Genomic DNA, 60,948 nt, shown 5'->3' on the forward strand with positions numbered 1-60,948 from the left:
TAGCAGCTGTTGCAAAAGAGACGAAGGATGCTTCCTTTTGTTGGAAGGTATATACGAGAAAATATTATGATTTGCTAGTGTTATGCTTGTTGAAATATGTCAGAAAAGATTAGTTGTGTCAATTACAAAGATTCCATTCTGCTTAGTTGGCAAAGTCTCATAGTTTCATGTCAGGGACCTATGATTGATTAGGGATAAGACATTTAATGGGTGGGAAAAAAAGACATGCCATAAGTTATTAGATAAATGCAAATATGAAATATCTGAAAGATACTACAACTACTGTAAAGGACATATTTTGTACTCTTTAATAGTGTTGGCTGGGGTGCACTCTTGAACCATGGTTTAATTAGTGCATCATAACATCTGCAGGACATAGAATGGTTAAGTACAATTACAAACATGCCAATCCTTATCAAGGGACTACTTACTCGTGAAGATGGTAAGATAGCTCTACTTGTGACGGTCACGTCTCTTCACTTCATCTCCCCCACACTACTTCCCTTTAATCACAAAAAAGGAAGACCCTTCTCTGCCTTTGAGTGAAACTTTCAGTTCTTATTTATTATACCAATTGAAAGTCTTAACTTCTCCATTCTAAGATTCTATTTCTTTTTATTTAATGATTATACTTATATAGGAAACTCTTTAAAATCATTTTTTTTTTCTTTGGAAATTCAAGTATAGGAGCACCGAGCACTGCTAATCATACTAACCAAGTAGTCTTTATTTTCTTATTATCCTCAACCCTCTCTTTATTTTTTTATAAATCCTTTAAATACTCAGATCCCTGAAAGTCATAACATTGTTTTCATTTCAGATTCCAGTTCATTATTCAAACATCCTTAACATTTGATGCATTACTATTGGCAGCAATAAAGGCTGTAAAAGTAGGTGTTGCTGGGATTGTTGTCTCCAACCATGGTGGTCGCCAGCTTGATTATGCTCCTGCTACTATTACTGTTCTGGAAGAGGTGGGGCTCTATCTCTACTGTTTAGCAAAAGAAAGACTGTCTCTCCTCTCTACTCAATTAGTTTGTTGGTGTTTAAGACACGGATATTGGGTTTTAGTTGCAGACACACTGCATCTTTCTGCTTTTATATATATATAGGGAAAGCTTGCAGGTGGTTATTTCATAGCAAGACATCCTCAACATAACAATTTGTAGGAATTATTAGCATTTCAATACAGAAAATGTAAATGCTCATGCATTCCTGCACAGGACTTGTTTTTTTTGGATTCATGTTTTGTTACTAGTATACAGAACATAATGCTCATTGGGAAGGAAAGTTTAATCAGCAAGGTTAGTCACATGTCTGATGATATTGTTGTACCTTTTGATTCCAGGTGGTTCAAGCTGTTGGAGGGAGAATTCCTGTTTTCTTTGATGGAGGAGTGCGGCGAGGAACAGATGTCTTCAAGGCATTAGCCCTTGGTGCACAAGCCGTCCTTGTAAGCTCTCCAACACAAACTATTTAATTCTGCAAACATCTTATTTATTTCATATGCAATGTTGGCAATGTCACAGGGGCGTAGCCAGGAATTCGTACTTGGGGGGCCAAATTGCAATATTGATAGAAAAATCATAATTCATAAATTTATAAATAAAAAATGATCAACTTTGATATATTGTCATATTCTTAAATATTAATGGAAGTACAAAAGGTAGTCTATTTTACCATACACATATACAAAAATTGGCATACTTTTATTTTAAGCACCATCAACCCATCATTATCCATAACACTGAAAATTTTCTTATTTTTTAATGAATTATTCAGCTCCTAATTTCAAATTTAAAAAAAAAAAATGATGATATGGAGAGAGATATAATATATTATCGTATAGCAATACAACAAATTGAACAACTTAATAAACAATGCATATTCATAAAACTAAATGACCATTATCATATATATAAAAAGCATAAATCTAAATGCCTATATGATGTTGAAGAAAGAAACAAACCTGAAATACTGAGACACAAGAAGAAGCTGGAACTGAAAGCAAATAGATATAATTTTTTTAGATGAAAGGAGTTTATTTGATTTCTACCCTTATTGAGAAGAGAGTTAATGTGTTTAGAGCAATCAACAATGAGAGTAAAGAAACATGAGGCAGTGTAGGCTTGTATCAGGAGGAGAAAAAGTAGTAGTGATTACTTCTATTTTCTTTGAGAATCTCGTAGGTGGCTTCTTGAGATTGAGAATGATGAAAAAAAAAAAAAATAGAGTAAATTTTTGTTTGAAAATAAGTGGTAAAAGATGATATTTTGAGGGTGTGGATTATTGTCTATTAGATATTTGGATTGACAGCAAATCATTTGGACAATTGGGAGAGCTAACTAGTATTTTATTTGAGGACTTTGGGTTATCTATTGGACTAAGTAGAGATCCTAGAAAGAATTGGGGAGGCCGGTCATTATTTTCTAGGGGCCATAGCCTTTTTTTTTTTTTTTGGCTATCAGACTCATAGCCAAACAGTAGAAGAAATCAAAATTTTGACAACATAGCTCCGCCCGCCGCAATGTAATTGCTTAACTATTTTGCTGTCATGCACTCGTTTTACTGCCATTGTGTGAGTTTCAAAGTGTCAATAGATGTCTCTACATCCAACTGATGGTTTTTAGAGATGCAGCTCTATCATACTGAGCTAATGGAATTGCCAGTCATCTTTTTCAACTTACTGCTTGAGTGGCCCCTAAACCAATAAATCTGTCTAACGTGCTTTTTTTTTCTTTTGGGGGGTGGAGGGATAGTGAGGGAGGGAAAGGTTGAACCACGTTAATTTCATGTGTTCTTTATCTTTATCTCTTTGTTTTCTTTACACAAAACAAAATAAACTTGTTGTCAAGGGTGGAGTTAGATGCCAATCGAATATTTGATTTCCTGGTCATCTCAGCCTCCTTCTCATGCTCTCACAAACCGATTTGACTGTTCATCGACATTGTCATTGAGCACATCGAATTCTGTAAGAAGCTCTTTGGTCTTTCTTCAAGAACTCGTTGCAACGTTGATTGCCAAAAACTTTTTTTTTTTCACAAAGCTTAACCCGAAAACTTAAACTAATAGGTTTAACTATGTATACCAACTGTTCCATCCTTTTATGTTTAATTATGTATATCAACTGTTCCATCCATTTATGTTTCTTTGATGATGAATTCAATACTTACACATACACTCATAAGTCATAACAAACATGTCACATATGAAGAATTAGAAGTGTAACTATGGTTAATCATTGCTCTCTTAAGTTTATTGTAATCTACATATGTAATCGCAGATTGGAAGGCCTATTATCTATGGACTAGCGGCTAAGGGAGAATATGGGGTGAGGCAAGTTATCCAAATGCTGAAGGATGAACTTGAGCTCACCATGGCTTTATCTGGCTGTCCTAGTGTGAAGGATATCACTAGAAGGCATGTGAGGACAGAGCGTGAAAGACTCCATTCAATGCTCTAATAAAATGTTAAAGCGTTTACAATATTTTTGAGAAAAATTATTTAGATCATCATGGTTGCGTTTGGAAACTTGGACTTGAATTTGAATATGGGTTTTAAATTAATAGATTTGAAATGCTTTGATTTCAAATACATTGATTTTAGGTGTTATTTCAAATTCAATGGTTTTAAACTTATAAAATGGTGGATTTATCAAATTCAAATCCTTAACCTTTTGTAAACTGTCCAAACAAAATATTTGTATTTTAATTACCCAAATCCAAATTCAAATGTCCACATCATGCCATCCAAATATACCACAATATTCCTAAATAAAATTATGTTATGGAACCGCTATGCACCTTTGGTGCGGTGGTCACTCCACAAATATAAGTGCTTGTGGGATGTGGAGGGTAAGGTCCGAGGTTCAAGTCTCTAGAAGGAAATTTCACACACATATACACTTAGATTAAGTTAGAATAAAATTTCTATCATATATAAAAAAAAAAAAATTATATTATGGATTTCCTAAGTACTAGAAAGTAACCATGAGTAGCCTTGCTTACTTAGGTCAGGAATAGTATTCCTTCAATGATTAAACTAATTATAATTCAACTTTCTTTGATAAAGCAACCCAACACCCAAAAAGAATCTTAATCAAATTATATTAGATCTTCCCTAAACAAGTTCTAATTAAATTATTTATTTATTTTATATAAATTATCTAATTTGACTTTTATTTTTTAATATTTATTAACCAAATGTGTATTATATATGAATTTTTTTTTGTCAAACTTTTTCATACATATATTACACAGGTAAAGAAATACTCTATATATATGAGAAATGATATGTCTACAACATTTTTACAACAAATCTTAAGTGGCAGGTTGTTACTGGTTGTTATTGTTAGGGCAAAAAAGTAATCTTAGTATTAGTTTCAAATTTGAACCAATAACAACTAATCATCTGTGATTTGTTATAAAAATGTTGTAGATGTAACATCTCTATATATAATATAATATAAAATCTTTTTGATTTCTTGTTAACTTCTTGAAGTGTTGCCACAGCTTGAAAAAAGCCCACATTTTTTTTATATTATTTGTTAAAGAAAATGAAAAAACTTAAAAAAAAAAAAAAAAAAAAAAAAAAAAAAAAAAAAAAGAAAGTAATATGACAATGAATGCTATTGGAGAACATAAAAAACATTAATATTAAATTTCTTATTACTTTTTTGTTAGCCATTCAAAAGTAGACTCATAAGTTGGAAAAGCCTATGATGTAAAATATCTAACTCAATTTTTTAATTGAGTTTAAATTCTATAAGTATTTTAAAAATATATATGTAAGAATTTCGTATAAAACATCATATATTTATACGTGATCTATTAGAATCTTGTCATCTAAAATTCTTTAAATGATATAATAGATAATTCCAGGTATAAACAAAATCATATTAAATGCCGATTAATAATCAATGATTAAACTAATTAGAATTCAACTTTCTCTGATCAAAAAACTTTCTTTGATAAAGCAACCTAACACCAAGAAAATCTTAATTAAATTATATTATATATATCTTCCCTAAACAAGTTCTAATTAAATTATTTATTTATTTTATATAAATTATCTAATTTGACTTTTATTTTTTAATATTTATTAACTAAATGTGTATTATATATGAAATTTTTTTTTTTTTTTTGGGGTTAAACTTTTCCATACATATATTACACGGGTAAAAAAATACTCCATATATATCTATATTATAATATAAAATAAAATCTTTTTGATTTCTTGTTAACTTCTTGAAATGTTGCCACAGCTTGAAAGCCCACATCTTTTCATATTATCTGTTAAAGAAAATTTAAAAGCTAAAAAATTTATTACAAAAAAATAAAAAAATAAATAAATAAATAAAAAAGCACAAACTCATGTGACAATGAATGCTGCACATCAAAAACATAATAATTAAATTTATTATTACTTTTTTGTTAACCATTTAAAAGAAGACTCGTAAGTTGGAAATGCCTATGAAGTAAAATATCTAACTCAATTTTTTTAATTGAGTTTAAATTCTATAAGTATTTAAATATATATATATATATATATATGTGGGGCCCAATAGTTTACGGGCCAAGCCCGTTTACTCGTAGGGAGTCCAAAAGCCCAAGCCGAAGAGAGCAATGGCCCAAGCCCAATAATGTAAAGCCTAGGATAGCCTTAAGATACCGCCGAGGACCGCTCAGTCCTCGGCAAACCCAAAGTCCCACTGAAGAGAGGGGCAAAAACGGTATAGGATCAAGTTTGAAAGAAAATCTAAAATATCCGGGGAAAGCTGCCCTTACTGCCATTCAATGCTCTGCACCTGACAGAGCCACATTCTTTGGCTTTTACAACCACCCCCAACGACTTTGGGTATGGGCTGATGGGACAAGTATCAGTCTTGGAAAGTTTGACCATACACGTGGACGAAGGACAGCGAACACAGGCCAGTATAAAAGGGAAAATAAGTGACCTAGGGAAGGGGCTGGGAAAAATGGCCAAAAACCAGAGCCTCCCAGCCCACCTCCAGGAGAAAGATTCCAGGGGTGAAGAAAACTTAACCACGCATGAACACCACGAAAAACCCACCACCTGGTGACTAAGGCCTAGCCTTTCAAACCCACGCTCTACAAATGATATTGTTTGGGCCTTTCTACGTGCGAACCCAACACTGCTACGGTTCGTTACGAATCGTGTCCTTACAATTGGCGCCGTCTGTGGGGAAGGCTTGTGTGTTGGCATAGGTGGTGGGTCGAGAGAGTTCCTTTGTCATTGCTAACTGTTGGTTAGAGAGTTCTAGTATAAGGTTCCGCTAGGGGCTATGCTTCTTGACTAGGGGTTACGCTTGGTGGCGTTAATCGCTCGGATAATTATAGGGGCTTGGCCGAGGAGCTAACTCCCCTAAAGCCAAGGTCCAGCGCCAAAAGAGGAAAACTAGGTTTTGGACAGAACCAAGGCATTGCATGGTCCTCGGACTCAAGCCTATGGGGAAACCAACTACTTGGATGAGAAAACTAAGTTTTGGACAGAACCAAGGCATGCATAGTCCTCGGACTCAGCCTGTGGGGAAACCAACTACTTGGATGAGGAAAACTAGGTTTTGGACAGAACCAAGGCATTGCAGGTCCTCGGACTCAAGCCTATGGGGAAACCAACTACTTGGATGAGAAAACTAAGTTTGGACAGAACCAAGCATGCATGTCCTCGACTCAAGCCTATGGGGAAACCAACACTTGGATGAGAAAACTAAGCTTGGACAGAACCAAGGCATTGCATGTCCTCGGACTCAAGCCTATGGGGAAACCAACTACTTGGATTAAGGAAAAACTAAGTTTTGGACAGAACCAAGGCATTGCATAGTCCTCGGACTCAAGCCATGGGGAAAAACCAACTACTTGGATGAGGAAAACTAGGTTTTGGACAGAACCAAGGCATTGCATGGTCTCGGACTCAGGGGAAACCAACTACTCTAGGTTTTGGATAGAACCAAGGCATTGCATAGTCCTCGGACTCAAGCCTATGGGGAAACCAACTACTTGGATGAGGAAAACTAGGTTTGGGACAGAACCAGGGCATTGCATAGTCCTCGGACTCAAGCCTATGGGGAAACCAACTACTTGGATGAGGAAAACTAGGTTTTGGACAGAACCAGGGCATTGGAGGTCCTCGGACTCAAGCCTATGGGGAAACCAACTACTTGGATGAGGAAAACTAGGTTTTGGACAGAACCAGGGCATTGCATGGTCCTCGGACTCAAGCCTATGGGGAAACCAACTACTTGGATGAGGAAAACTAGGTTTGGACAGAACCAAGGCATTGCATGGTCCACGGACTCAAGCCTATGGGGAAACCAAACTACTTGGATGAGAAAACTAGGTTTTTGGACAGAACTAAGGCATTGCATGGTCCTTCGGACTCAAGCCTATGGGAACCAACTACTGGAAGAAAACTAGGTTTTGGACAGAACCAAGGCATTGCATGGTCCTCGGACTCAAGCCTATGGGGAAACCAACTACTTGGATGAGGAAACTGGGTTTTGGATAGAACCAAGGCATTGCATGGTCCTCGGACTCAAGCCTATGGGGAAACCAACTACTTGGATGAGGAAAACTAGGTTTTGGACAGATGCAAGGCATTGCATGGTCCTCAGACTCAAGCCTATGGAGAAACCAACTACTTGGATGAAAAAACTAGGTTTTGGACAGAACCAAGGCATTGTATAGTCCTCGGACTCAAGCCTATGGGGAAACCAACTACTTGGATGAGGAAAACTAGGTTTTGGACAGAACCAAGGCATTGCATAGTCCTCGGACTCAAGCCTATGGGGAAACCAACTACTTCGATGAGGAAAACTAGGTTTTGGACAAAACCAAGGCGTTGCATGGTCCTCGGACTCAAGCCTATGGAGAAAACAAGGCATTGCATAGTCCTCGGACTCAAGCCTGTGGGGAAACCAACTACTTGGATGAGAAAAAGATTGATTTTCATAAGATACTGCAAAAGGTTAAGGCCAGTAGGAGTTAAGAAGATGGTGAAACGCCCCACCCTTCAGTAGCCTAAGAGGACTGTTCATTTTATGGGTGATATTTCCTCAGATGATTACTTCCTATACCGCATTTAGCAATCAGTTATCATCTCGGCTAGTTTTGGGGTAAGTGTCCTTTTTCTCAGATCGGCATTGTTGTGCCAAACAATCCTATTAAAGTTGTGGTGATATCTTTTTCTTAGCAAGTATTTTGGCCCTATGTGTCATGGATTTAAATGCTATATTATTGCACCGAACAGCACTTGTAAATTCATAATAACGCCCTTTTCTTTGATAAAAGATTAGGGCCCCAAGTATTGTATTCTAAGGTCGACGGTATTGTGCCGGGCCGACTCAGTAAGCTCATCATAATGTCCTTTCCTTTCCTGCCTAATGGGAGTTTCAACCCTAAGTATCATTCGTTCGATTCAGTATTATTAAACCGGACTGTTTTTATAAACACAGAGCAAGACCTTTTTATTTAACTAGGACATTGGTCCTAGACGTCGGTCATGGTTTAAAAATAAAAAGAATTCACAAGGGTGTATGTCTTTGCATTGCGTTATTATTTCGAAAATATAGAGATAGAACATGTAAAGTAAAATGATAACAATTTTTATTAATATAAAGATGTATTACAACGTACAGAGAGGGGCTTAAACAAGCCTATAAAAAATATAGATTACCAAAATCATAAAAAAAAAGCAATACATTGGGTAAACAGTCAGATCTCTTTTTAAACTCGTCTCCGAAGTCTTTCCTAACTCTGCCTCAGTAGCGCCCATATCGAGAGAAGGGCCTTCCTCAGAAGAAGATGGAGGAGATGAATGAAGAAGGTGGAGGAGATGAATGAAAAGAAGGAGGAGAAGAAGAGGGAAGAGATGAAAAGAAAGAAAAATGAGCAAAAGAGGGAGAAGGAAAAGCACCAGAATGGATCTGGTGCTGGGAAGAAGAAGAAAGAGAGGCAAAAGGAGGCACCAGTGAACGAAGAGAGGAAGAAGTAGGGGCACTTAGTCCCTGTCTCAGTCCTGACTCCTAACACACCGGCGCCATGTTAGGTATGCTCATAAGAGAGCGGTTGGTACTGATCATGGGTGTTCTTGACTCAGTCATGCCGAAAGTTTGACGTGACGAGTTCCTACTTCGGATTTTGGCAGAAAGAAAGGTGAGACCAATCTTGAGCCTCCACCATCCTTGCCCTGACCAAGCCATTTTGAGTTTTATTAGAACATGGTGCTTTTGGGAGGGGTATGGCTCTTTCATTGCTTATTACAATGGTAAACGTATCGCAATTTAAGGTATAACCAGAGGGTAAAAGTAAACTATGCGAGAAGTCTAAGGGTTTCAGATTTTGGGGGGATTAAAGGGGTTTATGTATGGGAGAAATCACCCTCGCCTTTTCTTTTTATATGAGGGGTGAAGCAGGAGGAATTTAATGTGTTCAGATCTCCAAGGAAATCGGCAAACAAAAATATGCCTGTTCCGCTTCCCCACCTCATCAGTAACCGTTAGATCTGAAAGGTCTCGTAAAAGGACGTTATTAAAGACACGCTTTGGACAGCCAAACGGCAGGAGCATGTCGTGAGTAAATTAAGGGGAACACCTTGTAAACCGATATATTTTCTGGGCAGGTGGAGAACCGCCAGCATCAATGAAGGGCTAAATTAAATGAGCCATAATAACGGCTCGGTATTACCAAAACCCACCTTTCCAACTCAAAGGTCGGACAGCAGGGTTTTGAGGGGCTATTGTGGGGCCCAATAGTTTACGGGCCAGGCCCGTTTACTCGTAGGGAGTCCAAAGGCCCAAGCCGAAGAGAGCAATGGCCCAAGCCCAATAATGTAAAGCCTAGGATAGCCTTAAGATACTGCCGAGGACCGCTCAGTCCTCGGCAAACCCAAAATCCCACTGAAGAGAGGGGCAAAAACGGTATAGGATCAAGTTTGAAAGAAAATCTAAAATATCCGGGGAAAGCTGCCCTTACTGCCATTCAATGCTCTGCACCTAACAGAGCCGCATTCTTTGGCTTTTACAACCACCCCCAACGACTTTGGATATGGGCTGATGGGACAAGTATCAGTCTTGAAAAGTTTGACCCTACACGTGGACGAAGGACAGCAAACACAAGCCAGTATAAAAGGGAAAATAAGTGACCTAGGGAAGGGGCTGGGAAAAATGGCCAAAAACCAGAGCCTCCCAGCCCACCTCTAGGAGAAAGATTCCAGGGGTGAAGAAAACTTAACCACGCATGAACACCACGAAAAACCCACCACCTGGTGACTAAGGCCTAGCCTTTCAAACCCACGTTCTACAAATGATATTGTTTGGGCCTTTCTACGTGCGAACCCAACACTGCTACGGTTCGTTACGAATCGTGTCCTTACAATATATATATATATATATATGTGTGTGTAAGAATTTCGAATAAAACCTCATATATTTACACGTTCTATTAGAATCTTGTCATATAAAATTCTTTAAATGATATAATAGATAATTCCAAGTACAAGCAAAATCATAATAAATGCCAATTAATAATCAATTATTAAACTAATTAGAATTCAACTTTCTTTGATAAAGCAACCGAACACCAAAACAATCTTAATTAAATTATATTAGATCTTCCCTGAACAAGTTCTAATTAAATTATTTATTTTATATAAATTATCTAATTTGACTTTTATTTTTTAATATTTATTAACTAAATGCGTGTTATATGTGAATTTTTTTGTTAAACTTTTCCGTACATATATTACACGGAAAATGATTAGGTACTCCCTGACCATAAATGCGTAGTCCCTCCTCTCACATGCATGATAAATCTCACAATGAATTTAATTAGTGGGACCCATCATTCATGTGAGAGGAAAGAGTATGAATTTATGGTACTACGGGAGTATACAATAATTTCCTATATTACACGGGTAAGTAAAGAAATTCTCCATATATATCTATATATAATATAAAATAAAATCTTTTTGATTTCTTGTTAACTTCTTGAAATGTTGCCACAGCTTGAAAGCCCACTTTTTTTCATATTATTTGTTTAAAAAAATGCAAAAGCTAAATAATAATAATAATAAAAAATAAAAAAGTAGAAACTCATGTGACAATGAATGCTATCGGAGCACATCAAAAGCATGACAATTAAATTTCTTATTACTTTTTTGTTAACCATTCAAAAGTAGACTCGAAAGTTGGAAAAGCCTATGAAGTAAAATATCTAACTCAATTTTTTTAATTGAGTTTAAATTCTATAAGTATTTTAAAAATATATGAAATTAAATTCTGTAAAGATGTCTTTCTCCAAAAAAAAAAAATATATATATATATATATGTAAGGATGTGGAATAAAACTCATATTTTACCTCTCAAATCCCAACATATCATATCATCTTATCACATATTTAAGAAGAGAATAAATTCAATAAGGATGGGTGTAAACCCTTTAGCTTACACCAGCCAGGACATGCCACATCAGTTTTTTACTTAAAACTCATTGTAAAATCTATACATTCTTTTTTTTTTTTTTTGAGAAAGAGGTAAGTGAATTTTATTGATGATCAAAATCAAATTGGAAGACATCTTCCAAATCACTAGGTAGTTCTTCTACCCATACATCAGTGTCAGCAGAAGAAACTGCTCTACGGGCAAGAGAATGAGCAAGCTTGTTGCCATCCCTCTTTACATGCTGAAAACAAGAAAAACTAAGGCCTCTCCGTAAGTTCTTAATCTCTCCCACTACATGACCAAATAAAGTTAAACATGCCTCCTGACTGTTGACTGCCTGAACAATACGGAGACTATCACCTTCAAACACCACTTGTGAAAGACATAACTCCTGAGCAAAGACTAGAGCCCGATTGCCAGCCAAAGCTTCCACCATTTCCACAGAATGATGGCAGCGGACCTTCTGACTGAGTGCAGCAATGATATTCCCTGTTGAATCCCTCACCACAACACCCAGACCAGCCATCCCAAGATCATCAAAGAGGGCAGCATCAAAATTAACTTTGTACGTACCTTCTTGTGGGGGATGCCAATAGGTAGGAACAGATCGTCACACTGGCTGTATAGGCTTTCGATTGATCTCGAAGAACTCTAGGACCATCTCTTTTGCCCGCCTACTCACCTCATGGAGAGGCCATGTCTGCTGCCTCTCTCTAATCCTGTTTCGTCTCTGCCACAAACTCCATGCAATTGTGGAGAACCAAGCCACCTTAAACACCGAACCCCTATCCAGCACAGCCTCAAACAAATCCATAAAGGTCCTGAACTTCCTTTGATACAAGTAGACAAAGCTAGCTTCAGACTTCCACACCGATTGAGCCTAATCACACAGCCACAGTGCGTGCATCGTGTCTTCCTTGGATTCATCACAGAGAGAGCAAGTGACATCCAGCTGAATCTGCCTTTTCTTCAAATTTTCCTTAGTGGGTAAAGAATCCTTTACTGCCCTCCATATGAAATGTCTAACTCTATTCGAAGTTTGAATCTTCCACACACCCTTCCAGACTTGATTCGTGACTGTCGGACATGAGGAGGCTGGTTCACCGCTGGATTTTGCCATTGCCAGCATTCGATACGCACTACAAACAGAATAATTCCCATCCGGAGTGAGAGGCCAGATATAAGCATCATTCTGTCCAAGAGCACAAACATGTATTCTTTTAATTTCTTCAGCTTCCCATGGCATAAAATTCCTATCCAGCAAATCTGAATTCCAAAGTCCAGAGTTAGGTACCAGAAGCTTTTTTACCCAGACTGCATCAGAACCTGCTTTCGGTGATAAGACAAATCCGCTAGGAGTTGATGGCAACCACCTATGCTCCCAAATCTTAATCGAGGCACCATCACCTACCCTCCAGATAGCCCCTTTTAGAATGACCTCCCTAGCTTGAAGGATACTTCTCCACGCGTAAGAGCAATTGATCGGTACCCCAGCATCAAATATGGTTCCACCAGGGAAAAATTTGGCCTTAAAGACCTTGAAGAGTAAAGAATCTTTTTGATGTGCTAACCTCCAGACCTGCTTCGCCAGTAAGGCTTGGTTAAACTGCTGTAAATCCCGGAAGCCCATACCACCAACCGACTTTGAAGTACATAGATTACTCTATTTCACCCAATGTATTTTCTTCTTATCCCCCTGCCCCCACCAAAATCTTCTTATCATTGCTTCAATATCTTTGCAAAGCCCAATGGGGAGTTTGAACACACCCATAGAGTATGCCGGAATAGACTGGATGACAGCTTTTATCATGACTTCCTTCCCGGCTTGAGAGAGGAGTTTCTCCTTCCAGCCTTGCATACGAGACCAAATCCGCTCCTTTATCTGAGTGAAACACGCCTTTTTATTTCTACCCACAAAGGAAGGTAACCCTAGATACTTCTCATAGTGTTGGATGGCCGGCACCCCCAAGGAGAGTTTTATCGTCTCCTTAATCTCTTCATCAGTATTTCTACTGAAGAACAAGGTAGTCTTATCCTCGTTTACCATCTGCCCTGATGCCTTCTCATATAAAGCTAATAATTCCTGAATTATTTCACATTCCTCAAGTGTCGACCTGCAGAAGAGCAAGCAGTCGTCTGCAAAAAAGAGATGGGTTAACTTGGGTCCTCTTCTACAAATAGAAAACCCCTGAATGTCTCCAGCTTCAACAGCCTTTCTTAAAATGGCATTAAGCCCCTCCGCACAGAATAGAAATAGATAGGGAGAGAGGGGATCACCTTGCCGGAGACCCCTCGATGGCTTGATCATACCCTTCGGCTCACCATTTACTAAAATAGAATACGAAACCGTTGTAATACATTCCATAATAAGAGAAACCCAAGAAGCCTAAAAACCCATCTTTAAAAGAATCTTCTCCAAAAACAACCACTCTACCCTATCATACGCTTTGCTCATATCCAGTTTAAGAGCCATGAAACTCTTCTTACCAAAACAGCTCGTCTTCATGTGATGTAAAGACTCAAAGGCGATTAATATGTTGTCGGTAATTAACCGACCAGCTGTAAAGGCACTCTGCGTCTCCGAAATAAGGGAATTAAGCCAAGGCTTAAGCCTATTTGCTATCACTTTACTAACAATCTTATAAGACTTATCGGTCTGAACTCAGTTACTCTTTCAGGGTTTTTAACTTTCGGAATCAAATAAATGAATGTATGGTTAATTGATCTTAAAATAGAACCAGAATTTAAACAGGACAAAACAGCTTGAGTTACCTCTGTACCAACATCAGACCAGTATGATTGATAAAACAGTGGTGGCATGCCGTCTGGACCCGGCGCCTTTAAGGGAGCCATCTCCTTAATGGCAGCAACCACTTCCTCTGGTTTGTACTCCATTGCAAGACTAACATTAATTTCCTCTGTTACCACTTCCTGAACACCCTCCAGCACTTGGTCCAGCTCCTGTGACCCCGATGAAGAAAACAAACTAGTATAATAATCAATAAACAGATTCGAAAATACCCCCTCATCACTCTGCCAAACCCCTCCTTCATCTCGAACACCCCTTATAAAATTTCTTCTTTTCCTCTGTGTGGCTGTACCGTGAAAGAATTTCGTATTCTGATCCCCACTTTGAATCCATTTCACATGAGACCGTTGATGCCACATTTGTTCCTCCCTATCAATCAACAAATTTAATTCAGACTTCAATCTCACTACCTCTTGGATATCCCCTGTTCTAACTGATTCCTCCTCTGCCTTCCACAAAAGCTCCTTAACCTTCTTAATCTACCTTGTGACATTTCCAAAGTGGGCTGTGCTCCATTTCTTAAGCATCTTCTTACACTTTTTCAGCTTTTTTGTTGTTCTGTACATTGGTAAGCCATCTGGATTGGATTCCCACGCACGAACCACCGTATTATGACAACCCGGATCAGTCAACCACATCGCTTCAAATCTAAAAGGTTTACGTCTCCACCTCTGCTTTTCCCCTTCTGCATCCAAAGTCAAGAGAATCAGTTTGTGGTCCGAAGTAAAACAGGACAAAACCTGCACCCTCCCTGTCGGAAACCGTGAAAGCCACTCATAATTGGCAACCCCACGATCCAGTCTTTCCCAAATCAGCTCTCCCCTCCGTCTGCCATGCCAAGTGAACGCCGGACCAGAGAAACCCAAATCCACAAAATCACATTGGTCCAATGCCTCCCGAAACATTTGCATCAAATGATGAGACCGTGGCACACCTCCCTTCTTCTCTTCAACCATTAGAAGCTCGTTAAAATCTCCAAAGCAACACCACGGCAACTTCAGCTTCGAGCTTAGCATCCGTAACATATTCCATCCCTCACTCCTTCTGCTAGTATCAGGCTCCCCATAAAACCCTATTAGTCGCCAAGCATCTTCTCTACCACCATTCACAATCGCATCAATATGATAGTTGGAGAAACTATCCACCCACAGAACTACCTCAGATTTCCACATCATAGCCAAACCTCCACCTCTCCCATTATTAGGAACAGTAAATAAACCATCAAATTCCAAATAATAACATACCTTTTTCATATACTCCTTGTTAGACCACGTTTCTAAGAGAAACATGATCTTGGGACCCTGCGCTTGGACCATCTCGGCAAGCTCTCGGACTGCACCGCGGGTCCCTAAACCCCTGCAGTTCCACGCCAAAGCAATCATTGATATCGGCGGGGCTGGTGGCTAGCCTCCGTCGTTGATTTCGGTAAGTCCATGGCTTCCTTCTTTTGTCGCCTCCCATCCTCTGATTCTTCAAGCAAACTCTCTGAGTGTTTTCTATTCCTTGCCGTGTATACCCTTTGACAAATAGCAGGTTTATCACTAGAACTACCCTGCTGGAGTCGGTCAAAAAAAACGATCTTATTCCCAACCTTCACTTGTTGCTGAATTGGAGATTTTGTGAGCCCATAAGTAAGGGCTGGGCCGTTAGCCAATGAAGGACCATCACTTACTTTAGCACTCGGCCCATTAGTAACCAAGGTACTCGGGCCCATTTCCACTTCAAATTTTGCCAACTCAGAATCAATATCCGCCAACTGTTTTTGGAAAGTAACGTCACTCTGCCCCTTTTCTAAATTTGAATCACCACGTAAGGAAAACTCATTACTCGGAATTGATTGAGTGTCATCTGTTACCCCCTGAACACCCGCCCTTTCCAAACTAGGAATTTCAGAGTCAACTCCAACGTTGTGCTCCACCTCAGCCCTATGAAGAGCCCCGGTCGTGGCCATCGCCGGAGCAGATGGTGCCGGAACGTTTCCCCAACTCCTACCAGTCAACTCTGCACTGTCGGAAGCATCATCCGTACCGATATTATGGTCGGTGCGAAGAAACTCCTCCTCGAAACCCGCCACTCGTATCACCTTACTGCGTGATGGATTTGGAGTCGTCGCACGTAACCATGCACCAAATTGCCTATCATCTTCCTTAAGTGTCCCATTGCTGCGTATCCATAAAGAGCATTCTCTATCACTGTGAGTGAGCCTTCCGCACCAATAGCAGATGTTTGGGAGTCGTTCGTACATGAAACGAACCCAGCTTTCTTTCCCATTTGCCAAAGATAACCGTCGTCCTCGACACAGGGGTTGTGAGTTATTGACAATCATCCGCACTCGAAGGAAGTTGAACTCCCTTCTATCCCCGTTACCGCTCGCACTATCATCCACCTCTCCCACTACCGAACATATCTCCATTGCTGTCTTATGAGACATACTTCCAATAGAAGGCCCATGAAATTGAACCCAGAAGCAGGTTCTGCTAAAATCCAGGGAAGTAATATCCTCGTGCCTTTCCATTGGTCTGATGGCCACCAAATGCTTGTCAAAAGACCAAGGTTCTCCCTGCATAACTCTCGCCACATCTGAGGAATCGAAAAAGGAGAAGATCACTAGGTGATTACCCATGTCTCTCACCTCAAAACCTTTTTTAGTCCTCCAGACCACTTTAAAAGTTTTTGCAATCGCCGCCGGACTAAGAATTCGCCTGGTAAAGAACTTTGCGGCCAGAAGGTATTCACCCAAAATGGGTTCATCCTTCACGGCATACTTACTCCCTTCTGATTCCGTGAGCGATAGCTTCTCCCACAAAGCCGACATGGCCTCCATTGCTATCTCTCATAATAGGAGCCCGAAAAAAGGAACTACACTTACTCAGACTGATCCCAATACTAGCATCCATACAACGAAAGGCGGCACTCTATTCTACTGACTACTAGGGAAAGGAGAGCATTTCCTAGGTCAGAGATACTTTTTAAATCTATACATTCTAATACACCTAATAACATCTTTAAAAAAAATAATAAAAAATAAAAATAAAAATAAAAATTTCATTTTATCATACTAGATGTGAAAAAGAGTCCCTAAAATCTCATCTACCTCCTCAGCTCCTCTATCTCCTGTCACAAACCTCATTGGACCTCCGTTCTTTGCCACATCAATTCGCCAGAGTCACTATTCAAACCTTGATAGTGGAATACAGCACTTGAAGGTCTGTTTTGCTATATTTGCTATATTTGAAGGTCTATCTTAACGGTATTCAAATCTTGACAGTGGGTTTGCACACAATTTTGTTTGTTGTTCCATAGTTAACATAGAATCCTGTCTTTTATTGAAGGGGTTTAATGTGTCTATTGATATAGATATGTACATTGAAGTCATGTATTCCATTGTCAAGGTTGAGTTGCTATTGAAACATTTACATTGAAGTCTCAATGAATATAAGTGCCTCCTATATGGTTTATTGTGTTTTCCATTTGTGTTTCTTGTGTTATTGAGTTTTATCCATAAATTGTTAGAGCAAGTGAATTACTTTTCTTCTCTTTTCATATCCATTAAGTGTCTCCTATATCAGGGTAATTTACTTTTCTTTTTTCTTTGATAATAATTTTATTATGAGCCTAAAAGTTTCCAATGAACGATGGGAACAATTGAGAACGATTTCGGGAAAAAGAAAAAATCAAGAAAAATTAAAACTTGAGTAAACCTGCAAACGATGAGATTTTAGATTTGAAAAATTAAAACTTGAGCAACGATGTTGGAAATGATGAGATTTTTTTTTTTTTTTTTTTTTTGATAGGAAAGGATGATATTTGGGTTTAAGTTTGTTCTGAAATCAAAGACGTTGATTAAGGTGGGAGTTAATTGAGATGTTATTAGGTGTGGTAGGGTGTATTTCTCATTAAGTAAAAGGCTGATATGGAAATTTATTATTGGATGTTTAAAAAATGAGTTTTACACCACATCCTTACCAAATTCGGACTCATTTAAGAATAAACAAAATCACACCTAATTATCAATTCTAATACCCATATATAAATCCAACCAAATTGGGAGTTTATTAAGATGTTATTAGGTGTGGCAAGATGTATTGAATTTTAAGTAAAATGTTGATGTGGCAATCACTTATTGGATGGTATAAAACATAGGTCTTACACCTTATCCTTACCAAATTTGGACTCAAAAAAAAAATTATATATATATATATATATATGTAATTATTTCGTATAAAACATCATATATTTAGTTATTTACATGTTCTATTAGAATATTGTCATCTAAAATTCTTTAAATGATATAATAGATAATTCCAAGTACAAACAAAATCATAATATATACCGATTAAAAACTACTATAATGATCAAATTTCATATAAATAAATAAATAAATATATATATATATATAGGCCAAAATGTGCATTTGCCCCTTTCGCCCAAAAGATGTAAAATGCTCATATTCTGAAATTATCTAGCAAAATGCCCCAGTTTTGAAACTCGATTCTTAGAAAATCGAGTTTCAATGAAAAACTCGATTTGATGAAAATAGAGTAATGTGAGAAATTTTACATGGAACTTGAGTTCCATGAACTCGAGTTCCATGAATTTTTTTTTTTTTTTTTTAAAGTTTGATTTCACATAACTTGATTTTCTAAAAATCGAGTTTTTTCATTGAAACTCAACTTTTAAAAAATCGAGTTTAAAACAGGGGCATTTTGCTAAATAGTTTCAGAACATGAGCAAATGCCCATTTTGGCCATACATATATATAGGTAAAACTTAGAGAAATTCAATTAGATTCTACAATTAAAGTCTAATTTTGCACCATGTGTCCTAAATTATTTATTTTTAAAGAGAGTTTTATTTCTTAATTTTGGAGTCAAATGTGGGACCACATCATAAATATCCATCCAAGTAAGTTATTGTGTATAAAAATCAAAGAGTTTAGAATTAATGAACACAAAAAATTTAAAAATAAATAGACAATTTACATTTTCTACCTAATAATATTCTTACAAGACTTTTAAAGAGTTAAAAAAAATAAGAATGACTATCAATAATATTTATGATGGTGTTACAAAAAAACACCAACTCCTAAACTCGTCCATATGGCTCGTCCATTGAAAGACCAATTAGGACAAACCAAGCACATGAGATGATCATCCCAAGCGTCCTTAATGACCTCGTTCGTCTTTGGACAGACGAGGTCCCATGAGAAGCTTGTCCATCCTCATAATCGTTTGGACAGACGAGCTCTACACGAAATTTAGAAAATGTAAATACACAAGGGAAAGTCATCCCTAATAGCCTCGTCCGTCCTTAATAAAGGATGGAGGAGTTCATTGGGTTGGACTACTATGTGCCAAGTTCTCCATTAACTACTATGGAACACCAGTCCAACTGAGGTAACTTCCATGGCAGTTATGGAAGTTACCTCCAAATCCTCCGGACTCCTCGACAATAGAAACGGTTATTAAACAGATAACCGTTTCACACATGCTATGTAAGTACTCTTCAATGAGAAGGTAAGGATTTCATCCAGACATTTATTTCAGAAATCATTTCTTTCTTACTGGGAATTACAAATTCACTGACTTCATCATCGGAGGACTTTTGGCCGATCCCCTCCGACTTAGTATTTATTTTCAGGATCAAGCCCTAAGATCATCAGCGCCCGAGACTTATCAACCTACTGATTTCCAAACTGATAGTTCCTTGGAAATCAATAGGTTGATAAGTCTCGAGCGCTGATGATCTTACGGCTTGATCCTGAAAACAAATACTAAGTCAGAGGGGACCGGTGGGGACTGGCCAAAAGTCCTCCAATGATGAAGTCAATGAATTTGTAATTCCCAGTAAGAAAGAAATGATTTCTGAAATAAATGTCTGGATGAAATCCTTACCTTCTCATCGAAGAGTACTTATATAACATGTGTGAAACGGTTATCTGTTTGATAACTGTTCCTATTGTCAAGGAGTCCGGAGGATTTGGAGGTAACTTCCATAACCGCCATGGAAGTTACCTCAGTTGGACTTGTCTTCCATAGTAGTTAATGGAGAACTTGGGACATAGTAGTCCAACCCAATGAACTCGTCCGTCCTTTAATCCTTATTCTTAAAAAATAGGGTTAAAATTGTAATTTAACAAAAAAAAAAAAACCTAAGAAACTTTTTTCCTAAAAACTAGCATAGTCTCTATTTAAATATATCTCACGCACGTTTGATAATTTTTTTTCCTGAAAACTAGAACACATTAAACCCAACAATTTACTCTATTTCAAATTCTAAATTTTAGTTTCTTAAAAATCTCTTCCTATGTAACCTTGCTAACAATAAATAAATTCAAATGGAAAAATTACATTAAATTCAAAATAAATAAATAAAAGTCTCATCTCACGTGCAAAGCACGTATGATGAAGTTAGTATATTTTAAGTATATCCATGTATATGCATGAGATTACAAGTAAATAAAATAGGAAGAGAATATTAAATTTTGTTGAACTTTTTTTCCCCCGATAGGTAGATACTACTAGATAGCATGAGGGAGGGGGAAGTGGGGTTCAGTCTCAAATTACATATATGAGACACCAAAAAAGAATGTCATTTATTAGGTTATCACTTGAATCTCATATATATATATTTTGTTGAACTTTTTTGTGCATTGTACTAACTTGATGATCCCATATTTTCCCACATCATCACTATATACATTATATATACATATATATATTTATATATATATATATATATACACATATACATATATATATATATATGAGTTGGGTTCAAGTTACACCTGGTGTAACTTTAAACGATATTACAACACTTAATAACTTATTATTATATGCGAATTTTGATAAATCTACCGTTGGATTATATTATATTCATATACTCTCCATACTTGTAAAATTTCACGGTGATCAAAGATTAATAGCCATATTACCAATAAATTGTTTAAATTCAAGTTTTTGTAATTTAAAATAATTCATAAAAGATGAGTTTATGAATCATATGGTAAATAATATCCGATTAGCATGAAAATTGGCATGCATGTTAAGCACATATAGAACATGTAATTCAATAGTAGGACTCTTAAAATATGAATTTAATAACAAATTATTAGGTGATGTAACATTACTTAAAATTACATCAGGTGTAACTTGAACCTTACTATATATATATATATATATATATATATATATATAAATGACATGATAAAGTAGGATACAATGAATAATTATGTTTAGTTATTTTGTATTAAAGATACATAAATATATATATAATAAAATAAATTTTTTTTCTCAAAAATAAATGGATACCAAAATATATCATTTTAATTTTTAACAGAAGATATTCCAAAATTAATATATATATATATATATATATATCAATGGACAAATCAAGACAACGACAAAAAAAAAAAGAAATTGACAACAATGACAAAAAAAAGAAATTGACAACTTGATTCTAACATATATATATATATATATATTTATATATATATATATATATTTATATATATATTTATATCAATGGACAAATCAAGACATTGACAAAAAAAGAAATTGATAACTTGATTCTATCATCCAAATCCTCCCAACTTTCGATATTTTTGGATTTGAGTCCTTTTCATTTCAAAGTGAAATGGACAATTAACGAATAAATATGAAGTTTAAATTTTACCATAACATATAATATTTATTTAACTGTAATAAAAATTTGACTATGATTAAACTAAACTACAGCTGAGACAAAATCTTCTTTCTTTTTTTAAAGAAAAAAAGAGATCGGCAAAATCTAAATCTTAAATTTATTTAATTTTAAATAGACATTTCTTCATTTCCAAAGGAAAAAAAAATAAAAAAAATAAAAAGACAAAAATGGTGCCAAAACATCATAGGATGGATGGGAATAAGATATGGTGATGGACTGATGTGGCTGGTACCGAGAATGATGACGACGACTTGTACCTTCCTTTCATGACATTACTTCTTCTTTTTTTAATCACATTCCCCTTTCTCTACTCTCTCTCTCTCTCTCGACTCTCGCGTGCAAATTTTCCAACTTAAGAAAATGAAAAATAAGTAAATTACTGATCAAACCAACCCCTCTCTCTCTCTCTCTCTCTCTCTTCTCGCTGTGACTGTGCGACGAAAATGGCATCAGCAGCAGGGTCTCCACCGTCGCCGCCACTCCAAGACAACGTCGACGCCGAGCGCCGCCTACGGGAAGCCGAGGACCGTCTCCGCGAAGCCATAGAGGAGCTCCAGCGCCGCCAGCGCAAGGCCGGAGCTGCCGCCCGCTCCTCTCCCCACCACAACCAGCCACAGCATTGCCCGCCCTGCTGTGACCATGCGGCCTACGAACCGTCGTGCGTTGCCAACGCCATCGGCAACCTCTGCCAAACCTTCCTCCTCTCCTACGGCGTCCGCGTCGGCATCGGCATCCTCCTCCGCGCTTTCAAGCTCGCTCGCCGCCAGTCCTACTCTTCCCTCATCGATCTCAAGGTCACTTTCGTAAATTACTCGCTTTTCCATGTACTTTTTTAGTTGTGAATTGAATTGGATTGGATTGGATTGCTTTCTGTGTGATCATGCATGAATTTCGTTGGAATTAGGGTTTTTCATTTCAAAAATTGAAGCTGCAACGATTTTGAATTATTTGAAAAACTATAATCCATCGATCGCTGTGTATTTGTGGACAATGTGTGAGCTTGCGATTGTGTTTTGATTGCAGCAACTTGTGTCAGAGAAAGATCTGATAGTAAGAGAGGAAGCATGTCGAATCGGATTGTTTTTCGGTGGCTTTACAGGATCTTATCAAGCTCTTAGATGTTTGTTGAGAAAATTGAGAAAGAAAGAGACGCCATTCAATGCGTAAGTTTGCAGTGCGTAGAGTATGAATTTTGTTTTTGTTCAATTTGCAATGATAATGCATGTTCCTTATTTATGACATTGTTTGAGGGATGATGGAGCAGCATTTTAGCAGGTTCAATTGCTGGTTTGTCAATTTTAGCCCTAGATGATTCTAATCGGAGGCGCACACTTGCTTTATATCTTTTGGCTAGGCTAGCCCAGGTCTGTGAACAAATGGTGTATAACCTAATTAAATTTTTACCAGCTACACTAAGTAATAGGAATCAGGAATCGTTTGTTTTTATTTTGCTTGTGATTATGATTTTTCACGCCAGCCTAATGGTTTTTGTATCTTATTCTATTAGTGTGCTTATAATTCTGCAAAGTCGAAGAACAAGTTTCACTTTTGGGGAAGCCATTGGAGGCATGGAGATTCTTTACTCTTTGCTTTTGCATGTGCACAGGTAACATTAAGTTCATTTTTACGTGTAAAGCTGTAGATAACTTGAGTAAAAAAAAATATTCGTACCTGAATTCACTATATAATTGCTAGTGGAATGGCTTTTAACTAGAAAGTATGGAAGTATTTTTGATTGATGGAAACGTCATGGTGATAGTGACTGTTATTATTGTTACTTTGACTGTATTATAGCTAAGACAAGCAGGAGAGGATAGATGGTGCCCTTGGGATTAGTTTTGGAAGAATGAAGTCAATGAGTGCAGTGTGACCAGCGTACATCATATTGGAGGGTAAATTTAATTGGCTGGTATATGACCAGCCATGCTGTCATGGAATTGAGTGTTGGGCAGTTTTGTAAAATCTTGTCAATGAATTCAGCCTAAGCTGAATGCAAATGTAGAGATAAACGAAGCTGATCAAGGGCAGAGTGATTTCATAATGGCATGGTTGGGAGCTTCAAATAATTGGTTAGGAATATCTGTATGCATGGATTTATTTTTCTATGTGCGTAAAAGTCTGGTAGCTGTTTTAGCAAGAAGAAACCTACACAGATCAGTAGAGAGCCAAAGATAATGTTAGGATTAGAAAGGATGTCAATTGAGTTAGTGAGCAAGTTTATATTAGCTTATGCTTTATGAAAAAGTGAGGAACCCAAACATTTGTGAGTTGGGAGGATAGATTTGCCTTTTTAGAAACCTTTCCACTATTGCTTTTTTGGTGTTGGGGCTTCGGAACTTGGATTTCAGTTTTTGGAAATATATAACAAATGGTTTAGAACATTGATTTTGAATGTATTTGGATTTTTCATTTTTGTGGATTTCACATGCAAGAAGTCAAAAGAATTGTAAAGAAGCAGGGTACAGGATGCTGGGAAACAATTTAAGGTGGTGTTGTTGAATTAGGAAAAATTTTTCATAATCAAACAAGCAAATACCATGATTTGCAGCCATGAACAATACCACAAATGTTATTCTGAAATGGTAGGATACTAGGATGTCATAGAATAAGACTCATATTGATCAAAGTCTAATCTCTAAGAAAACAAATCTAGGAATTTTAGAAATTATTCGAATATCATAGACTAATAACAATCAATATAATACCCATAATAGGTTGGAAGAAAAAATCTTAGGAGGATTTATAGAAAACTACTATTAGTCACTGCACATAACAAAGTCCTATAGCTCTAAAACCCAAAACTTGACTCTATAAATGTTAACCCTATATTCTACTGGCATAATTCTATGTTCCACTTGTTTAATTATTTACTTGTAATTTTTGAGTGGATTAGAATGCATCTCAGATGTTTTATGTGGGTCCCATAAGTGTGCGCATGTTCGTTAAACAATACTAAGGCCTGTGATTCATTAACTGATGTCTTGCTGGCTATAGAATATATGAGGTCTGTGGTGATTAGGTTTTTGTAACCCTGTAACGATATAAAGTAAGTACTTTCTTCATGCTTTGAAATTCTGGTTCTTGCACTGAGCTTGTAATGGTATCATGGGCTCATTTGTTTGTGTAAAGATGTTAAAATTCTGGTCTTACTATATCTAAGCTATTGATTGGAATTTGATTCGAATTTCTCAAATCCTCTTCACTTACTAGGGCTTTTTCCAAAATGTCTTTTAATAAGTTACTTTTGTATCTTCCATAATCATTTTATTGATTGATAAACTCATTTCAGGTTATGTATTCATTTGTAATGCGTCCTGAGAGCTTGCCAAAATCATATCAAGACTTCATTCAGAAGACTGGGCCAGTAGCACGGCCTGTATACAAGGCTGTAAGAGACAGCTGTAGAGGTTTCCCAGTCGATGTGGGCTCACTCTCTGCTTACTTATCCGGCAGAAGGAATCCCAACTATGTAAAGTTGGAAGAATTTCCCGCCATTATTCCTTGTTCTGTTATTCATCCAGACACAAATTCATGTTTGACTCACAATGCAAATGCAGCATCAGCTACATTCAGGAAAACATTTCCACTTTACTTCTCTTTGACCTTTGTACCATTTGTTGTTCTGCACCTGCAAAAGGTACATTATTTATCCAAGTTGTTTCTTTTGCTTTTAAACTTCAGTTTTCTATGCTTCTGCTGAAAGAAGAAAAATGATGAGTAGACAATCTTATATATAATGTAAATTCACATGGTTGGAAATAGTTGTGGAGATGGCCTCATATATCTATTGTGCTGAAGCAGAACCATAACTCTCAAACAGTTGTAAGAGGTGTACTGTTTATTAGTTGATATCTATTTTGATCTGTTAGTGGGTTGACTAATTAACATGCCAGGCAAGTGCCACTCACTTTAATGGTAGATCACCATGTCACATTTGTCTTCCAAAATGCATATGAACATTAAGCTTGCCATGATGTGATTAAATGCATATCTGATGTGCTGATGTGGGAGAGATATGTAAACAGAATTATAATGGAGAGAATTAAATTGTTATTGGTTTTACTAGAGATGTCTTCTGGTAGGATGGGATGGTAGATTGGTATTTAAGATTTTAGAGAAAGGCACTTATACTTTCTCTTGCATTCTTTGTGTTGGTGCATGGCCTTGCTCTTTTCCTTAACATGTGTCACATTTGATAGTTGTTGCATCATCAACACCTCACCAGTCCTACGTAAATTACTGCTAACTTTTATCTAATTGTACCATGACCTCACAACAGTGTTGTTGTCATCTCCAGCTATATGGATTTTACCATATTTCTATAATATTTCAATTTACAACATCACTGTCTTCTCCAGCTTCATCAACACTACCATCACATCTTTTGGCATGCAACTGTCTTCATGGACATTATTTGTCAGAAAAGAACATCACCACCACAATCATCTCTGTTCTTTAAGTCTATATTACTGCTAGGGGCAAAGATGGGGAAAGATAGTGTTACCTACATGGATAAAGATTGCTTCTATATTTATGATTTGTTCTTTCTGAACCTCCATGTATTTAAATTTTGAATTGGGGTTTATCCTGAATTTTAGAATCTTTCTTTGTGTGTTGTGGCCGCATAAAGAACATTGCAATCAGTGATATTATTGGAAATATAATTGTAAAAAATGTCTACTTGAATCAAATATCTCAAATTTTGCATTAGTTGAACTCTAGTAGTATGATAAAACTGTAGGATGATTATTGCATAGTGGTTGGGGTTTTGGTCAAAATGGTGGAATCCTGTATTCTGATTCTCAATTTCAGTTGGCTTATTTCTAAGACCTTAAAACTTCCCTATTCCTGCATTTTGATAATATGTGGTTTATTTATGTGACATTTGGTATCTAGGTGTGATTTCAGTGCTTATTTTACATATGTACTGAATGTACTATAAACCCATGATACTGTCATTCCTTATGCCTTTTGTGTGTGACATTGTATTTTTTTCCATGGGATGCATACATTGACACCAAAATCACGTGCAAAGAACCAACCAGACTGGCCTATACTCTTGGGGATATCATCTCTATAAGTAGAAGAGGATAATAATTGTGATATTCCTGCTAATATAAAGTTCCATGCTTCTTATGTCGAATTCATTTTGTAAATATATTACATGGTATGTTTATGTGGTAGTTGACTTAGATATGCTCTATTTTGATGATTAGAAACCTGGAAAAAATAAACTTCATTTTGAAGCAATGGATAGCAATTTCTGCCTTATGTTTAAATTGGGAGGATTTTACTTCATTTAGACTAGCCCTTGTTGACTTTTTTCATCTCTGAAATTAATGTTATTAATGTTGTTATTAATTTTAGTTACATAATGCCATTTTAGTTCATGGATGCCCCTGCTCGTACCTGCTGGCTTGCTCTTAAGGGGGCTGTTCGCTCCACAACATTTCTGTCAGCTTTTGTTGGAATTTTTCAGGTAGCTGTCTTAATCCTTATCTGCATCTTTGGTTAAATTTTCATGACCATGTTCTTAGTCCTTTTGTGATGCTTGGGTGATACAAGGGAGTGATATGCTCGCATAGAAAGGTTGCATCAAAAGACCACAAGATTGTATATTGGATCGCAGGCGGTATGGCAGCCCTTTCTGTATTATTGGAGAAAAAAGCTAGGCGCAGTGAACTTGCCTTGTATGTTCTTCCACGAGCAGGAGATTCACTGTGGTATATTTCAGTGAACCGCCACCTGCTTCCAGATATTAAGAATGCAGAGGTATTGCTAAAATTGTTGTCATACTTTTCTGAAAGCATTTTTAATTGTTTTAGGAAATATGCATTTCTGAATGCAGTTTCAGTAAACTAGTTAACAAACCAAATCAATTGAAATCGTAAATCAGGGTTGTTTCTGGGGCCTGTCTTTTGATGCCTCCTGTCAATTTTCTTTGTGTGATGTATAATTATATCCTCAGTTATTACAAAAGAAGTATCTTGCCATTATGAACTAGCCAATCTATGGCTTACTTCAGAAATGGAAGTTTCAGATAGGAGTCATTCCATGGTCATCATCTTAAGGGCCTGGGTATGGTGTCCTGCTCATGATTTGTCTGAACTCAACTACATGCTCTACATTGGGTCAAGTTGAGAGAGAGAGAGAAAGAGAGAGAGGAATCATGTACTACTGAATTTTTTTGCTTGTGGTTATTAGTTAACTGATTATTATCATTTTTTTAATATTGCTACTCCTCAAATTGATGCTTTTCAACTGTAACAGGTGTTTTTATTTTGTATTTGTATGGGAGGAATCATGTACTACTTGGAACATGAACCAGACACCATGGCTCCATTCCTCAGGGGCTTGATTCGCCGCTTCCTTGCCAGCAGAATTAGCAGTCCTGGCCTTTCGTCAAATCGTAATGCTTCCTCCCAATATTTGCAAACTCTTGATGCCATAAAGAAACCAAAATTGCAAGATAATGGGCAGGCTGAAGCTTCGCCTTTGCAAAAATACAATCTTGAATCAATACAAGGGCTATAAGTTTGCCACAGAGGAGTGGGGTCGGGGCTGGGCTGGGCAATACACCCCTGAGATTTTTTTTTTTTTTTGCGTTATAGATTATTGAAAATCTTAGGATGCGATTATATTCAATAATCGTGAGTTTTATAGCAATTTCTTATTATTAATATATCATTTTGTATAAAACTCAACATGATCACATGAACTTCAGCGTTTGATTTCTCTTCCATGATTTTAAGAGAATTGTTGAATGTTTACACAATTCTAGGAATACAATTGAAAGAAAGTTGTTGGAATGTTTAATCATGTCAAGTTTGCCATTGTCCAATTATGCGATTGTCCCTAATCAATGTTTGAAACTGTAGTTGAGAATAAACTTTTTCTTGTGCTATTGTAAGGGGTGTGCAGTCACCCGATTCAACTGGTCATCGCATCAATTTATGTTTTTGCTGATAAATGGGAGTATCAAAGGGATAACATAGCAGAGATCGTTACACCCGCAAATAAGATAGAGTGTAAATGATTTCTTCAAATATTATTCCAGCTTTCCACTTTTAAATTTCAAAAATTCCGACGCTGAAATGACTGTTTAGCAAGACAATGATCTTGTTATTTTTAGTAACTTTTGTTTTTGTTTTTGTTTTTGTTTATGTTTTCTGGGCACTGATGCGGTAGTTCAACCTCAAACATCATCGTTTAAGTCACTAGCTTAAAAAAAAAAAAAAAAACATTATCATTTAGGTCAACTTTCTAAGTGTCTAAAACGATGTGACTGTTGCTTTCAACTGAAAAAACAAAAATAAATTGAAAAAAAAATGTTATGTCCACAATATTTTCACGATATTTTCACAACAAATTCTAAGTGGTAGGTTATTATTGATTATTATGAGTAGGCAAAAAAAGTAATTTAAGTTGTAGATTAAAATTAGAACCAATAACAACTTACCACCTATGATTTATAATGAAAATGTTTTAAAAATATTGTGGATGTAGCATTCCTCAAATTGACATAGTTGCCATGTTCTTCAAATTTTGGGTGCTCGCATATATGGAAGAGAACTTTCTCAACTTTTTTCCCCAATAAAATAACAAGTCTAATAACAAACAATTTTCCCGATTGTCACACCAATGAGCATTTGCTGAGAGCCTAAGAAGCCAGGTTGGGTGTGGTTAATGTATGAAAAGTGATTCCAATAGTAGTCCCAATAAAAATGATGTTGCACTAATCACAATTTGTCACTTCAATAAGTTATCAACAAATTGTAAAATTTGTTGCATATGTACTCTTTAGTCTCTAGCCTTTTTTTTTTTTTTGTAAGCACCCTTGAAATTATAGGAGAAAACAAAATAAATGTGGGAGAGAGAGAGAGAGAGCATAAGGGTTACATAGTTCGACCTGATGACTTATGTCAACAGGATAAAGTCCTTAGTAACTACATCTTTACTGTATGTACAATGAACCCTAAACAAAGTATATATAAAAACTAAGAGTTAGGATTAGCCTTAATTGGACTTTACACCAAATTAGGTCTCTTGGGCTATTACATAATAAACAAGTATAAATTATAAATTAGTATCTTTAACAATTACATTAGCACCATTATATGTATAGGATAGTGATAATTACATGCACTATTTTGCACACAGTTCATACACAGGTTATTTTGAACTAAAATCATGGTGTGATTTCAAGTTTGTGCGTTACAGGTTTTAACAATATATAAATCAAAGAGTAATTATCACATGGTGTGTAGAAACACACATTCAGCTAAAATTATGAAATCATGTTTCACCATTTCACTATTATGACTGAGATCATGTTTTTTTCACAAGCTATGAAACAATAATTAACCTAAATCATATTAATCCCTTATGAATAAATAACACCCACTTCTTCAAACTAAACGTCCAAACATATTCTTTTGTTTCCCATATAGTCACTACTATCTAAACATAAACAACTTCACAGCTTCCAGCAGAATGGGAAAAAATGCTGTATGAGGCAGCTCAAGCAGGAAACACCCAACACTTGCATCAGCTGCTTACCGAAAACCCCTTATCCTCCATTCTGTTGCTCTCGATTCTACTGAGAATCCTTTACGCATTGCTTCCATTGCTGGCCATATTGACTTTGTTAAGGAGATACTGAGGTTGAAACCAGAATTTACCAAAGAACTGAATCAAGATGGCTTTAGCCCCATGCACCTAGCATTGGCCAACGGACACTTGGAGATTGTTAGAGAGCTGCTGAAAGTTGACAAGAGACTTTGCCAGTTAGAAGGAAGAGAAGAGAAGAATCCTCTTCATTATGCAGCTACTAAAGGGAAGGTTGATGTTAATAAGTGAAATGCTTTTGGCTTGTCCTGAATGTGTTGAAGATATGACTGTACAAAAGGAGACAGCCTTGCACCTTGCTGTGAAGAACAGCCAACATGAAGCATAAGTTTTACTGACATGGGTGAGAGAGGTGAAAAGGGAGGACATCTTGAACTTGAAGGATGAGCAAGGCAATACAATTCTTCACCTAGCAACCTGGAAAAAACAACGCCAGGCAAGTACATCACTGTCTCTCTTTCTTTTGCTGTTCTTTTCAAAAAACAGAATTGGGAAACTGTACTTTCATGGATTCATTTGTTTTGGTTCTTGCGGTCTTGCAGATCACAATTGAGCATTTGACCATTTCTGTTTCTGTATATATATATATTTTTTTTGGTCTGTTCTACTAGGAAGCATAAGAGCATTTTATTTTATTTTATTTTATTTTTTCAAAAATCATAAGGAGCATTTGACTTGAGGGCCAGCAACTGGTGGCAGCCTGACAGGCTTGATCACAAAGTTGATGGGGTGATCACATTATTCCACAAATGCAACCAATTTATAATCACAATAATGTAGTTTGAACCTTGGACGCACAAATTATGGTCAAAGTCAAAACTAGAAGAGATTTCTAAACTGGCCTTATGTTTTTAATTTGAGATGTCATACCACCCACCTTTTGACTGAACTAAAGGCCATATGCCCGAATTTCTCATTTTCCTGATAAAATGTGGTAAACATATAGGCTGAAATTAATCTAATTGGATTTATGTGAACCCGTCCTCTCTTTTTAGTAAGTCTAAACTCTAAAGTAGACTTTTGGCATTAAAATTTGGGATAGTTTTCATTTTGATCTTTTACGTTTCAAAATTTTTATTTTGGTCATTCATATTTGATTCGTTTTTATATTGGCCTTTTATTTTTCAAAATTTTCATTTTCAAGAAGGGCTAAAATAAAGGGTCAAAAGGAAATTTTGAAATGTGACGGCTAAACAAAAAATTGAATCAAATATGAAGGGTCAAAATGAAAATTTTGAAATGCTATCCAAAATGAAAACAATCTCAAACTTTAAGGGCAAAGAGTGTACTTTAGTCTTTTAGTGGTGTGGGCTCAGGAAGCATATCAACAATAATTTTCCATCACAATCCTTCCCTTCTCTATACATTTCTTGATCACATGGCAAGAATGGAGTACTACTGGCATTGTATCAACTCAGCTGTCTCCAAGGACAAGAGAAATGCTGCAACACACTTTTACTGTTAATTTATTTACAGAACAGTAGGAGCTAGCTTAGAGTGGCTGAATTAAGTAATCTGCACATAGCTATGATCATAATGCGTGCTTATTCATAAATGCTTAAAATGGTAAAACCTTGGCAGGTGATAGAGTTGTTGCTAGGCAAGGAAGCAACCACTTCCCTTGTCCTGGATGTAAATGCTATAAACAAAAGTGCTCTAACTGCTCGATTTGCTACTGATTTTTCCAAGCAAGGCCGGTGACAAAGAAATAGAGGAGATCCTTAGAGGTGCAGGAGCCATTTGAGCAAGAGATAGAGATCATCATAACATCTTCTCTCCTGCTTCTTCATTTGAGTTTGGTAACCACTTCAAAGTTAGCAACCCTTCAGCTTCAGTGACCTCTCTGGTGCAACCAAAGAATTTGGTGGAGTACTTCAAGTTTAAGAAGGGCCGAGATTCTCCCAGCGATGCTCGTAATGTACTACTAGTTATATCTGTTCTGGTTGCAACTGCAACCTTCCAGGTTGGATTGACTCCACCTGGTGGTTTCTGGCAAGATGGTAGCTTAGCAGGGAGGTCCATTTTGGGTTCTAATAGCGAAGTTACATTTTTACTTTTTCGTTCTTTTCAACTCTATTGGCTTCTCAGTGTCTCTTTTCATAATCAACATTCTCACGACCAACTTTCCATTGCGTTTCGAGCTTCAAATCTGTATGATTGCAATGTTCAAATCTGTACATTTTTCTCTCTTTTCAGTCAGGAAAAAATAAGACAATGGGAATATTGGATCTTGTAATTGCAATCCTTTCATTACAAGCATAACATTTTCCATTTTTACTATCAAATAGTGCTTCCCATGTACTTTATTAAGTTACCTACATGCTTGTTAAAGCCCTCAATTCTAGGTTGACTACTTGGCTCTAAGCAAGGAAATTCAAGATTTTTATAATTTATTTGGAAAGATCATTTGGAAGAAATCTGGAATTGTTATTTTAGCCCAAACGTCCCGTATTTTTTCCAAATAATCTTTGAAGAGACTTTAGAAGTTAAAGCCACCACTAAACCTTACAGGTTTATAGGCTCCTGGTCTTCTCTAGTAATAAAGTGCGTTACTTAGGCCCTTGTGTTTTGTGTTGTACGTTCAATATGTTTTATTTATTACATTTTATCTTATGATTTAGATTGGCATAAGATTTTATTTACAATAATGAATGGGTAATTAATCAAAGTGCAACAATTTTTTAGAAGATTAGAGTCATTAATTAAACTGGTGAAAATCATTATACACAACCTCACTGTAGAAAAATTTACAGATATGATGACCTTTAAAAAAGTAGAAATAAGAATAAAATCAATAATCACAATGATTTGTACTGCTCAATCAAACGGGAAGCTTGGAGACGAGATGTAGGGGTGACAGTGCATCCCAAACTTTGCAAATAAGAGATCTGCCATTGAACAGTTTAACAAATGAAACAGTGAGATTCCCAGCCATGGAATATTACAGTGGACAGTAAGAGATAAAGCATCAAACATTAAAAAACAGAGTTGAGTCTCCAGTATGCTCTAGTACAAACTAATTGGATTTATTCAAGTGACTACCAGGAAAAAAAAACATATAAAACTAAAATCCCTTATCCAACCTACATGTGCTTTTAATTGCAAATCCATATGTGGGTGTGATTTACCAACTTTCTGATGCATACATAAGTAATGTTGCATGTACATGTATGTCTTTCTATTGTATGGTATCGCCCAAGTGGAAGACACCAATTCAAGTCGCCCCCTCCACCCTCTTTTTTTCCAGCAAAAAAAATATATGTATACCAGTCCATGGGAGCGCAGGTGGAACAAGCCCATAACAATGGAATGGGAAGCAAAACTTGATAACATGATATAAAGTGAGCAGCTAAACAAATTAAAAATTGAAGAGGAAACTTAAAAGATAAACCCAATGAAAAGCTCAAAACAAAATGGAAAATGTATTTTACATGAAAAATGGAAGCAACATAAAACCCACCATAGGCCTTGTTCATGTATCCTCATTGAAGGCAAACACAAAATTGCTCAATTGTGAAAAGAAAAAAAGATGTAAAATTGGTTCATCTTTCAATTAAAAAAAAATGGCCATTACCTAATATTGGTTCATAACAACAGCCAATGACTTCTAACATTGCACCAGAAAATGGCCCATTTCTCAAAATTCATTTTTTTCTTTTTCTTTTTTGACTCAATGGGAAAAGTTTGTGTCCACAAGGAAAAAAAAAATGAATTTTTTTTTTCGAGAATTGAATATTGGACGATGCCACATTGTATAAAAAATTAAACGCAAACAATTCAAGTGTGTAAGTGTATATTGGATCTGCTTGATCAATTTACATATCCAACCTTCAGAAAATGTGATACCCAAATCATAATATGATCACTCTTTTGTTCATAAATTCAATGAAAACACAAATGGAAAATAAAAATAATATATAAACCTGACTCATTTAATTAATGCTCATGAGGTACCTGTTTAGATGTTGCCGCTGATGAACCCATTGAATTTTCAATCCTTAACTTTTGGAAATGCTCCTGAAAGAAAAGAACATGTTCCATTTAGTTTCAATCATGACAAATAAACATTAAATTTTAAACATACTTTCTGAAACCAAACTTCTTTTAGTACAAGATGTACAAGATCAAGCTTGCACTCCCCTCATTTTAAACTAAGAAATAATTGTTCACTATTTTAACAAAGAATGCACATACGGAGAGGAAAAAAATACAAAGTAGGCCCTCTAATTACTCAAAATCATAGTGCAAACAAGCTCATCAAATGGGTATTTGGTTTTGTTCTCTTTGGGAGCTCATTTAGCTTATTTGCTTATGTGCAAGTTTTTTAAACCTCTATGCAACTATTTTTTGGACAAAGTTCAACTACAAACTTGGTTGTCACTCAATATCTTTTTATGGGATGTGAATTTTGAGAAATTCACTATTAGATTACATTTTCTTCTTAAGGCTATAATTTCACTCAATATTTTTTTATTGGATGTAAATTTTGACAAATTCACCATTGGATTACATTTTCTCCATGCTTGCAAAATTTCTAGAAGATCAAAGATCATTAGCTATGTCAATGATCAATTGTTAAAATTACAAGTTTTTGTAGTCTAAAATTATGCATGTTTATAGATCATATAGTAAATAACATCCAATTGACACAAAATTTGACATGTGTTAAAAGTGTAAAGAACATACAATCTAACGGATAGATTTTCAAAATATGTAGCAATGTTAATTTTTTTAAAAGAAATTGTAGCCAAACTTTGTCCCTATTTTTGTGCTTCAAGATATCTTTTTGATAAGCAAACCACATTTCTAATTATTTGTTAATTTCCTTATAATTATCATTTGTAAAGTGCTATATATGTTAAAATCCCTATATTGGAGCCTAACAAAATTTCTTCCTATCCCCACCCCCTAAGATCTTAAAAGAAAAAGGTAAGGGTACCTGTAACAACTCTACATGTGTGTGACCATAGTAGTCCCCACAGTCACTGAGTAACCAATGCTTGAAGGGCCTAGATGGTCCCATAAGTAGGGGTCTCACGTTGTGGATCCACACCCCATGGTAGTTCGAACCTAGAACCTATACCACACCAAGACTCTAATCACTGAACCACAACCCTCAGTGGTCATATCAAAAGAACTTAAAGAAAAAGGAAATGGACTCAGTCCTCACTCAGATGTACATAGAAAGATTATACGGTACCTCCTCCCCTTAAAAGTTCTAGGTGGCAATGTTCAAGAGCCATCAAATACGTGTGTAACTTACAAACAAAAAAGAAAAAGCATACATACATTTTAAATTCATAGATGGATGGATAGGTAGATAGGCAGAGAGAGAGAGAGAGAGAGGGAGAAACATTTATTTGGATACCTATTGAAATGAGAATTTTTCTACTGTCCTGACAATAAGGAAAACTCTCTTTCTTTTTTTATTTTAATCACAAGCAAAGCAGGAAGGGCACCATAGTACATAGGCTGCTATGAAGGAAAGCTTTGGAAATCAACCACAGTTTTGACAAAACAAGAAACAAGATTGCAATTTTTATTAACCAATGACTTTACATTGATCAACTTATATAAAATACTCCTTTTCTCAATCAGGTATATCATGCATAATTGACAAGGTGACCCTAAAATTAAAGGACGAAACAATGTGTAAAACAAAAAGGTTGACAAAAACAACTTTTGATTGGAAAGAAAAATAAAAACCTTATCATAAGTCACTTAGTTAAACTTACATGCTATAAACTCTATCCTTCATCGAAGTGCTATATCTCTCTTCCTCTTTCCTTTTATTTTTTTAATTATTAAGTTACACAACTTAGTATGCTCTGATTTCTCAATCATATCTTCTACCCCATTCGTATGGGACTGAGGGAGGAAATGTTGTATGAAACAAAGCTAATTGGCTATCAATTGCTTTGCTTTATAAAAAAGACACATTGATACTGGTAATAAACATAAATATAAGGTGATCATACATCTTATCAGATCAGAATAAAACATGCATCAGAAATCACAAATACGTATCCATGAACCAAACAGGAACAGCTAATCGGGAAAGGATCCCCTCCCATTTATATTTTTACTTATTTTGATAAGGGAAAGGATCCCCTCCCATCCTCCAATTTTAATCAAGATGTAAAGACACATGGCATTTAAAGAATTCAATGCTCTTTAAAAAAAATGTAACCACACAAAATCAAATAAATTCCACATGTCTCACATCAAGCTAAAAATTGGAGTAAATCGTATCCCCAGCTAATCTGCCTCAACATTAGATGGTTAATCAGCACAATAATAGGGAGCTCTAAAAAGGCAGTCTACAGTAGAGATATTTTCCAAAAGTCATAACAAGAATTTACTATCTCTGCCTGTTTATGAAAATTTTGGCAACCTGAAGAAAGTCAAAACTAAATCAAGTACTGATGCACCATTGAACAAATTCTACAGGTTCTAGAACTTCAGAACCCAGCTGAAAACAAGCAATAAACAACTTTTCATTCAGGAAATAAAACATCATTCTTAATTCACATTTTAGATTAATGGAGTAAATCAGAAACTTGTATGAGCAGATGGAAAAACAAAATCAAAAAAAGTGATACCACAATTTTCAGTCAAGGAAGTAAGTACGACAATTTATAAGCAGAAAACATCAAACCTGCTTTTCCCGCATCAAATGGGCTCGTTGATCAGCAGGAATTTGCTCCCATCTCAAAACCTAGTAAAACAAAATAATCATATCAAAGAAAATAGAGCACCCACATATAAACATTACATAAAACTTCAAATTGCAGGGCGTTTAAAATAACCATAGTTGCATACTATGACAAGGAGTTACTATGACTACTCAACCATTATATATGTTAAATTCATTTATTATTATCTTAGAAAGTAGTAGCAAACTCTCAGAAGTAGCAAACACACTTACATATTCTGCATATTGAAATGCTTCATCACAGCTCAAGCAAGACTTCAGTGCACTCAAAACATCCTGAAAAATAAAAGAGGGTGAAAAGACATTAAAATAACCTTCACTGAGTTCCACATTATTGTAAAAACAAATTCAAAAATAATCCACATAAATATTAAAACACATCCTCCCATGGAAATTGGACATGGAAAACTCTTAACATCACAGCAGAAGATGGCACTAAAGGTATGATGTAACAGATAGCACATCACCTTGGTAAAGCACATCATGGCAAACTGCTGCATGATAAAAAAATCTGCTTGTGGTAGGCATAATTTATAGAATAGTTGGGAGATCTAAAAAGACCTCAGTATGATTCTTTCCTATGAAAGATGTTCTCCAGAATTACAGCCACAACTTCAGTTGAAAAAATCTAAGACTATTAATGTAAAGAGAGATACATAATTAGCTAAAAGAAAAGAAACAGCCATCCATCTTAGTTCTTTACAATTAAGGGCTTCTCATCTCCCCCTCGTCAATTCATATATTTTTCTAATAATAAGTTACAACCGCACACAGTGGATATCAAACCCACAACACCCTTCACTCATTATAATGAGAGAGGTAAGGATCAGGGAAAAAAAAAAATTTGAATAAAAGATAGGATGGTCATGAAGATAAACAGAAACACAATTAGTGAATGGGCAAGAGTTATAATTATATTTACTTGCTATGAAGAGCTAGTTTTTTCTTCTTCCTTTTTTCATTCTTTCTTTGGCTCAAGGTCAATGAGACTCAGGACTAAGAACAACATAATCTTAACCCAACCCACAACGGTCTGCACACAGGTATACTTATAGACAACAGAAAGACTGTCAACTATAACCTTCCACATGAAAACTTCAGAGCCTTGGGTAAAGGAATTGCAACATGGGGCAGGAGTGCAGAAAGAGATAAAAGAGGATGTATAGTCGCAACAAAAGGAGGAAACTTCAGCCCCACTCATATTTTTGACCTAAAAACCTGGCTCACAAGATTAATATCCAAGATAGAACTATACAAGTTAGCATAGTCCTTCATTACTCCCATTCTCTCCTGACCAATAATCAACTTTCTCGAGTTGTCATTCAAGCAAATCAATTTCTCTGGGCAAAAAGGAAAAACTCAATTAGCATATGTCAATCTAGATTCGTGTTTTAGGTCCAGTTTGAAGAAAGATGCGTCATAAGGCTCCCACCCTTTTTGGATTCAAGGCTCATCTTTCTCTCTTTTTTAAGTGTCTTCATCATTGGCCATCCATGATCCTTAATTAGAGTGCAATCGCCAACTCTTACTCTCTCAAGAGACACACCATAAAGAGACAATGAAGGGAACCAACTCATCAATAGGCACATCTTACATCAATATGCCTCTAAAATTGGATATTGTTCTTTTAGAGGATGAACAGTTGCAATATTCCCGTGAAGGTCCAGGCCTTCTGTAATGTATAGGCTCTCTAACCATACTCTGTAATTGTTTACTAGTAAATAGCTTATAGCAAGCACTTCGTATCATTTATCACTTAACTGAATCAAAACAGCATGGGATCCATTTGACATCTCACTTAAATCCTTAAATACTGCTTTACATTAACTTTAAGAATCTATTTTTGAAAAGATTAACCTCTACCCAAACTATCTAGATATGCATCCCATCTTGTACTACAAGAAACTAAATTTCATACACATCAGCATACCTTGGGTGGAGCTGTGCAGGTAAGCAAAGAAATCATATGGCTAAATTTCTTGAGAACAGTTTATGTAAACTAAAATTACAGAACACAATTGAAGATTCTTATTGCAAGGGAGTGCAGCATATTAAAGGGTAGACAAGAAAAATAACATGTTATAAAATATAATTTACAAAAAATGTATGACCTTGTGTTTGTTTTTCTTGGCTCTAAGGCGTTCATCGATTACAAAGCCAACCTGTAAGACAATAAAGTACATCAACCAATAGTTATATTCACATTGTTTGCATTTTGAAGGTTACCAACTGAAAATAAGAATCTCAAAGTGCTAAGTAAATACTAGTTGCCTAGATAACAAGACAAACATCACAAACTACTTGTATGAAAAAGAGAACAGAAATAAGCCCAGAATTCATTCAATTATCAGTATTACATATGACACCCATATAAAAAATTTAAAAATAGAGTTTTTCCAAAAAGAGCGCATCTACATTATATAAAGGTAACATTAATATTACAAATTCCAAATAATTTATTGCAAGAACATCTCCAACTGCATCTGCAATATTGTCATCAGCTACCTTAAGCACTACTGTCTCACTAGGTTGATCTACTTGACTCAATGCATGTCCAACCTTCCTAACTACATCACTAAAAATGCAAAGTATTCTTGGTGTTGTGCACATCCTCAATATACACAGAAATTTACTTGTGTTATAAATTGAGCGGTGCCATGGCTTTACTCTTATAACAAAAAAGAAAATAACATGACAGAAAAGAATGATTGAATATCTCGTTCAACACATATTAATATCTCGTTCAACACATATTTTACCATCAGATACCATGCAAATGCAAAACTTGCTACAATATCCAGAAGATGCAAAACAAATTTTGAAATAACGAGAAATCACCTTGTCAAGCAGCCTCTTGGGATCTTGAAACGCTTTCTTCTTGGCCCATTGATGAAATATGTGGGAAACAACTGATCTATCCTCCACATTGAATCTGTGAAACAGTGAAAAAGGAATCAAGTTCAGTTCCAAAAAAATATAACCAAAATTTCATGATAATGTTAATCAAGCAATCATAAATGGTAGAACCTTCTTAAAAAGCCATTTCCATTGCTAGCCTCCAATGGGTCTTTCAGATCTTCAGAAGCCTCATGAATACAAGTTTTTAGGAAATCATTTGCAACATCTACTTCAGAAAGTTCCTTTTCTCTTGGCACATCAACAGAAAACTGAGCAGTTCTATTTGGAATGTGTTGCTGCTTTGTTTGCAAATCTTTTACACTAACTTCAGCCTACAAAAACAAGCCATCCATTAACCACTAAGGACTACTGATGTTAATTAATGTAAGATATTAAATAGCTAATGTGAACAACATTAATACCGAATTCCAAAATGTTCTAATTCATACATAAAATTCATAAACTGTGTAGGTTAAATGGTTCATTAAATTCAATAATTGTGCTTAATTTGAGTGATTAAGTGATGCAAGGACAAACATGATTAAATACAAAAAGTTTCAACAATTGTGGTCTAGTTTAAATATGGGACCCTCTTGACACCTGTCCTAGGTGACTTAGTACTGAGTCTTAGAATCTTAGTATTACGTTTCTTTAGATTAGAACATTGCCGGTTCAATTTAAATTTACTTCCAAAATTGGGTTAGTTTGGCAATTTTCATATTTTTGACGCTCCATTTGTTCTGAAGTAAAATATTTTCTGAAAAATATTTTCCCATTTTCAAGTGTTTGTTTAGATGTAAAATTTCGTCAAACTTGTAAAATATCTTCCGTTGACCATAAAATCCTTTATAAAAATTTGTAAAAAATTTTACCTTAAAATTTTGGTAAAACATTTTACAAAAACACACATGGCTTCCCCTCACCCTATCTGGTGGCTAGGTCTCTAGTCCAGTGGGCTGGGCGGCCGGTGTCAACGGTCCAATGTGGCTCCAGCAATCCAATAGTCTGAGCTGCCGTTCCGGCACCAAAGATACTACTCCGACGGAGGTCGCCAGAACCACCATTCCGACTGCTGGTTTCAGCAATCCAATCACCGAACCTTTGACACCAGTGGCTCCGGTGACTAATCCACTAGTTTTGGTGGTTTGCTTTTAAAAAAAAAAAATTACTTGTCATACCAAACACCTAAAAATATGTTACTTCAAAACAAACAAAATGACAAAATGGATTGTACTAGACTACCATAGGTCTATAAGTCATATTTTTATGTTTGAGTCCTTTTTCTATTTACTTTAAAAGTTCTACTTTTCTTTACAACAAGGAGTCTTAGTCTTTTAGGAAAGGATATTTAGTGTCTGTTTGGGAGCTGAGGAAAGTTTCAGCTTATTTTAGAATTTTAACTTCTTTTTTGTACTATTCATGGGTCTCATTGCACTTTTTGATCCTATTCATTGGTTACATTGTACTATTTAACTAGCTTTTAACTTTTTTTTTCTACACTTTCAGCAAAAAAATTTCAGTTTCAACTAAATAAGCATTCCCAAACAGACCCTTAGAAGTCCTAATCTTTCTATAAAAGGGATTGGCAATAGCCTATAAATGATTTTATGTGGCCAATATCATTCACATACAAAGAGATTGAATTTAATAAAATTCTAGTAACTTATTTTATGCGTTGAGGATGTGCTTTTTCCTTCCTAATTGTGACAGCTTAGGAAACCTAGGAGAAATTGCATTGCATAGGGTTTATCGTCCTTTTTTTCTCATTCTATTGAATCTATTCACTGTTATAACACTAAACAGCCATCAAGATCCATTCTAAATCCAATATTTATTTACCATACTTTAAACCTTAAACATCACACCCTCTTAAGATCTCATCAAGAATAAATTCCTAAAGATCTTCCATCACAATTGGAATCAAATTCCAATAAAGCCTTTTTTTCTGTGTCATTAGATCTAACAGCTAATCATCCATGTCAACTCAAACACTTGTTCCTTAATTTGTAATGTTCTTCACAGAAACGTTGAATTTTGCAATTTTATTTGGAGAAACATTGAAGACATCATAACTATATAGTTCTCTAAAAGATGATAGTATCATGAGTTGCAATGATTTTTATTGTCGCTAACAACACTACAACTTATAGAGTAGGACCATCGTGACAAACCTGAACCTCTCGAAGATGATCTGGAATTTCTTTAAGAAATCTTGATGGTTGAAGCATCTGAAGGGATACACCAAAACACTTTATTACTCAAAGAGCCACAAAATAAACATAGTATAGTCAATTCTCTAAACTAAAGTACAGTATTTATCAAGTATCAATTTTATTTTTTATATAAACCAAAATTCCTCACAACTATGAAGACTTCTAAATGGGATTTTTAAATATCCAGATTTTCTTAAATGTTACTAACATTCTAATTTACAACAAAGCCTCTAACATTCTGCAAAGCTAGAGAACATTTATACACAAGATGTATAGAAGAGACACCAAAAAGTAAAGCATGTAAAATTATCACTGAGAGCCGTTAGTGGCATTTATGAACTTAAATAGTATAAGAAGTATATGTATGATTGGGTACAGAATCTTTTTTTAATGACATGTTACACAGCTATCTAAATTATGAACAATACTAATATTTTCTTTTTCTTTTTTATGAATAAGTAAAATTTATTAGCTAAAAAGAGAAAAACCACCATACAATGCACTGTACATGAATCAAAATCAATTAGAAGTACAGCAATCAAGGAATCCAGCAGACTAGAGAAAGAATGACCACTTCAAGTAGCCATCCAAGCATATACAAAGTATGTAAAAAACTCAGCTTCACATCTGCCAGCGATTGTTCCAAGCCTTCGAATTACCCATGTGGTGCAAAGAAGGATAGCATTACAAATATCTCCGATAAGGTGCCTAGCATACCACTCCTTCCAACTCACCAATAGATCCACCACCCTTATAGGCAAAACCCACTGCACCCCAAACAAACAACCATATCTTTCTAGCAACAAGACAATGTCACAATAGATGATCAACAGACTCCCCGTCTTGCTTACACATACAGCACCAATCAACAATTGGAATCCTCCGTCTTCTCAAGTTAACAACAGTAAGAATCTTCCCTAAGAGAGCAATCCAAGTGAAGAAAGCCACTTTTGTAGGAACTTTAACCTTCCAAATACTTTTCTAAGGCTCCCTATATGTAGCGCTTTATAATAAGAGTCTACCTCAAATAACTTACTTTCGGTAGGCACCCAGCAAATAGCATCCTCAACATCCCTTCTCAGTTTTGTAGAGCTCCGAGGAAGGTAATATCCCACTGAATCTGACTCCCCCCCCCCCCCCCCCCCTCTCCAGCTCAACAAATCTGCTACCGAAACTCCCATCTTTTGGACCAGCATATATAAGCCAGGGAATTTCTTTAAGAGCTCTCTCCCCACACCACAATCCTCCCAAAATTGAAAATTTGTGCCAAAACCACCCTCAAATCTATGAAACCAGAAAAGTTATCCCAGCCCTTCCTAAATATGATGTATAAATACAAGTTTAATATTTGAAATAGTAATTAGTAGCATCAAAGGATTGCTTAAATTTTTTATTAATTATTAACTAACAAAAAAATTCTTTGTCTGAAGTGGAATGAAGTCAGTTTCTTGAAAAATTATTAAGCGTAAGAGAGTAGCAGCTTATAGAAATATTATGAAGTCAGTTTCTGGAACGTATAGATGTTTCATGCCAAACACCTGCCAATTAGAGTCCATCATGACATATAGAATGAAAAGCTTCTTCCGAGCACGAGTCATTGCAACATATAACAAGCGCCTTTCCTCCTACAAAATAAAAGAAAAGAATCAGTGCCACACTAAAACAGTTTTCATGAAAGAAAGAAACAGAAAGACAATGTTCCAAGAAAGAACACAAATAACCTCAATTGAGTTCCCGTTTTCCTTTGCAACACCATTAAATTCATGCAACAGAGGAATTTCAGATTCATTTGCCTGTGTCATGAATAGAGCATTAATGCAAAAATGCCTTCAAACAGAATTGTGTAAGGAAAGAAGTTCATAATCACACAAAACCACTTTCAAAGGATAATTGTGGTGTAATATAAGTGCAGCCACTTGAGCAATGCAAGCAAAGCTAGTTGATGTGCATTGATAATAGCTTAATTTTGCATATTCGTATCATTATTAGAAAGCATTATCATATTTATTTTGAGTTAATTCATGCATTTTATATTTGGTTTTGGAATAATGCTTAATATTCAATTTATTTTGTGCTTAATTGAGTTTTATTGCATGAATTCGTCTTTTGTAGGAAAATGGAATTAAATAAGTAGATTTGTACAAAGAAGAAAGCTAATGGACTTTACTTTTACAAGGGCCATGATGAAGTTAAAGAAGGCCAACCCAATTAAATTTAAGTCCAATTAGAGTAAGGAATCAAAGGAAATTTGCACCAAATCCAAGTCCAATTCGGATTAGGATTCCAGCCTGCGCATCTGTTAGTATTTTTGGCATAACTTTCGACTCAAACGTCCAATCGAGATGATTCAAGTTGGGCTAAAAAGTTAACTTAAAGGGCTACAACTTTGTAGTTTATCAAAAGTCCGAATTCTGATGTTAAAGGGGCCAAAATAGTCGGTTAAGTGAAGCATAAAAAACTAGGATTTTCTTCAAAAGGGAATTCAACTTGTAATAGGATTCCTTGACCTATTTAAAGGCTCTTTAGGGCAAAATTCAGAAAGGCTAGTGCTAGGACTGGGATGCAAAACAGAAAATTGGAGCAAGAGGCAGTGCCGCATGTGGCTTCTCTATAGCTTTTCTCCATGATAGCATTGTGACTATTTCTTTCTCTATTTTATTTGTCTAGTTTAATGTTTAGTATTTTATATTTGTGTTTTATTTCAATTAGCATAAGTAGCTAAATTTATAATTAGAGTTGAGGATGAAACCTTGTTAAGGATTATCAGTAATATTTATGTGATTTGATTTTCCTCACAATAGTTATTTTTTAATGATTTAAGTTGTTCTTACTTCATATCAATTGACTAAGATGGGATTCTAGATATGAATTCAATCATGTTTTTCTCATGATTTAGGATTTGTCTTAATTAATTGAATGCTTGGTTTTTTATTTCTTGATTTTAAAATTGGATATCTCTTGTGATTTTTTTGGCTATGGATACAATTAATGATTTGATTTTATACCTAGGAAGCGAAGAAGAGCATGCTTTAGATATTTAAATAGAAGTTTTAATGATAATATTTTCTATGGTAGCAAGATTGATTTCTAGATTACCATGTAGTGGTTGGGAAAAATTAATGATCATAAATATATGCTGATATGAATTAACAAGGCAGACTCCAAAACCTTAATTCCTTTCTCTAGATTGTTTACATCTCTTTACTGTTTTATATTATATTTTTGCTTAGTATATTTAATTGCAAACAACCAATTTTTATTAAAATAGATTAGGATTAATTTGATTAAGATTTGATTAATTTTTTATGTGCGTTCAAATCCTTGTGGATTCAACCTCGTTCATGTCAAATTATACTTCAGTACGATTTGTACACTTGCAAATACTTTAAAATTTCACAACACTAGTAAACCAATGTAATCAAGTACCTTAACTATGAAAACAACATCCCATTCTAAGCCTTTCGACTGCAAAAGGAAGAAGAGAGGCATTAAAACAAAGTTGAGCATAGGAATATTGCCAAAAAAACCACCAGAACAGCAACAAAACAGTCCTAGCAAATTTAATTGTATGTCAGAGAAAAATACCTGATGAATGGTAGTCAAGGTGATGGATTTTTCATTATCATGTCTCCGGGAACGAAAATTTTCTCTCTCACGCTCAGATATAAATTCAATAAAAGCTTTGAGCGCATTAAGACAACCTTTCCCTTCTGCTGCAACTTTAGCATCCCCTTCTACAGCAACAAATTTAGTTGACAAAAATTCAGAGACGTCATCCAGTAAGTACTGAAGAACCTGCATGGAGAAGAGATCAAATTCAACCATGGGAATGCACCAAGATTTAGGTGAGGACAAAGTAATTCGAAACTTCAGGATGAACACTCTATACTTACAGATCTGATGTCATTGTCTTCATTCAGCAATTTTCCTCCATCAACATCAATAACTGCCCGTTGCTCAAGAAGGTATTTCTAAAAAATTAAGACAAGAATGATGAATAAAAGTTTAAGTATACTGAATTAGAACGATGTTAATAGAACATTTGAACAGAAAATCATCCTCATATCATTGTATTTTAAAAGGTTTATTAGTAAAGTTGTATTTCACAAAAGAGAAAGAGAATTGTAGAAAGTAATTCAATGAAATCTACTGGAAGATTAATCAGCAAACAGCAGGTAAACACATCTATGTCAAAATAGCAAAATTTAGTGTAAGATAAAAATGGAAGATGGTAAATCTTAGTAATGGAACCTCTCAGAATACAAACATGATGCAGGAAGCGCGAAGACAGTTTTGTTGTAATTTTGTTTTGTTTGATTTTAGAAGTCTCTTTTTTTCTTTTTTTGCTGAATGTTTGATTTTAGAAGTCAATTGTATTTTTTATTGATCCGTTGGATTTTATTTGTCTTATTAGTTAATTAGCTTAAGAGTATTTTATTTAATTCCCTAGAATCAAGGGTATTTTTGTAATTCAATAATTGGGCTTTCATAAGCCAATTTGAATTAGGGTTTAGTCCTAGTAGTCTATATGAGCATACTATTGTACTCCAATGGAAACAGTTTTGCTTGATTAATAAAATTTTCATTGAAATTTTCTGAATGGTCTGGTGTTCATTCCGGCCAACCCTAGTTGTTGATTCCTAGGTTTTGCTGGCTTGCTTGGTGCCAATTCCAAGCAAGTTTAGGTGTTGATTGATTCCTAGAAGCCTTTTTTTCTTCTTTCTGTTTTTCAAATTTGGTATTCATCAGTTTTGGTTGTCCAGCATCAGAACATGGAAGTATGCATGAGAACAGAATAAGAAATGCTAAAGCAAACTACCAACAAAACTTGACCAGCACATGCTGTAGTCAAATCAGCTCATATAACCAATATGAGGGAAGACCAGTACAAAGAGCAAGCCAGAGTAGCATAAAAAATGATTTTGTACATTGCTTATTAACCTAATTTGCATGTCATTTTTGGGAATCGATTCTTGAAAAATGGCATCTTAATTATAATCCATTGTCCATAATCCACTAAACACAACCTGTGTGAGAGAACAGGGAGCTAACTCATTGAATTAAGGTTTCATTAAGAACTAGAGAACTAAAAAGGAAATTTAAGCAGATTTGGTCATAAGAGAGTTACTTTTTGCATCAATTGGAAGCTTAAATAAGTGATATTTACCTTTTTGTTTGTGATATCCTCTCTATTGTTATAATTTCTATTTTGGCTAGTTAACTTATAATGTCCACTCAATGAGTAATAAACCAGGATTATAATTAAATCTATACTGCCCTTCTACATAATTAACTCCAATCCATTTATTTAGATTTTTTTTTTTTGATAAGTAATCCATTTATTTAGAAATTACTACCAGATCCCAATAAACTGGTGACAAGAAACACCAAGAACACAAGCTATGACTGTAGTAATGGACAAAATTTTGGCCATAAATAAATATATATTTTACTTCCTCCCTCCCAATTGGTTTGTCACATTTTCCATTTTTGGCTATCCCAAAATGCTAGCATAGTTTTAACAGTCAATGGTCATTAATTTACTAACTCTCCAATATACACTTGCCCTTTATTTTATTCAGGTTTAAACTCTTTATATATACATATATATAAGAAACTGCCTAGGACTCATATAGTATAGAAAATCCAATAAGCGAGGCAAAGTAAATGGTGTAGTGATCAAAATCCATTCAAATAAGGTGTTCAAAACTTCAATTGTGTCATTAATCACTCTTTTCCTTCATAAGTGTTCGAATTATGAGGTTAAATGATTATATTTACCATCTCCTAATAGCTCAAGCTTTTGGGAGAATCGGTAACTTAACACGGTATCAGAGCAAGAGGTCCTAAGTTTGATTCTTGTCTCCTCCACACTCCCTCCCAAGTTTGATCCTAGTCTCCTCCACACTACCTCCCATTTAAAATCCTATGTGTTGGACCTCACCTATTAATAGGAAGTTTGAGCCTACAAGTGAGGGGTAGTGTTAGAATTGTATGGATAAATGATTAAATCTACCATATCCTAATAGTTTAAACTTTTGGGAGAATCGGTAATTTAACAAAAAGTATAGGAATTCTTGTCTCCAAAGGCACCACATTAGACACAGTAAAACTACCTTCCAAATATCCCCACTAATAGTATTGCCAAAGTTCCTTTTCCATGAAGCCAAAAGATTGATCATGGGATTTGGATTGCCCAATTAGCCCTAAATAAGCAAAGGACTAATCACCACAAGTCCCAAGCAACTGTGCAATTTACCATGAGGTGATCCACAGAGAGATGCTAAGTCAGGCTGAAGTCATCACATCCAAAATCACAAACCCTGATTAGGAGCTTCAGGAAATTTATAAAATATCCAACGGATGTCCAGGCATCTTGTAGTCCTCTTTGTCCATGGCCTCATCTCTATACCAATTTACATGAATCCATGCTAATTATAGAAGTATGCTATAGAAAATAAATATAAGACTTATATATTCATCATTACAGTTATGTAGTTAATTATCCAACACTAACAAAACTATTTAAATGCAAGCAAATTCAAAGTAGTAAATAAATAATTAAGACATTAGCATAAACAAAACAGCATCATACACAAGAAAACTAACTTCAATCAATTTTACCAACAAAGCTTTTATATCTTATAGACAATTTCTATTAAAAAAAAAAAAAAAAACAGGGCGAAAGGGAAGCCAAACCTGAGGCACCATGTTTGCCACTGAGGTTATGATAGCTGAAATTGATTGTTCCTGTAAGCATTGATAAGTAAGGTCAATTTCTTTACAATCAGGTAGAACACAACCTTCAAATTTATCTCTAAAGCAATGCATGGGTTCATGCAGACAACAAAATGCTGATTGATGTTGACTAACACTAATTGATGCTATTAAAGACATTTGATTACTATTTGGATTTTGTTTCCATTTATGATGAAATCTCATTAAGAGTTTATTTTATTTTCATGTGTAAATTTGGGGACTCTACTTAAAGTGTCCAAAGTTCACTATTGTAAGCAGTTGATCACTAATGAAAAAGGGCTGTAAGTTTTCTTCCAACATTTGGTGCTTTTTTCAAGCAACCGAGGTGCTAATTCGTAGATTCTATTTTTCTATTTCACCACTTTCTGGATGCAAATTCCTAGGTCCTATCGCTTTGTTTTATTCTTATTTTGTTTCCCACACAAGTCCCCCTCTTAGAGTTTCTTTTCTTGCAACATGGGTCTAGCATAGACTAGCAACAAACCTCTTTAAAATACTTTAGAAAGCAGGGAAAAGAAGGAAAAGAAAATAAAAAAGCTTGGGAAGATGAAGAACATCTTTCCAATGGCCAAAGTTCTATGAAACCACACAAGGTTCCAATAATTGGATAGTAATCCCAGATCAAATAACAAATAACCACAAGAATCAGTTTATCTAATCTATTCTCACCATATAAAACACACTTTTTTAATCAATAAAGATCTAAAACAATTACTAATTGTTTCTAATAAGAAATGACAAGTCAACAATTCTGCAGTGAGGCCAAATATATTTACCCTGTTTACAAGTTTTGATATCATCTCTAGTGTCGACAATACTTTGCGTCCTTGGGTAAGCTGACTCCTGTTATCAATTGCAGGGGTCATATTTCAGTAAATACTAGGACGTCTTACATAATGTACAGGCATACAACCATAATACAAGAAGCTGATAAAAAAAATACAAATGTGTGTGTGTGTAGAGAGAGAGAGAGATCTTTCAGATTAAAAGAATTGTAAAACATCCAGACCAACTTTCATACTTCTCAAAAGAAGAGCTATGTTATAGTAGCAATACCAGGCATGCAAAAAGTGACAGTAATTTTATTAGCATCACAATCAAGGAAAATGCGCTTATACATCTAACTACGCTAGCAAAGGGTCAGGATTACATAGGTTTGGATCAGGTCATTCATCTGCCACTGTACACTAGCTATTAATTCAATATAGTTGTCTAAGTATTTTCCATAAAAGTTAAGTTCTCATTGTTCACCATGTGTTTCTCACAAAAATTTCAGAATTTTATTGCCAATTGCTCGGAATGAGAAGAAAAAATATTCTGATAAAGAGGTAATAGGTCCTCAGGGATTAAATATCCCCAAAGTAGTTATGCTTATCAATTTCTGCAATTTATTTGAGGCTGCATTGCCACTTTATTTTCAACGCAAAATTACATAAATGTCAAATATGCACATGCCAGATATTTGAAATAAACCAGGAGCTGATTATTTCATTATTATAAGCCACATTATATACCATTCTTAATGTTAAAAAAGAAACTACTACAAATATAAGATAACTGAATACTATGAGCTACCCATCCCATCTAAGAACATTAAGAATAATTTGCTTAACAGAACCTCTTGAAGGTACCAGAAAGCTTGGCACTAAAGATGTCCGAGGCAGCTAATATAAAGCTGCATTTTCTAATAGTTGAAATTTTGTCGATATAGTCGATTACCTGCAAGAAAGAGAGACAGAGACTCAGATATGTGAGCCTCACACAGAATGAAATATCCTAGATTAAAAGAAAGATAACTGGCAGCATAGTGCACACACAAGCACAATAGCTAAAATATATATATATATATATATAGATAGATAGATAGATAGATAGATAGATAAATAAAGCAATACACGTACCCTCTTCTTTTCCTCCTTCTCAAAAGGAAGTAAAGCCTTGAAGACCCGATGGTATGGGCCATCATCACAAGCAGGCAATGTTGTTTGAAGCATGGCAATAATGGCTTTGACTACCTATTTTAAGACGAGCTAAATCATAACCAAATAACAACAGTAACTCTGTTGGCATGCATGTCAGAACAAGTATGAGAAAATAGCTTCGATTTCTAATACTTGGACAAATCTAAGAGCACAACCATATGAAAGTTTTAAACAGCTTAGAAATTGTGTACAATAGATTATAATAACTATCAGCATCTAAAAGGGGTAAATCAGTAACAGCGTAGCTAAAATTAAAAGATTGTATATATGCAGGCAAAGAATTTGTTCCTTCTATGCACTCAAACACATTGGGATCAAAATTATGAAGTAAGCAAACTTGATGATGACAAATCCAAAGGCTTGTTTCTTAGGAGGAAAAAAAAAATCAACCAATCTAAATTGTGTTAGAGTTCCACTAAAACACAAGTGAATATTTTCAGTTCACAATTATGTATGCATATATTCATTCTTATATATATGTACATGTGTGTAAATATTAATTCGACTTTCATCTACCTGCTCTGGAAAATGATTTTGCATTCAGGTGAGTGAATAAGAAGCTTTCTGACACAGAACAATAACCCCATCATGTTGGACTGAACCTTGACCTAAATATGTACATATGTATACACATGTATGCAGATATATGTTTATATTTCTTTCCAACCAATCAGTTCAACATGTTCATAATGAGAGGTGAACATAAATGGATAGTCTCAAATATCAAAAAAATAATAATAATAAGTCAAAGGGCAGGAAAAGTGTATTTTCCCTAATTCAAGTGAACTACAATGAGTACAGGGTATAAAGTGTAATTTCCCCTCCTAACATCTTTTTTTTGATAAGTAAATGAAAGGATAAAATTTCAACCTAACATCTTGAAACTAATTACACCCTAGTAATCAAAAGAAAGTTGAAAGAAAATCAAAATTGTATGATTACAAACTACAAAACATCAAACTAAAATACCCCCTAAGTAAGAAAATCATTAAATCCTGCTTATTCAATATCCTAAGCAAGCTAAGAAACACGTTAATTTGCATTAACTTAAAGGAGCATCCTGAGAAAATATCATTATTAAATATTGTGCCTTTAAATAGTTATGAAAGTTTCAAGTGCCCATAAAAATTCAAAGCTTTAAGTAAAATACATTTTATTTAATTAGGAAATCACTTTCCTTCACATGTTCCAAACCTAAAAGGCTATTCCTTAGATTCCACAGGGTGACGGACACAACCTAAATTCAGATTAAAATCAGGTCAAGAAAATATGTTTAACAGTAATGTCTATTACATGTATCACACCTGTATAGTTCAGGAAGGTACCCACAGGATGGAAATTATAAATTTAAAATCTTTAGTTTCCAAAAAAATCCTTCATTATGGAAGTATATTACAATACCTAGTCATGATAGGCAGCCAAAAAAAAATTCAAGAAAGAATGCCTCCTAATAAACATCTCTAGTAATGTCAAGAATCACACAAAACAGTAAAGATTTTATTTCCGTAAAATGAACATACTGCATAGTAAAAATCATATGCATTAAATTATTAACATAATCAAGTAGAATGATGGTAGAGAACATCTTTGTAAACTAGCAAAATGTTAACTACCTTTTTCCTATAGAATGCTACACCGTGCACATTGAAAGGTATTTTCCTTTCACGGAAGGCCATTTGGAAGACTTTTCCCGATACCTGTAGTATAAAACATAAGAACATAATTAGTCAGCAGAAATTTAATGTTTGTACTTTTTATCATGCAAATTAATATAATGGCAAGTAAGCTAGACCTGCCTCCTGTAAAGAATTGCAATGTTTCCATATGAGCAGTTAGCAGCAGAACCATTAGAAGCAGTTTCCAAGATCTTGTCAACAACAAATGCACACTGCGCACTCTCATTGTGACATTCTTTTATGATTATCTGCATATTATAGGCAACATTATCTGGAAATTAAGTAACAAACCACAGATAGAAAATCACATTTAAATTATTATTTTTCTAATCTGAAGAATAAGGCAGAAGTAAATTACCTTAGATCCAGAAGAATTATCAGTAAGAACATCTTTTAACTGGCATCGCTTTTTATTATTTTGTATAAGAGAAGATGCAGCCTCAACAATACAGCGTGTGGATCGATAGTTTTTATTTAGTCTGATCTGAAGCATAAAGATATTTCAAAGAAAGAATCAAATTCAATTCTAGTTATACAAACTTGCATACATGCTGTAAATATAATCAAGGAACATGTATGAGTCAAAGGCAGGGCAAACCTCTTTGTAGTTTGGAAAATCTTTGCGAAATGAATCAAATCCAGAAATGTCAGCTCCGTTGAAACTAAATATGGACTACAGTAGAACATGTTATATTGGACTTCAGAAAAATTAAGTAACTTGAACAGAATGGATTTACAGTGCACAAACACAAAATCACCCCCCCCCCCCCCAAAAAAAAAAAAGGACAAACAAGTTAACACAAACACAATTCTCAGGCTGTAAAAGATAGCAAGTGCACCTGATCATCATCACCAACAATAGTTATGCGGTTATGAGAAGCAAGAATCCGCAGAAAATCATATTGCATGGAACTTGTGTCTTGAAACTCATCTATTACAATGGCTTTCCATGAATCCTGAGACTCCTTGAAGACTAATAATTGAACCGAAAGAGAAAACAATGGTTAAAACATGAGTAATGTACAAATATATATATATATATATATATGCGTGATTAAGTTTATTTAAGATAATTTATACCTTCAGGAAAATCAGTAAGCAGCTTTACAGAACAGCTGATTAAGTCATGGTAATCCAGAGCATTACAAGATTTTAATATGTCATTGTAGTTCCCAAGGATTGCACCCTGATTCAAATTGAAACCTGAGAATCACATGAATGTAACGAAAGGTACCAAAAAGGTTTCTGAAACAACAAATAAACAGCTTACTCCTATTTCATCACCCATTTTACAGCATTCTTCAGGAGTCTTTCCAGAAGCTTTAGCCTGAAATTGGAGTAAAAATTAATTGCACGGTACCTCATAAGTTCATTGGTGTAACATGCTCAGATAGATATAGACAGGACACTTGAGTCTCATTCAGGAATGGAATTTATTAAGAGAAGAAATAAACGTTTTCATTCATGATTTTGGTAATTGTAAAAGGTGAGTCATCAACATAAGGTCTAGACCCACTTCTTAAACAGCTTTAATTTATTTGACTCAATCATTGTTCAATATTCTACCCATTTTGTCTTTGGCATCCCAGTCCCTCTTACCTCTTTTTATTCATATAACTAGTAAATAACTGTAAAGGATCCATTCATAGAAAGTTATTAAATTTTATACTAGCCATCAACTTACCACAACTCTCCTCTTTTCTCCAAGCTTAGGACCGCCTTTTTACAAAATGTAGGAAACAAAGAACTGACACAAGCGGGGTTTCACCTAATCTCTAGATATCATATAGAATCTTGTGGTAGAGAATTTTCCTAAATAAACTTCAGGGAAATGGGAGTATGCTTGGCGGTTTAAAATTTCTTGCAACAATGTTATATATTTGATATTAAATAGATAAGGAAAAGTAAAATGATTCAATGGGAAAAGCACAACTTTTGCAATACAATTTCACGAAAAGAAATGTCAAATAAACATGGTCAGTCATGATTGTTTTTCAATTATAAAGTAACAATTGGAATCAAGCTGTAGCAAATATAACAATTCAAATGGCTACTAGCAAGTAGTAACACCATTAAGTTGCATCAATAGCCACGAAGATGATCACTTTTTTAATAAGTTCGAAGATGATCATGACAAACTCATTCCTCATGATCATGCCATAGTTCTATTAATTGGTTGCCTTCTCAAGAAAAGTAAACTCACATCATGCAATGCTTTTTGACCATTCTCATACAGTCACTTTCTTAGCACCTATTTTAATAGTTTGTTGGCAAATTTTTTACCAGTTATACCTTTGCTCAATATTGCACATGTAGACCAAAATGCTAATACAACTCTCCAAATTTTAATGTGGTTTTGGAGGCTTTCTAATGGACATTTGTGGTTAGTTCCAAGTCACAAATGACAAGTTTTAGATGCATTAACTCTGTAGAGATCATAACCAAATGACAAGTTTTACTAGGCATTGCTCATGACTGATGTTAATTTCTGAAGATATAATAACCAAATCATAGCTGTTAGGATCAGTTGAATATGATTCAAATCGTTTGCAAAAAGTTCTGAATCATTTGGGTATATCAAAGATGCTCATGAATTGTACAATTCACTGGGGTGTTGTGTAAATCATTTTAGAGCAGTGAATCATTATCATACCATACCTGACTTTTTGTTTCACTAACATTTTAAAAAATGCCTCTTTTTTTTTTATCTATGTTTTTTTTTCCAAAAAGAATCTTTTAGAGTTTCAGATCATCTTATTTATCAATGTAAACAAAAGTTATCCAAGAGTCACTTCTCTTTCTCCTCTTCTTTTTTCCTTTTACATAGTCTGCCATATTTCTGATAAAGTGATGTGGATCAATATCATTGTATATAATATGATGTCACTTTTGAGTATAATCCATCTGAAAGTTGAGTGTGAATTATCTATTTGTTATTACTTGAAATTATATGATTATTTACTAAATTATGGATTTTGCAAATATATTTCCTTTTGAATTATTTATCTTTCTTAAACATTATTAAATAAATGATGGTAAAATAGTTCATTATTTGATTTCATTTTAAATTTGTAATAATTATGTCGGTTTTATGCCTATATTTATGAGTAGATCTGCCTACAGTTCTTGCTTTTACTGCTATATCAAGAATTACTCCAAGTATGCAGGCATTGCTTTTTATACCAGATATATAGCTTTTGAAAACTGAATAAAATACAACACATTATAAATAACAAACATAAAACAACAACCTGAGCCACAAACTTCAGCCATTTCTTTGACTTATCCTTAAAAAGTTGCAGAGACGTTATCCCATTAGAATCTTCACCAAGTATGCAGGCATTATGATTTTGTATACTCTTCTCATTTTCTAACAGCCGCACAGCCTCAATGATTGCTCTTCTCTGCTGCCCATGCCCATATATTAAGAATTCTGATGTGCGCCCTAACCTACAACATGAGCAATATCTTAGTCCTCAGATAACCTCAAAGACCATGTAGAAAAAGGGACTCTAAACAAGTTGGTGCATTGCCATTGTATAGTTCAGATAGAACCACAATAAAAATCATAACAGAAATATGAGTGGTTCTATCATAAAGTTGTTTTTCAGCTTTAGCGGAGAGAAAAACCTGTTTAACAAAATTGCCAAAGTCAAAGACAAGTAATTATCAAAAAAAAGTTGTCGAACACAAGTGGTTTATTTTGCTATCTTTTTTTCCCCTCCTAAGTCCTAATGCAATAACTGGCCCTCATAGTAAGGACAATTCCATGATAGCAACAAGATCATTGAGTTTACTAATAAGACATAGCATAGAGAACTTTGGCTTACAAAGCTGTATGTTTACTGAGCCAGCTTTTCAGCATCTTAGAAAGGTGTCTTAATCAGGAATAATATCCAAGCAATTGTCTTCAATATATTGGAAAGTCAAAAAAGGTTTACCTATGCTCAAAAAAGAAAACAGAAAAGTTAAGAAGGCAACTACATTGAGTACTACCTAAAATGAGAAATTATACACGGGATGTGGAGCTGGAAATTCTTGATACCCATCCCTCTTACAATTCATTTCTTAGCGAGGTAGTTAAAGGCAAAGGGTGACCCTAAGGCACCAAGGCCTTGTATCACCAAGGCATGAGGCAAAAAAAAGGCACTAACAGCCAACCTGATTAAAGTGAGGCTCCAAATTCTAAATATTTTTATACATATAGAACTTAAATCATATGTATCTAATGTATTGAAATGTTATAATCAAGTGTTATTGACATGTGTTGCATGAAGAAATTAGGTCTTTTACTTGCTTTCAAAATAGGCTTAATACGGTTTTGGTTCTATTAATTATTCTCACGATAAGTTGATAATAATCTATCAATAGGTTTTACTCTACAGGCAAGCACCTCAGTCAAGACTCCTCACCTTAGAGCCTTCAAGGTGCCTTAGTGGCGCCTTGTCTCGCTTGGGTGCCTAGGGGAGCGCCCTGCTCACCTTTGACTTCCGTGCTACATATATAGTACAAGGGGATTACACACATTAGGTATATGTACATTCTTGAAAGAGACAGCTGGTAGGGAAAGCTGATTGGAACACATCACTAGAAACTTCCAGACCCTTTGTAAAAAGTATCACCCATGCAAGACAAGGGTACAACCCATAATATTATCTTTCTATTTCTCAACAGAATCCATGCTGAGAAAGTGTTTTTTTCAATGAACATGTTCTGATTAGACGCAAGAACTTGATTGAGTGACTAAACAAATGGAGCAAAAAAACCTTGGTTGCTACCTCCAGAAGAATAACTTCGGCAGCCACTGTTAACATGTTATGCAAACAAAGGAATACTATGACTCTTAAAATTGCTGAGGACAAAGTGTTGAAGATTGTTGGGGACATATCAGGTAGAAGAGAATAGAGCGGTTTCCTAGTAATGAAGATAATCCCAAAAACAAAGGACCTCAAATCATTTGTGGGGAATAAGTTCTAGTGTTTTCTGGTAATAGTTTCTTCTGTTGTTTCAAGAAAGGTAGGTACATCAGGTCATCTCATGCAGAGAATTTTTCTTTTTTAATTCTATTTGTGTTGTTGCTCATTGTATCTTTGTGTTCTTTTGATAATAAATCAGTTTATCACCAAAAAATTCTCAAGCTATTTCTTTTACACAAATAATTGCAGTTCATTCTGTATTTCATTAGAATACAATATACAACAAAGATATTGGAATCAAACCACATTTGTCTGACATAAGTAAATGGATTCATTCAGTGATTATTTCAATGTTTGCAGAAGACAGAATGAAACAGAAGACAGAATTTCCTCCACAACGGACAATATAACACGGAACCGTTTTTTTTCCCCCTTCTTTTTTTATAAGTAAGAATAATTTTATCGAAAGGAGACTTTTTTTATAAGTAAGAATAATTTTATCGAAAGGAGACTACTTCATGCAAAAAAAATATATGAACAAAACATAGCTCCAGAAATAAAGCAAGGGAAACATTCTATGGAAAATTTACCATACAATAACCATTATGAGATAGCTAACACCAAAACTCTGTTAAGATCTCTGCCCTGAGTGCCCTCTAATGCCAAACAACATAAAGGCTAGGCTCTTTTCATTTAGTATGAATGCATTAGAATTTCTTCCTAACATATATAAGATAAAATTAAAGAGACACAAATTTTTTAAGTAGGAGTCCAAAAAGTGTTTCAAATTGAAGTTGGCTATTGACAATATTTGCAGAGTGTTATGAGGCTAGTGCAGCTTTCTAGTGGAAAGTATATCTATTAATGGGTCTTCTATAAATTTTCTGAGTAAAACAGAGCTCGGAAGAAAATATTTAATCATCTGTAATTTTGAATAAATCTCATACAATCTCAGAGTGTGCATACTTCTCAGCATGTAAACGACACAGTTGCAAGGAAAATGAATGGAAAGTGCTGATTGTGAGCTCCTTGGCTGTTGCCTTTCCAGCCACTGCTCCAATGCGATCTCTCATCTCAGAAGCTGCTGCTGTAGTGAAAGTCATCGCCAGGATGTTTGACGGGCTAATTCCCTAAACATGTTTTAATGGGTGGGAAATAAGGAACAATGAAGATGATTAGAATACTAAATTAGAAGAAACAGGAAGGATAGAAAAGAAAGAACAATGAACTGAGAAAACAGAAGGTACACAGAAAAAAGTAATTCAGAGTAGAAAAGATGCAATACCTCATTAAGCAGCATTAACACACGCCCAACCATTGTAGAAGTCTGACATCAAAAGCGGCAAATTGAACTCCAACCATAGGTAAATATCATAGAATATATGAATATAAAATGGGATACACCAAAATAGAAATCAAGAATATCATTTTCCTTATGTATGTGTATGAAAACAACAGAGAGAGGTAAAGAGGAACCTTTCCACTTCCCGGACCAGCAACAATCATCAAAGGGACTGAAATATCATTACAAGCTGCTTCGCGTTGCCGATCATTCAGAGACTGCAAGTATTTTGAGTACTCCTCCGGCATGTTCCCAGTCTCTATAGTCTGAGAAGTATCTGACCCTTTTGTTGTAGGGTCTAAATCACTCCCAGAGTCCAATGCCCCTTCCATTTTTACACTCTCATACCCAGTGACAGACTCCGAACTGGCACTAAGATCACCATTACTATTACCATCATGATCACTACCCGGGTCAATGTCACAACTTAGAACCTGCCTTTCTGCTTTTGCAGCAGATTTCTGCTCACACAAAGCATCGATTTCTTCCAAAATGGACTCATCAAAATCATCATCTAGAGTGCTGCTAGTCATCGAAACCGAATCAATTAAATCAAAACATTCTTGTTGTTTCATAGGAGTTGTATAAGAATCCAACACGCAGTCATTCTCTAAAGGACTATGATCAACTAATTCTTTCCGATCAAGAGTTAAGCCCACGGAACACGAACTGCTTATATTTTCACAAACTTTTGACTTCACAAAAGACGGGGATGGCGTGTTTGGCTGTAGCTCCGCAAGAGGAACTCTCTTGATGCTGGTTTGAATTCCATTTGTATCCCCAACTCTGGAACCAGAATGATCAAATATACCACATTCAATCATTTTAATTTTGTTCACAATTAACAAAATCAACCACATTTATCTGTTGTTTTGTTGAGAAACAGCAAAAATTTAACATTAAAATTTAAATGCGCATTCGATTTTTTTTTTTTTTTCGTTTTTAGTTTATTCCACTTATTTGATAATCCGTTTGGCTACAGCTTTCAACTTTTTGCTTTTTGTCTCAGCTTTATTTCAAATATCTGACTTTTAGCTTTTTGGAAGTCAATTATACCCAATCGCAAGTACAATGTAATTTTTTAAGAAAATAAAGGTAAAAGGCAAAATATGAAGGATAAAATATACGGCTTCGTTTGGTTGACACATAAATAGAGAACAGAGAAAAAGCATATTTAATTTGAATTCTTTGTAAAATTTTGAGTCACAGCAATCAAACAGGGAATTAGTAGAAGAGGGCGGTCTTACTTGTGAGGAAAACTGGGGGAGGCATGGTGATGGAGGCGAGGGCGTTTGCGAGCAAGAAGAGCCTTAGCGGCTCGGAAGTTGCGAGAAATTCGAGCTCTTTCTTCCTCTGTAACTGTGATTTTAGGGACATTTGGAATTGGATCAGCATTTTCCTTTGACATTACTACTCCGTTGTTTGTTTTAGAGGGAAAAGGTCAGGACTCAAAGAGGAAAAATGTGGCTCAAAAACTGAACCCTAGTATGGTAGGACTAGGAGAGAACTCAGGCAAGGAAGCGTATCGGAAAAGGAAAGAAAGAGTGATCTTTTGGAGGATTGTTTGGTTTCTTTTTAATCTTTTTCCCTCCTACTAGTGAAATTCAAGTTATGGGCTTTTTAGAGCGTTAATGGCCACGATTTATGGGCTTTTTTTAGAACGTTATGGGCCACGATTTTTTGCCTTTTCCTATAGTAAAAATGTAAATTATATGCCCTTTAGCTTGGGTCAATTGTCATTTTGATCTGTAAGTTTTATTTTTGTCCCCCTTCCGTCCATAACTCATGTTAACTATTACTAAAATATGATTTTTTTTTTTTTTTTTTTATGCTCAAAAAAATATGTAT

At 35.2% G+C, this 60,948-nt stretch overlaps 6 protein-coding genes across 8 annotated transcripts in view; 3 read left to right on the forward strand and 3 right to left on the reverse strand.

The window, feature by feature from the left end:
* The window catches only part of LOC115959305 (peroxisomal (S)-2-hydroxy-acid oxidase GLO3-like), a 6,745-nt gene extending 2,970 nt beyond the window's left edge, over nt 1–3,775 (forward strand). For 2 of the 3 annotated variants that reach the window (XM_031077659.1, XM_031077658.1), the window contains exons 8-12: nt 1–47; nt 373–442; nt 874–974; nt 1,349–1,453; nt 3,284–3,549. The exon at nt 1–47 is cut by the window's left edge and continues 16 nt beyond it. In XM_031077659.1, the coding sequence (XP_030933519.1) occupies nt 1–47; nt 373–442; nt 874–974; nt 1,349–1,453; nt 3,284–3,463 (503 nt within the window). In that variant the 3' untranslated portion in view covers nt 3,464–3,549. Of the gene's footprint in view, nt 48–372; nt 443–873; nt 975–1,348; nt 1,454–3,283 lie in introns of all 3 variants that reach the window. The other variant, XM_031077660.1, reaches the window with a different exon arrangement.
* A 9,346-nt stretch (nt 3,776–13,121) lies between these two features.
* LOC115961505 lies at nt 13,122–15,649 on the reverse strand. The gene is made up of 4 exons (XM_031080481.1): nt 14,751–15,649; nt 14,231–14,636; nt 13,946–14,114; nt 13,122–13,786 (listed from the first exon to the last, which is right to left on the reverse strand). Exons 1-4 carry the CDS (start codon nt 15,647–15,649, stop codon nt 13,122–13,124), a joined length of 2,139 nt encoding a protein of 712 aa, XP_030936341.1.
* Nucleotides 15,646–17,091, reverse strand: LOC115961506. The gene has a single exon (XM_031080482.1). The coding sequence runs from the start codon at nt 17,089–17,091 to the stop codon at nt 15,646–15,648; it is 1,446 nt and encodes a 481-aa protein (XP_030936342.1).
* A 5,100-nt stretch (nt 17,092–22,191) lies between these two features.
* On the forward strand, nt 22,192–28,787 carry LOC115960753. The gene is made up of 8 exons (XM_031079740.1): nt 22,192–22,765; nt 22,995–23,134; nt 23,236–23,335; nt 23,479–23,577; nt 25,261–25,608; nt 27,358–27,450; nt 27,537–27,743; nt 28,242–28,787. The coding sequence occupies exons 1-8, from the start codon at nt 22,415–22,417 to the stop codon at nt 28,503–28,505; spliced, it is 1,602 nt and encodes a 533-aa protein (XP_030935600.1). The 5' UTR covers nt 22,192–22,414; the 3' UTR covers nt 28,506–28,787.
* A 1,687-nt stretch (nt 28,788–30,474) lies between these two features.
* On the forward strand, nt 30,475–32,809 carry LOC115961507 (ankyrin repeat-containing protein BDA1). Its single transcript, XM_031080483.1, is given in 6 exon segments — nt 30,475–30,541; nt 30,544–30,821; nt 30,823–31,035; nt 32,181–32,260; nt 32,262–32,664; nt 32,666–32,809. Coding segments are annotated over 6 exon segments (1,185 nt in total).
* Nucleotides 32,810–33,297: 488 nt separating this feature from the next.
* On the reverse strand, nt 33,298–60,675 carry LOC115962186 (ATP-dependent DNA helicase SRS2-like protein At4g25120). The gene is made up of 29 exons (XM_031081077.1): nt 60,348–60,675; nt 59,235–59,886; nt 59,044–59,085; nt 58,725–58,888; nt 56,094–56,292; nt 54,113–54,169; nt 53,923–54,028; nt 53,682–53,815; nt 53,441–53,515; nt 53,201–53,326; nt 52,959–53,090; nt 52,780–52,863; nt 51,086–51,199; nt 50,803–50,903; nt 49,961–50,027; nt 49,125–49,175; nt 46,319–46,396; nt 46,011–46,220; nt 45,852–45,890; nt 44,147–44,218; nt 43,964–44,050; nt 42,384–42,440; nt 40,342–40,544; nt 40,153–40,246; nt 39,426–39,476; nt 37,528–37,590; nt 37,258–37,317; nt 34,554–34,616; nt 33,298–33,487 (listed from the first exon to the last, which is right to left on the reverse strand). The coding sequence occupies exons 1-29, from the start codon at nt 60,506–60,508 to the stop codon at nt 33,398–33,400; spliced, it is 3,432 nt and encodes a 1,143-aa protein (XP_030936937.1). The 5' UTR covers nt 60,509–60,675; the 3' UTR covers nt 33,298–33,397.
* Nucleotides 60,676–60,948: the final 273 nt, after the last annotated feature.

This window comes from Quercus lobata, chromosome 9, assembly GCF_001633185.2.
Source record: "Quercus lobata isolate SW786 chromosome 9, ValleyOak3.0 Primary Assembly, whole genome shotgun sequence".
Lineage (NCBI taxonomy): Eukaryota > Viridiplantae > Streptophyta > Magnoliopsida > Fagales > Fagaceae > Quercus > Quercus lobata.

Coding starts and splice junctions, on each gene's coding strand:
- LOC115961505 (XM_031080481.1), bottom strand. CDS start 15,649: ATGATTGCTTTGGCGTGGAACTGCAGGGGTTTAGGGACCCGCGGTGCA. Junction 14,637..14,750: donor CACTTTGGAAATGTCACAAG/GTAGATTAAGAA, acceptor GTTGATTGATAG/GGAGGAACAAATGTGGCATC. Junction 13,787..13,945: donor CATGAAGACGAGCTGTTTTG/GTAAGAAGAGTT, acceptor ATTCTATTTTAG/TAAATGGTGAGCCGAAGGGT.
- LOC115961506 (XM_031080482.1), bottom strand. CDS start 17,091: ATGGAGGCCATGTCGGCTTTGTGGGAGAAGCTATCGCTCACGGAATCA.
- LOC115962186 (XM_031081077.1), bottom strand. CDS start 60,508: ATGTCAAAGGAAAATGCTGATCCAATTCCAAATGTCCCTAAAATCACA. Junction 50,028..50,802: donor CTTTCTGGTACCTTCAAGAG/GTTCTGTTAAGC, acceptor AATTGATAACAG/GAGTCAGCTTACCCAAGGAC. Junction 39,477..40,152: donor CCAAGAGGCTGCTTGACAAG/GTGATTTCTCGT, acceptor ATTGTCTTACAG/GTTGGCTTTGTAATCGATGA.
- LOC115960753 (XM_031079740.1), top strand. CDS start 22,415: ATGGCATCAGCAGCAGGGTCTCCACCGTCGCCGCCACTCCAAGACAAC. Junction 23,336..23,478: donor TTTTGGCTAGGCTAGCCCAG/GTCTGTGAACAA, acceptor TTATTCTATTAG/TGTGCTTATAATTCTGCAAA. Junction 23,578..25,260: donor TTGCTTTTGCATGTGCACAG/GTAACATTAAGT, acceptor AACTCATTTCAG/GTTATGTATTCATTTGTAAT.